Source organism: Periplaneta americana, chromosome 13, assembly GCF_040183065.1.
Source record: "Periplaneta americana isolate PAMFEO1 chromosome 13, P.americana_PAMFEO1_priV1, whole genome shotgun sequence".
NCBI classification, from domain to species: Eukaryota; Metazoa; Arthropoda; class Insecta; order Blattodea; family Blattidae; genus Periplaneta; species Periplaneta americana.
This window is the reverse complement of record NC_091129.1, coordinates 100,068,521-100,140,609: the sequence shown is the minus strand read 5'-3', so window position 1 is coordinate 100,140,609 and position 72,089 is coordinate 100,068,521. Positions and strand designations below refer to the sequence as shown.

The 72,089-nt window shown below is 35.9% G+C and overlaps 2 protein-coding genes across 4 annotated transcripts in view; both read right to left on the bottom strand.

Moving 5' to 3' along the window:
• Positions 1–21,294: 21,294 nt before the first annotated feature.
• LOC138712151 (H/ACA ribonucleoprotein complex non-core subunit NAF1) lies at positions 21,295–53,631 on the bottom strand. Of its 3 annotated transcripts, none has more exons than XM_069843632.1 (7): positions 53,515–53,624; positions 50,322–50,418; positions 39,453–40,318; positions 37,853–38,034; positions 33,883–34,126; positions 29,288–29,408; positions 21,295–27,548 (listed from the first exon to the last, which is right to left on the bottom strand). In XM_069843632.1, exons 2-7 carry the CDS (start codon positions 50,358–50,360, stop codon positions 26,958–26,960), a joined length of 2,043 nt encoding a protein of 680 aa, XP_069699733.1. In that variant the 5' UTR covers positions 50,361–50,418; positions 53,515–53,624; the 3' UTR covers positions 21,295–26,957. The 3 variants fall into 3 exon arrangements, with proteins under 3 accessions (XP_069699733.1, XP_069699735.1, XP_069699734.1); XM_069843634.1 differs by having other exon boundaries at positions 33,883–33,982; XM_069843633.1 differs by lacking the exon at positions 50,322–50,418 and having other exon boundaries at positions 53,515–53,631.
• Positions 53,632–67,142: 13,511 nt separating this feature from the next.
• The window catches only part of spz3 (Spaetzle domain-containing protein 3), a 339,160-nt gene continuing 334,213 nt past the window's right edge, over positions 67,143–72,089 (bottom strand). Inside the window, exons 3-5 of the mRNA XM_069843631.1 lie at positions 70,898–71,227; positions 69,700–69,825; positions 67,143–67,454 (exon numbers count right to left, since the gene is read on the bottom strand). Coding sequence (XP_069699732.1) covers positions 67,280–67,454; positions 69,700–69,825; positions 70,898–71,227 — 631 coding nt within the window. The 3' untranslated portion in view covers positions 67,143–67,279. The remainder of the gene's footprint in view (positions 67,455–69,699; positions 69,826–70,897; positions 71,228–72,089) is intronic.

Below are 72,089 nucleotides of genomic sequence, written 5' to 3'. Positions count from 1 at the left end.
CCTGTTCTGGCTCTTGTTAAAAATGTTTGAACATGTCTGGGCAAGTTTTTGTAAATTTCCATGTCATTTGGTTTCTTTTGTACAGACTGTGAAATTTTTCCTTTGTCAGAAGAGAGACAATTGTTGATCCATAAGTTTATAAAATGAAACTTTACTGGAGTAAAGACATTGGATAGAGATATCACTTGAAGAGATCTTGGTTGCAAATATGTTGCCTGTTTCGCAACGTTATCGACTTTCTCGTTCCAGCTAGACCACAATGACTAGGTATCCATTGAAATTTTATTTTCTTTTGCAGTTTTTTTAGTTCACTTAGTTGTTTCTGAATTGGAATAATTCAATGTCCGTATAGGTGTGGTACATATTTGATTATATTAAATATAGCCCCCTTGGAGTCGGTAAGTATTCAAATAGATCTTTCAGAAATTTGAGTAACACACTAAAGAGCAGCATCAATAGCTAGCAATTCAGTGTCAAGACTGGAGGAGGCTGAACATGGTATGAAGTAATTTTCGTGATAGTTTGGAATATAATACCCTGCTCCTGATGTTCCATCATCAGGGTTTAGAGATTCATCTGTATAAATTTGAAGGTAATCCTTATATGTGCTGCAGAGTAGTCCCATGGCATCTAACTTAAGAATGTATGGAGGATCATTTTTGAAATGATTTCGTGGAATTTGTAGGCTATGTTCTGGAATTATCCATTTTTATGGAGGAATTTCATTTACAACTGGAATTTTAGCAATGAGTGTGTCTGTGATATAGACTGGTATTTCTTCTTTATTTATTTTGTAGAAATTACATAGGATATTATCTGACAGTTTGAAGAACATCTGAGATCTGGATGAGGCTTGCAATTTTAAATGTATTTTTAGATCCTTTTTTAAACATAGTGTCTGATTGGTTGAATATTATATTCATTTTCTAGGGCAACAGCTAATGTGGTTTTTGGTGCTCCGAAAGAAGAGGGCTAAGAAAATTTCAAATTTTAAATGAAATTCAGTCTTAGTCGCTGTTCATTACGTCACTAGCCTCATCTAATGAAGTTACATCTCTCTCTGCTGAAACATCTATGTTTCTGTCATGAAGTGCATCTGTAGTGTTCCTACCGCGAATATTCCTTCAACTTCCTCTTCCATGCATTTTCCACGTCCTACAGTCCTTATTATAGGCCCATCCTAATGCTTCAGGTCATCAAAGAAGGAGTGGTATATGAGTGGGATGAATTTCTTTAGCTATTGCAAGTTGCTCCACTTAGCAAAAGTTATCCTTATTTAATCACTGTATAGTTGGTCCAGCTCAATGTGTGCAGGCCTTCCACGAAGATGTTTCGAATATGTAATCTATTACCTCTCTCCATTATGACAAATGAATTAGTCATACACAGAAGAAACGCAACAACAATATGTAAACAACGCACTTGTATTACTTTGACTCTCAGTCAAAATTCTGTATGCATTGTAATATAAGTGTAAGGCCAACATGGAGCAGCAGTAACTGGAACTGCACTTGTATTACTTTTTCTCTGAACAGAAGTGATGTTAAAGATTTGAAATATATACTTATCTCACTTTTTTAAAAAATGTCACTTATATTACTTTGGTTCTGAGTGCCTCAGTTATTACTAATATTATTGTTATTAACTTTATTATCATCTTTAAGTACTTCCTAAGTATCTTATCCTAGTGTTCAAATATTAGCCTACAAACTACGTGTATATCGACGGGCCAGTTCAAACGGGAAACAACTCAAAATTTAAAGTTTTGATACAACTGAATTTTAAAGCTTCATGTTATTGCTCTGAAAAATCCAATTAACACACTACAATTTGAAAGTTATAGAATAGACTATATAAAACATCATGAACAGAATTTGGCGTAATTTTGTGAGCCATGTATGAATTGTGTAACATTCCTGTTATCGTATCAAAATGGAACTGTCCCCGAATACGAGCTTTGCTCTTTCGGAATACTCTTATGTAACGTTTATGTTTGATATTTTATTATTAAATAAATAAATACAAATTACAAAAATAATTATTGAGAATGAAACTTTCACTATGTTGAATAAACAGCATCGAACAGAGATAGCAGATTCAAAAGACAATGAAGCAATTGATAATCCTTTTCATTCTTCACATTTTGTAAAAACTTCTTAGTTAGAAATCTTCGAGATTTCCTGCAGCTACTATTTTAAAATCTGATAATCTTCCTTTACTTGCCAATAAGTGTCATTCAATATCCACTCATGCAAAAGAAATCATATCAGAATAGAGAATGGCTACACTTCTTCTGTTGTTCTCGTCGAACTCACGAACTCAGTCGCAAACATGAAGATTATCTGTATTATACAGATGCGAAATTCTGTCATCGTCAGTTTTTGTTCATCACGAAATAAACAGGAAATAACAGCTATAAACAACACCTACCAGGGTACAATCATAATTTAGCTCATGACTTAGCTGACCGAAAAGCTTAGACATATTGCTGCAATCCAAAGAGGAAGAATGTCTGCAAGAGATTTCTTGAAATTCGCGTTTCATGATGACTTAAAAAAACAGCCTGCCTGCGGTTATGATCAGACAAGCGTTTATCTCCTTTCTCTGCATATCCACTAATATACTGTAGATGTTTGTAATCACTTCTCTTATCTATGATGATATATCTCGGTAGAAGTCAATTACCTATATTTCTTGAGCCCTTGCACTGTCTTTATATAGGAATATCTTATGCGAAGTTTTACCGTTAGATGGCAGAAACTTTTCATGCGGCACAACATGTTGTATGACTAGGCTGTATTATATCATATGCTGCAGTTGATTACGTTCTCCCGCTTGTTGGTTTTCTGTGCATGTTAAAATTATATTTATAATAATCATTTTGTATAACCTAGTATAATTTAATATAATTCAGTATTTTCTTACCTAATAATTTAATTTACAATAACTAATAGCGTAAACTTATATAATACTGAGCGATTCTCCTTAATATATGCATGGGGAAATCTTCAGTATGCAATATGAGTAAATTGAATGTTCATTGAACCTAAACGAGAACTTTGAGAACGAGGTGCACGAATAAAAAAAAACAGAAACTTTGTCGAAGGTGAATATTGCCTCTTTAATCATTAGTATTGTGATTATAATCACGTAAGCAACGCGAAAAACATGATTTGCAGCCACCAATGTGTTTTTTATAGGGAAGGGTCTTAAATTCCTCGTATTTTTTTCTCTAGTTGCAGGAAGATCAAATGCAATTTTTAATAGGATGATATAATATGATCGCAGTAGTATCACGATTATTATTCGTGCGTTTTGTAGGTTAAAGACATGCAGTTTTGAATACTATGTAGGATGATTTTTAAAATTTGAAGTTAAAACATGGTTTTAATAATTAGTCTACATTAAATAAATTATTCACGAAATAGATTTTAGGAGTCAAGGTTCCCCTGCTTTCTAATTTTATACATAGACTATATTATTTATAGGCCTATATATTTTTTTCACTACGTTTCGTCCTGGATAATAATCGAGAGTTTACTTTAGGCCTAATATCGTATCATTGTAAAACGCAGGCGTAAACTTCGGAGACTCCTTTTTTTCTTTGCCCTATTTCAAACTGAAACTGTAGTCAGCAACTCCTTACTTGAATTAGTTCTTTTTGTTTAATAGCTAGCATTTTTAGGTGCAGTTTAATTAGTTATATTTTTTAAGGTTGAAAGCATAAATATTCAGAATTTTTCGGAACCTGATTGAGGGCAAAAAGCTTTCCCTGGTTTTTATATATAGGAACTAGTGTCTTGCAATGTTCGAACATGAGAGAGGCAACCAAGATATTAAAAACTTCATCGTATTTCATATGAAAAACTAATCGCAAGATATGTGCTAAAATTCTTAAGGACTTATAACGTGAGTGAAGGACAGCCAATATTTTTAAAACAAGGTGGAACAAACATGACAGACCTCGTTCTGTGGAGTGAACATCGGCGAATATCGAACTTCGCCGTACTCGAAAAACTTGAACCGAACATAGCGCCTGTAATGCACGACACTAATAGGAACAGAACAAAAATTTGGCACTTTGTTGTTTTAAGAGTATTTAATACACTAATACACTACGTAAATTCTCAATGTTTATATACTTAAAAACAAATGCACACGCAAAGCGCCTCCCTCAAAGTACACGCACGCTATCTGTTGGTGCTAGTTCAGGATATTCCTATTGCGCAAGCATGACATTTGTTTCCCACCAATGTCTCTTTCTCCCCCCCCCCCACCCGATTCTTTCCACAGTTTGCTCGTACGTTGTTCTACATCAGTGGTCGTTAGCACTTGCTGAAATGGGTAAAGTGCAAGGAGTGCGACGAAATATGCTCCGTCGTGCAGAAGGGATAGGGAGACACCATACCCGCCAACAGCCACGGATGCATGCTAGTGCTATGTCATATCCGCGGGTAAGAGAGAGACTAGCCCGAGGGTGCAATGTGCTGATGTCCATTGTTCTACATCGTAAGGCTTCTTGTTACTCTCCTTTCATTCAATCCTTATCCAAATATCTTATTTCATCCTTCGATAATATTTCTTTCAAACGTTTCTTCTTTTACCTCTTTTTCACGCCTTTCTCTTTTCTTCTTTCACGTCTTCTTTCTGCCTTCTCTCGCTTTATTTCACGCCTTCTCTCTTGCTTTCTTTCACGTCTTCTCTCTTGCCTTCTTTCAAGTCTTCCCTCCTGCCTTCTTTCACGTCTTCTCCATGTCATCTTTCATGCCTTCTCTTCTGCCTTCTTTAACGCCTTCACTCATATCTTCTCCCCTTTTCTTCATTTCCTGTCTTCTTTCACGCTTTCTCCTCTTTTCTTCTTTCCCTACCTTCTTTCACTTCTTTTCTGTCATCTTTCACATCTTCTTTTCTGCCATCTTTCACGTCTTCTCCCTTTTCTTCTTTCCCTGCCTTATTTTCACATTTCAACCGCCTTCTTTACGCCTACTCTCCTGTCATCTTTCACGTCTTCTTTCCTTCCACCTTTCACGCCTTCTCTCCTATCTTCTTTCACACCTTCTCCCCTTTTCTTCTTTACCTACCTTCTTTCATGCCTTTTCCCCCCCTGCCTTATTTTCACTTCTCAGCCGCCTTCTTCCATTTTCTTCTTTCCCTACCAACTTTCATCCCTTCTCTCCTTCCTTCTTTTACGCTTTCTCGTCTTTTCTTCTTCCTTCTCATCTTTCATTTCTTCCCATCGCTGTAACTATTTCCTGCCATAGTTCCTAGTTCGTTTCTCCTCTCTTTTTCCATCACATCTCTCTTAATTTCGTCCTTCTTTCTCTCTTTTTTAAAATCCTGTTGTCTACATGTCTCTTACTTTTCTCCAATTTCTCTCTGTCTCTTTTCACATTCCTGTTCTTGAGACTTGAGAGTAATTGTTATTGAAATTTATTTCACCTAAGACCCAAGAATCTGAAATTTTTGGGAAAATTATGGATTACGTAGTTATGAATTATTTAAAAATAATGCTGAAGATAAACGAGTCGCTCTCAACCACAGATTCTGTCTTGGACTCAACAGAGTTTAGACGCGGTTGTGCACTGTGTACAAGCCATGCACCATCTATTCGGCTAGCCTAAAATGAAGTAGGACAAGGCAATTTTTTAGAAACTCAGAATATTGGAACATTATGCGAGATATTGAGTTCATATTGTGACTGACGATAACAAATTGCTATGTGCGCCGCCGGAAGAGTTCAGATAGTGTCTTGTCACAAATAGTCATAACACGCGTCATTGTGTGTGTGTGTGCCGTGACTGACAGTGTCTGTGAACTGCCACAGTCTGAACCTTTCCCGCCTCCTCAAACAATTAAGACACGTCAAACTTGACCGTTATTTAATTACTGCACAGCGCTCTAAAGTAATTATTATTTTAAATTAATGACTTGCAATTATTTCGGGACGAAGCTGGTAACAGTGCTAAGAAGTGGGCATCCAAACTGCTTTATGCGACGGACCGCGAAGAGAACACAGCGTGAACTGACGACCTTCCCTCTCCAGGTGAGGTGCAATCCTTCTCTTTCTGAGCCTCAGATTTAGGCCACAAACTCTCGCAGAACTCGTTCAGCTAAAGCTGTCAAAATGAGATTTAATTTCAGGAACAACTAGTACTTACGTGATAGAGATGAACAACGATCGAGAAAGCAAGACTAACAGCGCCCGCAAAGGCGAAAACCCGCACGACATTGTTGTATACGTCGCGTCGTTGACGTAAAGACTGCTTGTGAGTGTTTCGAGACGTCGAGATTGATCACTCCCGAAGTCCCGAACGTCAAGCAGTCTTGAATCGTCTCAGTTGTTTATACCTGACTGAACTTTTATCTACTTTGGCAAATGTTATATATGTATAAACAATCAAGTAGCCTATTTGAAACATCCTCTCTACCTTTCAGTGTATAATAATCCGTTCTCCAGTCTTTATTTAATTACTAGTCCTGATTAAAAGGCAAGGAATTTTCTTTTCATATGTTTGAGTTCAAGTGTGCAATGTCAAGTAAAAAGATATTAACGCTATGTTTTATGTTTCTTAGAAAAGCAAATTTATTTGAGAATTGTTTTTTTTTCTATTTATATAACCTTAGGTAATATATCATATAATAGAATCAGAACATTTTGATAACTAAGATACTGTTCTGTTTTGTCCTGTTGTATCATTTAAACATTTATAATGTTACTTATTTCAATTATGTATATGTTATTCAAAGTTACGAAATGTTTCCACGCCGACCAAATACTATTTCGAGAATGATGAGCGAGACTCGAAGCGCACGAGAATGACGAAACGAGACTCGAAAGACAAATGCAACGAACACAGCGAGCGAGAGCGGCAGTTAGTTTTATTTATCTCTATTACGAGACCATTACAATACACAGAATGTTCCAAAATTCGGATACTCGGACTAGACCTACATAGTATGAATCCTGAATGAAATGGAGACCAAAATATTAGAGACAAAATTTCGTCCTTAGAACTTTTAATTTGCACAATGTGACAACACTATTTTGCAAATAAATGTTAACTCTGTCTTCGTAGCTCAATCTATCCGTACACTGCTTTGAAATTAAATGGACACGGTTCAAACCAGCTCTCTTGGTTCTATTTGTATTTTTATTATATTCCTCTAATGTACTCGTATGTATTGCCTGATGTTCCTTCTTAATTTCGTATTTAATTATCGTTTAATCGTTTATTCATTTTTGTCATTTTATTCCTCGTTTTTTTTAGTTGGTTATTTAACGACGCTGTATCAACTACTAGGTTTTTTAACGTTTCTGAGATTGGTGATAGCGAGATGGTATTTGGCGAGATAAGGCCGAAGATTCGCCATAGATTACCTGACATTCACCTTACGGTTGGGGAAAACCTCGGAAACCAACCAGGTAATCAGCCCAAACGGGGATCAAACCCGCGCCCGAGCGCAACTTCAGACCGGCAGGCAAGCGCCTTAACCGACTGAGCCACACCGGTGGCTATTCCTTGCTAGTTACTATGTTAAATACAGTAGACATTATATACAATAGACCAGGGATGCCAAACATGCGCTCCCTAGAGCGCAAACATTACCATCCCTATTTCCTCCACCTCCTGTTCGCTACTCTGTTTTCACTCTGTTTAGTCAGAACGTAAACAGTCAGTGGCGAGCAGTTTACAGAATATTTGAAAATGGCACTGTCTACAGTACCAAGATGCAGCTTCAATGAGGAATGGGAATAGGGTATTTTGTTGTTGAAGGATATAATAAAGCTATTTGCCTATTATGTTCTGTTAAATTTCGTTATACAGGATATTAAAAAATACCGTTTACAACGTTACGTTTCAGTTATGATGGAGGTTAAAACAAACATCTTTTGTAAGTGACAAAACTTTGACAGATGCGCCGTTTATTGTGTACGTCAGTGTTAGTGTTAAAGAATAAGACCAATTGTCGTTTTAGAGGTGGTGTTCAAACTGCCGTCCATTGAAGGCATTGCACAAACTGGTACCTTCGTACTATGGAGTGTCTGCAACGCTCAAAAAGGCTAACATTGTATCGAATAACATGTGCAGCTTCAACAACGCGAGCAACTAAGTCTTCTCCCATTTCGATCAGTGTCCCATACACATGACGTTTTCTACTACATATTTTTCTACATTCATTATCTTCCTTATTAATGTATTTTATCTAATAATAGTAGTAATAATAATAATAATAATAATAATAATAATACTAAAACAGTGTGTGGCGATACAGCACTGGGAATATGACATATACCATACATACTAAGTGAAACAGTTCTTGAGAATAACCCTGGAACTGTGGAAAATAGTACACATACAGCAACAGAATAAAGTACAGGTATAATATTTAATCTCTGAGAATACGACAAACTTTACAAATACAGTCCTCGTGAGAAAAGTGTAGGTTTCATCTCGGAAAGGAGTAGCTTCACAGGTATGATCGGCGAGTGAAAGGGCGGGCCCGTCTGTTTCCTTGAGAAGATCCGCCTGTCGCGTATTCGGATGCTCGCGTTCGTATCCTGAGCGTTTCACCGCGGAGCGTGGCCGCGGGCATGCACAGCCTCGATCTTGTTCGCAATTTACGTTTGAAACCCGTTCCTGGTTTCCTGGTTGCAGCGTGATGCTGGGCAGAAATAGAAATGAACTCGTTTCATTTCTGTAGCGAATCGGTAGAAATTAGAAACTACTCACTTCCGACACTTTGTCGGAAACATCAAAAGCTTTAGAAACACTTGAGCATCTTGATCCAAGGATCTTACATTGCAGGATGATTGAGGAGGAATAGTGGTAGTATGGACTATAAACGTAGGGTTACCGTATCTTTAAACGTAGAAAACCATACCAGTTGAATTCCTCCAACTCCTAAAAAAATCTTACAGATACAAATTCACACAATAAGGGAAAGACGTTCAATTTCAGACAATTAAAATGAAGTCAAATGTTTCATGTGGTGCATGTTTTGATAGCTAATTCCTAAATTATTATAAGTTCAGTATGTATAGGCTATATAAATACAAGAATAAACTTCACCGTTTAATAAAATTTCAGTCACTCATATTCCATAGAAGATAACTTCAGGCTAGCAGCCCACGAATATTTCTCTGTTGCCTTGATTTTTTTAACGACATGAATATTTAGCAAGTAGGCTACGAATAAAATCCTACACATTTGAAATGTCGAAAGTTCTATTTCACTCGTGGTTAGCGAGGCTACGGCGCGACGTCACATTCTTAGTCATAACATGGCCAACATTGGACAAATTTATATATAAATTCATTTTTAACATGAGTTTAACATGGCAATTGCGTTGTTTTTTAGAACTTTGAACATGTATTTATATTAGGCGATTGTCAAGGTGGCCATGACTAGACCATGATAATCACATGCCTCCGATTCATGCCGTAGCCTTTCTCGTTAGCCACGATTTCACTGTACGATATTAATCCTTTTACTGACTGCATAACAAGGCGATTCCTATCCATAGATCACTGCATTCGAATTAAATGAAATGGTAAAATACTCTGCGAGCGCGGTAAAGAACTTGCGATCTTCGCCTACAAGTTCATGTGAAGCAATTATTTGGCAAGTTGAGATAACAGGACAAACAGAACCTCGTGTACGAACTGATCAGTAAAGTGACAAGAATAAAAAAATAGGCTCTGCATTTCAAATCCTCACAAAGTATCGAGTGTCATTCAGAGCTTCTGACTCTTGAGTAAAACAAAGATGAAAGATAAAATGTCGAGAATCTTAGCTCCCATTGTTTAAAAGCCAATCATTTTTTAAAATTAAATCCACACATCTAATTTCCGAACATTGGAGTTTATTTTGAAAATTCCTCCCGGACGATAATTCAACCCTTGAAAATGAAGTATGGTATCCCTATAGACTATAAACATATTTTGTCCAATTTTAAATGTTATGACGTTATGGCGTCCTGAGCTGTGGCGTCTTGGTGTAAGTCTTCCTGGCTAGAACTCGCGTTACATTAAGCGCGCTGGTTCTAGCCCTCATGGGGCAAGAAATTTTCTCATGAAATTTCGACCAAGGTATGGGACCGGTGCCCATCCAGCATCGTGATACACATGGGGAGCTACGATAGGTAGCGAAATCCGGTTACGAAAACCAGCTATAACGGTTGGGGGATCATCGTGCTTACCACACGTTATGTCCACATCTATGGAGTAACGGTTAGCGCGTCTAGCCGCGAAACCAGGTGGCCCGGGTTCTATTCTCGCTCGGGGCAAGTTACCTGGTTGAGGTTTTTTTCCGGGGTTTTCCCTCAACCCAATATGAGCAAATGCTGGGTAACTTTCGGTATTGGACCCCGGACTCATTTCACCGGCATTATCACCTTCATCTCATTCAGACGCTAAATAACCTAAGATGTTGATAAAGCGTCGTAAAATACCCTACTAAAAACACACGTTATCTCCATTCTGGTTGGATGATCGTCCACCTCTGCTTCAGCACGTGGACGTAAGGCAGCCTACGATGTCAGGCACGATATACTGGCCGGACATATCTTTGCGCCTTAAACGACGAACCCAACACGATTTTACCCGATTATGTAGACATACGAACTCCTAACTTAAAAGTTATAAATATTATTATTAATCAGGTATACCATTGGCAGAGAGTTGATGAACCCTAACTTCACAATTATGGAAGTTATTAATTTCACTATATTGGACCTTTAAAAATATGGACTTTAGAAATTTCAGTTCAGCCCATCCAGCATCGTGATGCACATGGGGAGCTACGATAGGTAGCGAAATCCGGTTACGAAAACCAGCTATAACGGTTACCATACGTTATCTCCATTCTGGTTGGATGATCGTCCACCTCTGCTTCAGCACGATTTTACCCGATTATGCAGACATACGAATTCCTACTTAAAAGATATAAATATTATTATTAATCAGGTATACCTTTGTCTGAGAGTTGGTGAACCCTTACTTCAAATTATGGAAGTTATTAATTTCTCTATATTGGACCATTAAAAATATGGACTTTGGAAATTTCAGTTCAGAGTCCCCTTAAGCGCAGCTCTTTTAGAACTTTTTTGGGAGCTAGAGTTCCTAGCAGAAGATATTGTTAAGCATACTTTATGCTCGACCATGCTCGACCTAGTAGTAGCCCTTTAATGCACCTCATTAAAGTACACCTATTCATTATAGTTCAGTTGTTCAGCCAATGAGAAATCACCATTGTACCATTATAAAAGCGCAAGTATCGATTATTCTCGGATATGCAATCGAAAGACAACTAGCGAAAAGTTACGGAGGCTGGAAATCCAATAATGTCGCAGAAGGTTATGTTCTGTTACTATAATAATTAGCGTTAATTGTAAATAATATTCAAATAAATTCAATTTGTCGTCTCGTTTTTCAATTCTAAATCAATTTCCAGGTTATATCAAGACTAATATTCATGTTATTCTCTAGATTATATCAAGGTCAATGACATTCGTTCCTCGGAAAAATAACACCGTTCTGCATGGATTTTGTTGTTTTGAAATAAATTAGCGTTTCTGAACCACAATTTCACACTGATTGCAAAACTGAAATCCGTTTTCGCGTATCACGTCAGAATTTTTTACAATTCAAAATTTTATATTTTCAATATTTTTCGTAATATAGTAATGCTATATATGTGGGTCATAAACGGTGGTAAAACAGAGACAGAATACAACAGCTTTTGTAAAGAATACTTACTTTCAATATTTTGGCATTAAGTTAGGAGGCCAGGACAAATCCTGGTGCCCCCATAAAGTGTGTCGTAGTTGTGTTGAAGAGTTGAGGAGTTGGAAAAATGGAAAAAGGAAATAATTGTCCTTTGGTATCCCTATGATTTGTGTAGTTAAGGTAGTTGGATATACTGCTAAAAACAAGAAAGATATTCTATATCCTAACAATCCCTCTGCCATTCGGCCCTTACCTCATGGTCCCGATATTCCCGTTCCGCTACACCCTGGAATCAGATACATTACCATCTGCGTCCAGTAGCACTGAAACTGAATCTCCAGTGGATCATACTTATGAATCAGACAGTACTGGCGATGATAGATGTTTTAATCAAAATGAGGTTAATGATTTAGCAAGGGATTTAAATTTGCCTAAAGAATCAGCAAAACTATTAGATTATAGGTTAAAAGAAAAGAAAGTATTGGCTGAGGATACATATTTTTCATGGTACAGGCATCGTGAGAAGGAACCTGTCCCTTTTTTGCTGAAGAAGAAAATTTAGTGTATTGCCAAGATTTCCTTGCCGTCTTAAAATTTTATAAGATAAACTATAATTCCAAAGAGTGGAGGTTCTTCATAGATTCTTCTCAGAAAAGTCTTAAAGGTGTTTTGCTTCATAATGGAAACACTGCGGACTATTGCTGGATGTTAAAAAGGGACTGCTCTGAACAACATGCGAGGAGGTCAAAGAGGAGAAAATTTGAAGTGCAATATTGAGGTAATGTTATGAAAGTGCTTATAGTTATTAATTAATATTAATTAATGATTAATTAGTGGCAAACAACAAATTGTGGCCTAGCTTTTCTCACAAAATTCTTGTTGAAAATAATTTTTATGACGTTTCACAAAGCTATAATTTCATTCTGGTTATTCATGAATTGTCTAAAAACCTGACGTGATGGGGCAAAATGGAGATTATTTTCGAATTCAGCACAAAAAATCCGTTTAGAATCGCCTATCAGATTGAAAACAACAGAAAATAAGTTTTGAAATGCAGAACGGTGTAATCAATACTTTCGCGTCTGCGCACATCTCACAATTTAGAAGGTCAGTTCCGTTTCTCACATAACTATAACATGAATACTTATGAATAATTTCAAGTTAGAAATATGGTCTAGCATAAAAAGTCGTATGAAACTTGCCTATAATGGTAATTAAGACGCTCGTATGAAAATTATGAAACTCGCTTGCGCTCGTTTCATAAACAAACATATTAGCTCTTAATTACTACCATTATAGGTTCGTTGCATAATGTACTATTTTATAGTACCCTCACGTGTACCGTTTCTCAAGGGAGGTTTCGATGTAATTATTTTGGAATGTTCCCTAGTTAGATACAATTAAATGTACCTACAACGCCTGTAAACAACTATTTTACATCCTCGTCGTACTGATATTACAAGACTTACCTTTAATCCTCGAAGCACACGTATTTTGTTTTCTTAGTGAAGAAAGACTACGTTAGTTCTTTATTTCACAGCCGAAGTGCACTTGAAACGAACATCATTAACGAGTAAAATTTCACAGCACTCAGAGGCAGGAGCACACCGACGCGATAGTCTGTGAGCACAATACAAACACCAAGACAGTTTGAAGCGTGCGCCGCGGAGTGAAACCATGCACTAGAGGACGTTGTTTAACAAACACTGCATTGCTGCCACGTCCGATACGCAATGTGAACTCATGACGACGGTCTAAAAAAGCCAGCACGAACACATGTCTTTCTTCTTCTTTCTTGAAGTAATTTTAATAAGCGGGAGAGAAAGTTAACTGCGTTTATTCTCCGCGGCCAGTCTACCGAATACCCTGTTTCACCACTGAAAATGGACATACAGTGGCTTCTTCTAAGACAAGCAGTTACGCAGTAGTGCAATTAAGATTCATCTCATTGTGTAATCAGCATCTCACATCTGATGGCCCAGGTGTCGGCTGCAATTGTGGGGATCTCTACGGTTCATAGGCGGAGATAGAAGGATTTTCCTTGGACGGGCACAATAGAATGATAAAATAAACGAATTGACAAATACATACTCTTTTCATGAGCATACGAATGCCACTCTTTCTTCTTCAGTAAGTGCTACAACTTCGTCGAAGTTTTGACCTTCTCAATTAATTTACGCCATTCTTTTCTGTCATGAACAAGATTTGGCCAATTATTTACATTCAGTGTTTTCAAATCGTTGGTTATGTTTTCCTTCCATCTACTTTTTGGTCTTCCTTTTGCTCTTTTACTGATGGGGTTCCATTTATATATTTTCTTAACTGTTTTTCCTTCGTCCATACGATTGATATGGCCAAACTATGCCATCCTTTGCGCTTTGATATAGTTTACTATGTGTTGGTTTTGTATTAAAATATTATTTAACTCTTTATTATTTCTAATTCTCCACTCATCGTTTACATCTTTTATTGGGCCAAATATCTTTCGTAATATCTTCCTTTCAAAAACCAGGAGCTTTTGCTTAGACAATTCAGTTAGGGTCCAGGTTTCACTTGCATATGTTACAATTGGTCTTATTACTGTTAAATATAGTCTTAATTTTGCTTATTTGGATCCGTATTTGCTTTTGAATAGGTTGAGATTGGCAGAGTATGCTTTATTTGCCATAACAATTCTATTGTTTATTTCTTCCTCGATATTGTTTTCGTCGTTTACTATTGATCCCAAGTATTTGAAGGATTTTACTCCTTCAAAAATAGTATTATTCAACTGTAAGTTTCCTGGTTCATTATTTTTTGCTGTACATTTTAAAAATTTTGTTTTCTTTGCATTTGTGATTAATCCATATTGTGTTGACTCTTCCATTAAAGTTTCGAGTTTTTCAATTAATGCCTTCTTTGATGTTGCTATTAGTAGTATATCCTCTGCATATGCTGTACATTGTACCAATCTTGTGCTTATAATACCTCTAAGCTCTAGTTGTTTATCAGGTCCACCACTAGTATGAAAAGGGTTGCAGAAATCGGATCTCCTTGTTTAACTCCTCTGTTAATTTGAAAACTGTCACTTAGTGTGTTATTTATTTTAACTACCGCTGTTGTATTTGCTAGCGTTATGTTAATCACTCTGATTATTTTCGGGGGAATTTTATATAGTTGTAATCCTTCAATAATTGTTCTTTTAAATGAGTCGAAGGCTTGTGTTTAATCAATAAATACGTTGTATAAACGAATGTCACTACACACATAAAATATATACAGGTTAACCGTAAATAATGTCATTGATTTCAGTGAGTTATTCTTTGAGATATTTCAAACAAAAAATTTTTAATACAGTTTTTGCTTCCTTTTCGAGATAAAATAGTTTTATATGAAACATTTCATAGCGTATTTTGGGAAAGCCATTGATGGATTCCCAATATGCTCAATCAATTTAAGAGAGCAGCGTATTATGATAATAAATTATTGAAGGAATTTGAGACTTGTCCTTTAAACGTGCAGAAATTGGATCTGAACAGAATGTTACTTTCCGTTCTGCAAAGGAATTTTACTATGTGACATTTGTTCGGATAAAATTTCTGTAAATCCAAAGGACAAAACTAAAATTCTTTCATTATCATAATACACTGCTCTCTTAAATTGACTGAGTATATTGGAAATTCAATCAATTGCTTTCCCAAAACACGCTATGAAATGTGTCATGTAAAACAATTTTTATCTCAAAAATGAAGTAAAAAACGAGCAAAATTATTGTATTAAACTTTTTTGTTTGAAATATCTCAAAGAATGACCCCCTGAAATTAAAGACATTACTTACGGTTCACTCTATATACATACACAATGAAAAAATAAACATTCATTATGCCTTCTGAAAACTATAACTTGCTTGGTTAAGTACAGAAAATGTCAATTTTATCTAGTAGCCTAAATATTGTCAATTTTTGCTATCAATATCCTGTTCTATTAACGTTCATTCAGGGGAGAAGCACGGGCTAGGGACTGCCCTCACACAAAGGGCACATGGGTGAGCCCATTATACTATTTGGAATGCAATGGTGTGCATGCTCTAAGACCCCCCCCCCCCCGCGCTACAGATTCCCCAGAGGGCTGCCTCTGAACTCCCCTACAACCTACAGAATCATTTTCCCCTTTCTGCATAGGCATCACCTCAATCCTTCAACCTCGCGAGAACTCGAGTTGCGCGATTGGTCAACTTTGACCATTTTTACTATGCTTTAATTGCGCGTAAACATTTTCAGAAGTTGTGCACGAATTGAGCATAATGGAATATACTTCTTTCCTGGAGGACTTTGGCTTGTTAGAAACATAATGTCTTCTTTCAATTGTGTAAGGTGTCATGAGTTAGGAATCTCATCCATTTACAAAGATTCAACACGCGAAAGTGGAGTGTGGTTGAGATCTACTTTTGGAATGATGTACTTAGATTCAAGTGTAGTACAGATGTTAATTATTTACATCTGAATTAAACGAAAATAACAACATATGAACATCACCATCACTTTCTATTGTCATTGTAGTAAACAAAATAACACCACTGTCTGTTATTGTTTTTCTTGTATTATACAGACATACGTAAGGATAAAATTTTAATAGCCATATTTTGTTAACTATTTGCATTAGAGACATGCGGTACGGTAAACTTCATTGTTATTCTGATTTTATTTAGTTTAGTATCTGCTACCCTTCTCCACCGCTGTGGAATAAGGTCAGCGCGTCTGACAGTGAAACGAGCGGGTCCGGGTTCGAATCCTAGTTGGAAAAGTTACCTGGTTGCGTTTTTTCCGGGATTTTCCCTGAACCAATTGAAGCAGAATTGCTGGGTAACTTCCTGCGTTGGACCTCGGACTCATTTTTCCATCATTAATACAAATTCACATATCATAATCATCATCATCATCATCCATACCATAGTCCGAGTTCAGTTCACGGTGCGGCGTGCTGTACTTGTACAAGAGCGCGGCAGTTCGGCTACCCAATTATTCACAAAATAGGAGTGGTAAGCACAATAAGCCTCAGGCTGCAGTGTAAGCCTTCGAGTCTCTCCTCCGTACAAGAAAGAGAAAAAGAATCTGCTACACTTAATGACTACTGGGTGTTCAGTTCAAAGTGTGTCATGGCTCGCTGTATGCCGTCATGTGGCTAGCCGATGAGCCTAGAGAATTCAATCTTCCTACACTTCCGCAGAGGTGTATAACCTATGAGGCAGAGAAGTTGCCTAACAAGTACGGCGTTCATTCTGAAGAGTACGTACCGATACGTACGGTAACGCCGGTAGTGGCAGGAATGTGAACCGTTTGGAAATACGTACTGTCAGGATATGAGGAGAGGGTTAAGACGATTACTTACGTATTTGTTGACATTAATGTCGACGGTCAACATGGACGCGGAGCATTTGATTTGTGTTATGGAATGTTACCGTACGCAACCGATAATAACAAATACCCTGCGTACGACTTGCCGGCGCAAAACACAATTCGAAAGAGGTTATGGTAGCACACAGACCGTACAGACCGCCATCTGTTGCTACGACGTTCAAGTTATACCGTACACGTTCTCAAGTTCAGATTGAAGAACGCCTTAAATAATAGGCAACTTCTCTAACATATAAGCTGAAACTCGCTTCAAATCGGTGACCCAACAACAGTGACGCCATGACACACTTTGAAATGAACACCCAGTATTGTTTCATTAAGAAATATAACTTTGTACTGAAAAGACTATTTTTTCTTATTATTATTTATTTTCTATAATAGGCTATATTTGTAAGCACTTGTATGTCCTTAAATCTAGCGAAAACAGCTAGTCGATATCATTAATAGTAGGCCTATAGAACAGTAGTATTCATTCTTCTCTGTTAGAGTGTTTTTTTTTACCTTCGTACCCCCAAACTGCATTGCAATTAGATGAGAATAGTTATTTACGTTACAAGGATTGAAAGTGAGGTTTTACGAATGAGCTGAGATGTGTACGGCCGAAGTGTAGCTGAGGTCGGAATTTCGAAACGAATTCGTAAACCACTTAAAATTCTTGTAATGTACAGACCCAGAAACAAAATTTGGGCCACCTGAATTCTTCAAGTTCCAGTTACAACATACTGCGCATGTTCAGTGATCTGTACTGTACAGTAGGTTACTTCATATTATGTTGAATTTAATTATTTTTAATAAATGAATATTAACTTATAGGTAGGCTTACGGATTTAAAAAAACCGGTAGAAAAGGACATCCCTAAAATATGTTCAGAATGAACTGGCCCGTATGTTTTGTTGAAGTTGGTGAACGAACTACTACTACAGTTTAGTATACTGGGTGTTCATTTCAAAGTGTGTCATGACGTCACTGTTGACGAGTCAGCGATTTGAAGCGAGTTTCAGCTTTTGTGTCAGAGAAGTTGCCAATTGATCAAGGCGTTCAACCTGAACTTGAGAACTTGTACGGTATAACTTGAACGTCGTAGCAACAGATGGCGGTCTGTACGGTCTGTGTGCTACCATAACCTCTTTCGAATTGTGTTTTGCGCGGCCAAGTCGTACGCAGGGTATTTGTTATCATCGGTTGCGTACGGAAACATTCCACAACACAAATCAAATGCTCCGTGTCCATGTTGACCATCGAAGTTAATGTCAACAAATACGTAAGTAATCGTCTTAACCCTCTCCACATATCCCAACAGTACGAAAAAAAAAACTCACCTCAGTACGTGTTTCCAAACAGTTCACATTCCTGCCACTACAGGCATTACCGTACGTATCAGTAAGTACTCTTCTTAATGAACGCCGTACTTGCTAGGCAACTTCTCTGGCACATAAGTAATACACCTCTGCGGAAGTGTAGGAAGATTGAATTCTCTAGGCTCATCGACTAGCCACATGACGGCATACAGCGAGCCATGACACACTTTGAACTGAACATCCAGTATATGGCCATACAGTCACAAAGCTCAATACGAAGGGAATATGCATCCATAGATAGTTGCTAACCACAGGATCGCTACTATCGCCTCATCACAGACAATGCGAAATAGTACCGGCACAGCCTATTGTTCCTAGTACTCTCAACAACTCAAGCTTCGTGACTATGTATACTAGACTGTGCTACTACGCTCATTTCGGGGCTATCCATGCATTGCAGTCGCAGGAATAGTTGATAGATGAAAATCATGGAGCGAGATTTAGATGGATATTTTCAAGTTCGAAAAGAAGTATCAGATACTGTAACGAAGCAATGAGAGAATGATCCAAGGGGGTAGAAATGTATAAATATTACAAGAAGAACAGACGCAGGTATGTACGACTTTCACAATCGTCAGAAGTAATATTCCATCGATTTGTGTAATGGATAATTGCACAGTAAATATAAACATAGTATAGATGTAGGCTTAAATATTATTTACTAATTTTTGTTTATTATATAGTGTTGTAGGCCAACTCTAAAATATTGTAGTATAAGTCGGCCTCGGTAGCATAGTTGGTATAGCGCTGGTCTTCTATTCTTCTATGCTCGAAATTGCGGGTTCGATGGCATTTAAGTGTGTTTAAATAAGACAGGCTCATGTCAGTAGATTTACTGGCATGTAAAAGAACTCCTGCAGGACAAAATTCTGGCACACTGACGATGCTGATATAACCTCTACAGTTGCGAGCGTCGTTAAATACACCATTTTTTTGTAGTATGAAATGTTAAAAATTCAGTATTTACCTTATTTTTATTTTCATTCATTATGTCACATTTGTTTGTAGTTTTAAGTGCATCGCTCTGTATGTGTATGTATACAGAATGGAAGTGATGTAACTGTGTAGATTGAAGAGGCAATAGAAGACATTAGAACACTTCAGACAGCGCAATTTCAAGTCAAGCATGGAATTAGACCTCTGCCATTGGTTGAATAGCAATTATACTTCTCTCCTCCTCTGCCGGCAACGTTTACTTCTCGTGTCAGACATTATGGAACGAAGTATAAGACATTATAGTAAGTTAAATATTACATGTGACAAGACAAAATCTGTGGTGTTCGGGTAAAAGGGTTTAAGTCATTTTTTTGTGCAGATGAAATTTTGTTCCCCAGATGAACACACAAGTTAAATTATACACATGATTGTGCAAAAATCAAAAGAGTACTAACATTTGATGTGTTTTATTTGTGTAGAAAATTATTTGCAATAAGGGCCCTAAATTTAATTTTCATTTATCTCAAAACACATTTTTATGACTTATCTTCCTTTACCCAAACAACACACAAATATTGTGGCTATGAAGATGAGACATAATATATGAACTAAGTTGCGTGAAAAGCATTGTCATTGTGAGTCAATGATTAAAACGGTTGGAAGCAAAAACAAATTGAAAGGAAAAATGAATAAACTAAGTAAATACGATTGGATGTATGTATTTTGATTGTACTGATACTCCAGGTGGTGCATTTTTTAAATTGTGTGAAATACGTTTAAAAATGACATCACAGCGCTTCAAAAAAATAGGGGCAGAGGTGAATTCACATCAACGAACTTTAAGAACTTTAGAAAAGCTACTGGAAGAAGCATTCGTCTAATTTAATCGGTAATTACTACATATAGGCCTACACTTTGCTTTAAGTTTTTATTAACTTTTATGCTCGACCATGCCGAAATGTAGTAATTATACACCTGGTAGCAGACCTTTAATGCATGTCATTAAAGTACACCTACTCATTAAAGGTCAGGTCTTTCAGCCAATGACAGGTCAGCTTTCTACCGTTATAAAACCGCAAGTATCGATTATTCTCGGATATGCAATCAAAAGAGAATTGGCGAAAAGTCACGGAGGCTGGAAATCCAATACTGTTGCAGGTTATGTTCTGTTACTATAATAATTAGCGTTAATTGTAAATAATATTCAAACAAATTCAATTTATCATCTCGTTTTTCAATGTCTAATTTTATTTCAATGTTATCTCTGTAGGTTCTTATGGCCTTGCAAGGTCAATGTGGACATCTGTTCCTCGGAAAAAATCATTACTTTCGCGTCTGCGCACATCTCACAACATACGGGACAGTGCTTCAGGTCAGATACAATAAAATTAATAATATCAAGTTAGAAATATGGTTGAGCATAAAAAGTCGTATGAAACTCGCCTATAATGGTAATTAAGAAGCTCGTATGAAAATTATGACTCGCTTGCACTCGTTTCATAAATATCCATACTCATTTCTTAATTACCTTCATTATAGGCTCGTTGCATAATGTACCATTACTTGTTTCTGCTCATGTTTAAATTAGAGCTTTTTCACACAACCCTCAAACCAAGATTACTGCTGTACACTTAGATTAAGATAGGTGTTCCCTCCCTTTTCCTTCATCATATTTCACATAATATGTTCAGACATTAAAAAAAAAAATCACTGGAGCAAAAGCCTCCACTGCACCCCTGGCTCTGGAGTCAGCACATATGCTCAGGATCATGAACTCTACAGGCTTCCTCTGTAGGTAAAGTTTTAAAATCTTTCATACGGTGAAAGATTCAATCTCTCTTAAAAAAAAAAAAGACAGGCTTTGATAATAAAACACATATTATGAAAAGTATACATTTATTGAAAGTTTAACAAAATACCATATTCAGTTGCACAGTACATAGTACCTTGTAATATTGTATCACTAACTGATCTGAAGTGGCATGGGCCACAATATGCTTAGCTTAGATACTGTTACATGTGACAGGTATTGTAATTATGTGTTAAACTTAGGGATACTGTTCGATATCATTATTATTCTGAACATAATATTTGATGAACCATTTTTAGAAGAAAATAAAACATTAAATTATGACAGATTATCTTCAAATTGACGATGCTGAAAACAAATGTTCATGTAATTTTCTAAAAACAAATAAGTGAACAATATACAAATAAAGAACGAAACGGGAGGACTGGATAGTGTTCAAATCTATTTGATATCAGATTTTTTGAAGACTTTGCAGAATGAATACTGTACACAAAAAACAAGTTAAATCTTCTTATACACAGTGCTATCCATTGTTCAAGAAATACTGCAACTGTAAAGTTATCCCTTGCTAGTGTTGGCCTTATTCTCTAAAATAGTGTTTCACTTTAAAAGCTTTCTTTGTCAAAGTCATTTGTTGGTCATTTCAAATGTAAATTGTTACATACCATATGTCACTATTCTTATGTTGTAATTTAAATTTATTTGTTATATCTCCACTAATCATAAATTATTTTGAAGTGACATGAAACAAACCTGGGACACATGGGATCTGAAACACTTTACTGAAGATGAGACAAATTTATTTTCTACAATCTTGAAAAACCAATTTGCTGTTTCAATTGAATGTAAACAAAACATTACATTTTTTTGGAACTTTTATTTACCGGTATATAATGTTTCACTGTGTCCATATACATTTCAAGCGTCGACCTGGTTGGCAAGTTAGTATAGCGCTGGCCTTCTATGCCCACAGTTGTGGGTTCGATCCCGGGCCAGGTCGATGGCATTTAAGTGTGCTTAAATGCGACAGGCTCATGTCAGTAGATTTACTGGCATGTAAAAGAACTCCTGCGGGACAAAATTCTGGCACATCCGGCGACGCTGATATAACCTCTGCAGTTGCGAGCGTCGTTAAATAAAACATAACATTTACATTTCAAGCCAGGACAACTTTTTAATTGTTTTATCACACTACTGTAAGAGGTTCGGTGAAAAATTTCCCCTTGCAAAAAAATCGACATATAAGTGAAAGCAAATATTTAAAATATTTTATTTAATACTAGTTTGAGTCTGCCATATTACTTAATCCCTCAAATTTAAACATCCCAGTGCTAAGCACCGAAGCAGTATTTAAATCCTCTAGTAGAATTAAATTTACATGACGTCCCTTTTTATTTATATTTTAGAAATAGTTAAACATAATACAACCATATGGCAGTACACTCGAAAAAACTGCATGAAAATTTCTCCAATATGTTACAAACTGTAGCCAGTTTTATGTAATTGTGCATGATGCGTATACTGGGGACAGAACATCTAGAAGCTTGGAGACGGTTACTTTTAAGCGGTCCGACCACCCCCTCCTCCCACACTAGCAGATACGGTACCATTCAGCTGCAAAACATTTTCTGAACGGAAGTTATTGTATTGTGAGAGCGCAGCTGCATCAGTGAAAGTAAGTGGTCAACGTTTTCAGTTTATAGTGCAACAAACAATTCTGCTGTGTGTGGGTTCTTCTGTAGTGACGTCACTGAAGCCTCTAGTTGTTCTGTCCCCAGTTTACACATGTATGTAAAACCACTACAAAACTACCGTAGAGAGCTACATACATGCATACAGCAAACGGGCTTGAGGGGTTAATGTAATGAGTTACTATTTTTCGTAAATACATAACCTAGTACCCCAAATATCATACACTGATGGCGGGATAAAGGCAAATTTTGTCTTATTTGCTCTATTTAAGCTAAAAAGCGCACAATTAAAAGTGAAAGAATTAAAATTCTAGAAATGGGGGCAAAATAGGCTAAGAACTAGTGGATTATTCGATAAATTTTTACAGGATAAAGTTACTAATATTTTATGAATGTTAAGTTTCATGAAAAAAAAAAAAAAAAATGTTTTAATGTTTACATAAAATAATGGGTTTTAATAATGTAACACTATTTATAACACCCAAACTGGACGAATAATGTAAAATAATATATGAACTAAAAATCAGAATGTGTTACCAGTAGAGAAGCAAAATATAATCTTAGAAAAAAAAAATTCTATAAAAAATATGCTTAACACACGAAACAATGCAATCTGCTTACACGGAAGAAGAGGATAAAATTAATCTTAAAGTGATTGTTACTTTTTTTAAACTACAAGAACAAATTGACAGGAAAATATACTTGGTCTAATCATATTGAAGTGTATATTAAACAGGGATTACTACACAATTGCCGTATATCTGATATCCTTTCACACAGCCGCTGACATTTTCTTTGTTTGCAACACAACTCATGGTTATACACGGCATCAAGTATCAGATTTTTCTTTCAGTGGGCCCATAACTCAGGACTCAACATATAATTGAATGATGTAATGATTATGTGGAGCCATGTTTCTTCATGCAGATAAACATAACATAGTTGTTTTCGTTATCCAGTGTACACACAATTGGACAGACTAAAATAAATAAAATACGTACTTTTGACCAAGGGTTGTGTTCATTTTCAAAATTATGTATGTGTCCATTATATTTTGTATTAAACATATTGTTTTAGACACATTAAGGTGAAGTTGGAACTAACATTTTGAGCAGAATCTAAAATCACAGAAATCCGCAGGTTTTAGTATAAACCTCTCTCCTCCTCCTTGACTCAGAAAGATGTGACCTTGTGTATCAAGACATTAACTTCAATGTCATATTGTAAATGTTAATACTTGGACCCCTGTGCAAACTGAGATGACAATACCACAACATGTTAAGTACTAAGTTACTTATTTACAGCGCTGTGAATATTTGTATTTAATTTCTACTTCTATTTCCATAAATGCGTCATGACATAATGGAATGAGTTTCCTTTCATAATATCTCTGAAATTATGAAACATTCTGGGGGTGGGAAAGGCAGCTATAATGTTATATTTAAATTTTGTTTAGGATTTCTAAGCTCACCTCAACAGTAATTTCTTTCCTTTCTTAACATTGTATCTGTCCCCTCTCAACGTTATAAACTTCTTTAGGCTGGTGAAAGTAATGAGGAAAACTGTAATGTTACATTTAAACTTTACGATTTCTTAGCAAATTCTTCGAAGTTAAATAACTCAATATCAGCTGACAATGAACAGAATAAAAAAAAAAAATTCTATCCTAAAACCAGTGACAATGAAAATCACACAAAACTTCAAGCTCTTCCATAAAGGGTGAGTTGTGTGTTTGAAAAACGTGTAAGCGTACTCTTGGATAAAAAATGAGAACAATTCCTTATATGAAAATTTGACGGAAAATTCTTATTTATTGGAGAAATGGTCATACTTTGTTTTTGCTCTTTTTTTGTTGTGTCACAAGTACATGTTTGGAAACTTGTCATTTAACATTTACAAAAAGTGCTCAATGTGTCCCCCCTCCATTGTTTACACATGCCTGCGCCAACGTACACACAACTGGTGAGTTCGCTCAAACACCATGTTGTCATCACAGATCAATTGGCATACATTTTCAACACGTTGCAATAGTTCCTCTGCATTATTCACTGGTGTTGCATAGACGACAGCCTTCAAGTGACCCCAAAAGTAAAAATCTAATGGCGTAAGGTCGGGTGATCTGGGTGGCCAAGGCACTGGACAACCACATCCAATCAAAACAAAAACAATGTACTACTGTCTTGTCACTGTGTTTGTAAACAAACACTGGTACGAAATCAAAACAAAAACAACACAATAATATGATCAGATGCTTATGAAAATAAAAGTCACTATTATTATTTTTTACAATAAATAAGCACTTTCCATCAAGTTTTCATATAAGGAATTGTTCTTATTTTTGATCCAGGAGCACGCTCGCGCGTTTTCCAAATTTACTTATGACTCACCCTATATATTACTACATCACGTTTGTTGTATCCCATTATGAAGAAAGATTGAGAGAGGTTAGTTTCACTAAAACGTAGATATCAAATATAAAGCATTACCCAATTAAAATTCTAATAAATAGGTATTGCAACAATGAGAGAATATCCAACTTTGCATCAACACTTATACATTAAATGTTTCTACAGGTTTAATTCTCCCCAACTTCCTTAGATACAGAGCTACCACTGTTGTTTATGAAATGTTGAATTTTATAATCTTTGTAATAAGTCTGAAAAACCGTATTAATCACATGTAAGTATGGCTGCCTACTCTATAGCAGTAATTAATTTTGAGGTCAATATTATTTAAGCAACATCTTCCACACGAAATTACAAAGGAAATAATTCACACTGTTATGTAAGTTATAAAAGTACAATACACAGTATATGAAAACGATCACTTGGAGACAGAAATTCTGTAGTTCTTAAACTGATCACATTTTACAAATGAAAACTTCAAATCTGTAAGAAACGAAAGACAACTACTAATAAAATGTAAGTGGAATCAATATGAAAATATCAATACAGTATGTGTAACGAAAATTATTTTAAAATTGAACAGCAACTCAAGAAGCATAAATCATTTCAATTTTAGTTATATTTTCACAATTGGAAGCGTGATTGTTTTGGCTGAATGTAGGCCACCAGAACTATGTGCTACTTATGAAAATAGTTACAATCCTTTAGCAGGTACTAGATTTCAATATTCTCTGCTAATATAGGTCATCTATCAAACAGCATCCCACAATTTCGTATTGCATTCTGTCAGTATAATACAAGACCATTCTACCATGGGGGAAAGGTGGAGGGAAAGAAGTAGAGAATAAACTGAAATTATAACTCTTAAAATAGAAGATTTGTCTTTTCAAGTTCTCTGTGAAATACCACAAAATGAAGATTTTATACAAGGCTATCATAAATATTTGTATATTAAATTGAATAATTTTCAAATTGGATTGTACATATACTCGTTTCCAAGCATATGCATACAATACAGAAAATACAAGATGCTTTACACTAATGCCCCATTTTAATACCAATATGACTATTTTCAACATTTAATTATGAACTCTGCCATAAGATGATAAAGGAATGTCGGACATCTTTTCACGTCACATTACAAACCAATACTATCAATACTCTTCCTTACACCCTGCTGGGCTACAACGTTAATAATTCAAGTAATAGTTTCTCTGAATCCTTGAATTAAGTACTAGGTACTCTTTACACTATCTTCACTGTTTGACTTATGTCATCATTAAATGTTGAAAATTAATTAAATATTAAAGATAATTTAAAAAAGAACCATTCTCACTTTCTGAAACATAAACAGTAACATCTGAAAGATTCTACTGAAGGTAAAATATAGGTAACAAGAAACATAAGTATGAAAGTACAGTAGAATAGACAAGAATATAATGATGCAACACAAAATATATATAGCACCAACATAAGAAAGACATCTCTTAAACATACAATTTTGTAGATGGAATTCGCTATATCAGTTACAGGAACAATTGTGTTGCTACTTCGACAACGTTCTCAATCCAATTCTCAAATCTTCCTCGAAGAGACTAGTTAAGTGTTGTTAATACAGTCGCAACCACCAACACAGTCATGGTGGGGGACGTGGCATGTGGGGAGGCATAGGCGGAGGAAATGAAAACGACGGCGGGGGACGATTTGGGTCAAATGGCGGAATTGTGGGAGGGAAAACATGATTATACGACAGGAAAGGTGGTGGTGGTTGCAGTGGAGAGAAAAATGGAGGTGCCTGAGATGTCGCCCTTGCCGAATTGTGAGGGCTTGAGAATGTCGGGGGAGGCGGAGGAGGAGAAGCAAACAGTGTATGTAGGGGCAAGTCATATGTCGGTGGTGGAGGCAGGGTGAACGTTGGTGGTTGAATCAACCTCGGCGGTGATGGTGTGCAAGGAGGTGGTGGGGGTCTGCTTGGACCGTGATGGAAGCTGGAGCTTGGGGGAATAGGAGATGCCCACCAGCTGTGGTTTTCAAATGGTGGAAATGAATTCCCATTGCTGCTGCTGCTGTTGTTGTTATTGTTGTTGTTACTGTTCCTGAAAGCAACTGCTGAAGGCTGGTTAGCATGTAGTGCTGTCATACGCAGGTTTCGTTCATTCATTCTCCTCTCGAATGAACTGCTGCGAGTTTTCTTCTTCTTTGGTTGATCAGAACCTTCATGCGTGTCCTGAAACAGTGGCATCAAACAAGTAGTTAGAATTGAACTATATGCAGCTCCAAGATACCCGAATTTATTTAAACTCTCAAACTAAGTACAGTTTCAGTAGATACTGGGCCATCAAATTAATATTATTATCAAGGGGACACTCAACTTAAAAATTGCAGAAAAAGTGTCATAGAAATGAAAAATTAAAAATCTACACTAATTTACGTGACAGAACTAAATCAATACGCAGAATTCTTCCCCTATTCATTGAGAAGTCACAGTCAAATGCACAAAGCCAAAAAATAAAAAATAATTAAAAGTGATATTTCAATTAATGATTGATTAAAAATTGAAATATTTTTTATTTTGAAAAGTATTGGATCTAATGAGCTGAGATTTTGCATGTTACTTTCCATGTGTATATTAAACTTGTTCTCCAAATTTGAAAAAGACTGGTCAAATAGGAAAAAAGTTCCAAAATATAGTTGAGTGTCCCCTTAATATTAATGGCTATTAAAAGATGGAAAAAAACAACTTAACAGAGTCAGCATTCATATTAAAAAGAAAACATTTCAATTCTCATCATTACCCATATAAAAAATGGAAAAACGAACTGTCAAACCACTGGAGGCTCCTACGAAACCAACAAACACCAATGAGCTAAATCTCTACAAACAAGAAGAGAGAACTACATAATCCTCAAGAATAACAATTTATAAATATAGGAAGCATTTTACCATGGGCACTAAGAAGAAATGCATATATTTTATTTTAGTAGGTTATTTTATGATGCTTTATCAACATCTTAGGCTATTTAGCATCTGAATGAGATGAAGATGATAATACCAGTGAAATGAATCCGGGGTCCAGCACCGAAAGTTACCAAGCATTTGCTCATATTTGGTTGAGGGGAAAACCCCGGAAAAATCCTCAACCAGGTAACTTGCCCCGATCAGGAATCAAACCTGGGCCACCTCGTTTTGCGGCCAGATGCGCTAACTGTTACTTCAAAGATGAGGACTAAATGCATGTAAGAAGAAGAAGAAGAAGAAGAAGAAGAGGAATCCATTTTATTCATTCCTCCTCATGCTTTTAAATTATAGAGGGATTAATAGTAGGACGGAGAAAACTTGCCTCATAACAAACTGTATTAACCAGAAATCTGTCAAAATGTACAAGATAATAGCCATACTGGAACAATATCATCTATTCTTGCTGGGTAACTTTCGGAGCTGGACCCCGGACTCATTTCACCGGCATTATCACCTTCATCTCATTCAGACGCTAAATAACCTAAGATGTTGATAAAGTGTCGTAAAATAACCTACTAAAATAATATATATATGATATGCGTAAATCACTCCGTGATTTAAGACGGCGCTTATTCCATCGGATCCCGGCCAACTAGTCACTCATATCGAGTGCACCTCAGCACATGTGTGAACTTCGGTCCTGCATTCATAGACATCTATGACGTAGTGCAGAGGGCAGCCACTAGAGGGAACCCAAGAGTTGGAGCTTAATCTGAGACGATTCTAACCGGCGTCAGGGTTGTATCCGGTGTGGCTTAGTGGATAAAGCATCAGCACGTAGAGCTGAAAACCCGGGTTCAAATCCCGGCGCCGGAGAGAATTTTTCTCTGTTCCATCACTCTTTCATCCTACTAAAATAAAATAAAATCATCTATTCTCTGCAGCAAATCTCCTGCATATCATGTAATAAGCTAGCTGCCTAGCTCCTGTGAAATTATTTATATTCACCTTTTTCTCACCACCTCTAAGAGCTCTCCTCGCTCTTTGCTCCTCTTCATCATCAGAATATTCCAGAAATTTTTCAGGAGGCTCGTTGTTGAATTCCCAGGAGGCATCAGATCCCTTCATCCTACATAAAAAATATATACACAGCATTTATATATTTGTGATTGAAAATCTGTATTTTTATCTTAAATTTTTATCTATATATTTTTTCATGTGCCCATTCATGTACAACCATTATTGTAAATTGTGTGCTATTCTGTGTCTATAGGCAAGCCTTGGAAAGTCAGACAATAAAGATAATAAAATAATTATTGGCAACTGCCTTTCAATGAAGGTAGCCATAAAGAACTCAGTATAACTTATTAATTTAGAAAAATTAATGAAAGAAAAAAAAAAACTGAAAGAATACAAATGAAAAAACAATCAATAAAGGTTAACACTCTTATTACTTATGACTAACATAATGATTTAAAATCTGGCAAGACATTTTTATTGTCGATAATACAATATCTTTACGAACAGTTATGCCAAGATGAAATTCGTCTAAAATTTTTGAAGCAGAATACTCAAATTTTAAGAGAAAATGGCACAAAAGCTGAAGCAAAAATAAATCTGATTTACAATGTACTAAATTCAACTGTCATTCATTATGAATTGTGGGAGGGGATAGAAAGAACATACCCAACAGCTTGGTAAAGATTCGTTCATTGTGGGAAAGGGTGTGAAACAGCTTGAACCAACCTTTACTTTCCGAATGTTTGCATGTTTCAATGTTTTTTTTTTTCTTACAAAGGAGAGGCAAGCCTGAGGCTTACTGTGCTTACTACTCCCTTTTTTTGGTAGGGATGATTATTCAACTGAATTGAATTGAAAGAGGAGAATTGGGAGGACAAATTTAAAAGGTATGCAAAACGTGTCCTTGCAAGGGGTTCGGGGCTGCAAGAAACTAAATATGTGAGCTCCAAGCCTATTGGCCACTAGTCTCACTCCAGGTTACACTACTCTACTGAAGGATCGAAAATGGACGTAACTTCTTAGGTACCACATATGCGAGGGGGACGGAAATGTGATCAAAGTGATCATGGGGCGGGACGAGGAGGAAATAGCTGGTGTAAATCTGCACATTGAAATGAACTGTGTCATTTCGCAGTGCAGGAGGAGTCGAGAAGACTCTGTCGTCTGTTGTTCGATGACAAGGCAGGTGAAGACCGTCAGAAGAGACGCTGTGAATTCGGAATCTGCAAATTGAAAGGTTCTCTGTCCTTTTGCATTGCGACTACATGAGTGACCTTGCACATGTATTTCGTAATTTTATAGACTCTGAACTAGGGCATTACGTCGTTTGTTAGAAAGGGGGGGAATTTATGGGGAAGCCCATATAGGTCCGTGGCCCATTTCTCTTAGGGCTCATCCCGACATTTGTCTTAACGCCTTACGAAAACCGCGGAAATACCTTAGGCAGGATGAGTTGTCTCAATATAAGAGACTAGCCAATTTGGCTTTTAGGTAGGAGATCGATTGATTTATGAATTTATGATAGATGTAATTATTAATTAATTTAGAGTAATTAAAGGGGTCATGGGAATATGAATGCAAGTCCGTGGCCTATTTCTTTTAGGGCTCATCCCAACATTTGTCTTAGCACCTTAGGAAAACCACGGAAAAACCTTAGGCAGTATTTAAGTATCGTGATTCACCATTTGGTGTCATCTAAATGATTCATATACTTAATACTCAGTTCCAACAAAGTCCACAATTAACACCTCCCTGTAACTCTGAAAGTTCTGCAGCCTCCTCAGAATGATGCCATCTGTATGCAAGTCAACGCACAGTGGGCCAGAATTCAAATCTAGCTGGAAAATATTCAATTTTTGAATGTTTAAAATACTGTTTTCTCGCTATATAGTCTCGAAGTACTAAAACTGATCTTCATAAATCTGTATGCCATCAATTTATACCGAGCGAAATGCCAACAGGGCTGGCTGCTAAAAGTCTGTAAGTGTTAAGAACCCGAGCGCCGAGCGCCAGACGGTTTATGGCGGTAGTGATGTGAGGGTGATCTGTGGGTTGTTGATGTGGAGAAAAGTGTCTTTCTGTGATGGAAGTTTTAACAGAAGGTTCGTACTTCCTATTTCCATTATTCATACTTTAATTGTATACGTGAAATATTACCAGGGATGCGTTAAACATAGCTTTAAAATATTGTGGAATTATGTCTTTACTTCATTTTAAATTAGAGATACAAAAAATGTTGCACCAGGTGTCACCTTAAAATCTACATCAGATTATGAAGCAATCCTTACAGTTTATTACAAAAGTTAAGATTTGCTTGCGTTTGCTTGCCTTTTTCTTATATTTGCATTTTTATCTCAGAGGTAGATTCCCATATCCAGTCCACTGTGACTCGGATTGACTTAAACGAGGTGTTGACTACTAAAATAGGGACTACTCAAACTCTCACTGATTTCGTAGTGACAAAATTAGAAATACAACATTGTTCCAAGGATATTATACAGTGTGTCGAAAAAGGTGTGCGCACATTTAGAAGTAATTGAGAAAAACGCTTGAAACAGTGCTCCAGGAAAAAGGACAGGTTTTTACGTAAAGATTCGGAATGGTTAGTGAAATCAATGGACCACGGACATCCTCCTCCCTTCCCTCTACTTTTCCCACATGCCTGGCCGATTACTCCAGACTCTTTCTTCTCTCCATTAATAAATTATTGTCAATATTTTAGTAAAACCTGAAACTTTTAACAGGGGAATTAAATACATGTCAATTCACAGGGCTAACGGCTTCAAAGCTGGGTACCTGGTTCAAATAAAGTGCCCTGGTACAAAATTTAACATGGAGGCATGAGATAATTACTCTGCTTGCCATTAAAATTTCACTTTAATTCATGTGTCCCCAATTTAAAAAAAGGATATCAAATTTCCCCAAAGAGTTCTATAATAAATAAAAACTCGCCAAATGTCCAAGGATTTAATTCCATCCGTTTCAGGAATAGGTAGACCTCAAAAATTGTTTGAAGAAAGTGGCATGAAAACAAGAATTAAACATGTAGGGTATGGTCTCTGAAAGATTAGCATTCTTCAAGTGAATTAGTTCTAGATACTCAATTATCTTTGAAGGGTTCAGGGAAAAGAGATGCAACATACGTTCTACAACAACTCACCAAAAATTACTCCAAAAAGAGCATCAAAGTATACGATAGCCTATAATAAATCAACTTTACCAAAACCATATACACCAGAGAAAGCATTACAAATGTTAATAGATAACGTCACCAAACGTAAATACAATGTGCAGTGTTACATATAGGTATGCCCAAGAAGCCCAAGAAGCTAGACATTAGAGCATTAGAAAGTACTGTAAAGATTATTCAAGAAAATTTTCTCGAATTCAAACACTGTAGGATATCTTAAATCATCTTCTTGTAACTCCTGATCCTATCATATCAAGTATTTATCCGTTTTAAGAAAATAAGAAGAATTCCTTTCCCGCTGAAGTGCGACAAATGTTGAAAGAACTCCATACTTACAGTACAAGTGAAGACGTGCGTATGACAAGAGGGAAGGATGATGAAGCGAAGAGCAGCTGCAGCTGGAAGAGGAGGAGGAGGAGGAAGAGAAAGAGGAAGGAAGATAAGGAGGACGATGATGCAGACGATGACTCCTCCTATTAGAGAATATTGGAATCTACAAGTTCATGAAAAGAACAAGCGATATAATTAAGTACCTAGTAGGCTCCATGAAAATAGTTATTCAAACTCACTCTCATAGCTCATTACTACGGATAACATCCCATACTGGCTTATTATTATTACATAAGCTCTTAGAAATCATTATTTAGTAAAACAGAATCATTTAAAATTATATTCCATACTTATTTAATTTTTTCCCGCTAGATTTGAATTCTGGCCCACTGTGCAACGGTACTAACATGAAACTATTGAATGATGATAGATGAAGTTAAAATTAATGATGGCGAAATGAGTGTGGGGTCTAAGGTAGAAAGTTACATAGCAATTTCGCTTCAATTTGTTCAGGGAGAACCTCGGGAAAAACCCCAACCAGGTTCAAATTCATGCTTGTTTCATGTGAGAAGAAGTCATTGTTCTATATTATGAAATATGTCCACGTAATCATTTATTTTGCTGGCTGAAATAACAACTGCAACAATACAAAATATGCGTAAAAATGTCTTATGAACGACTGATAGGAATTATCACGTTATAAATAAGGAAATCGAGAATATGTGCTTGTATTCTCATCTGTTAAAATCACTGGCATCAGCACTTGCGTGGCTTACATTTGTAATTCACTCTAAAAACATATACTGTAGATTACTGCACAGAAAAGATTCATAATTATATCCAAATACTCCAGACATCAGAGCTAACCTGTAACAGGAAGGTACTAAAAATTTCACGCTATCAGCATCGAAAGTGGAGATGTGATGACGTAATAATCAGCAGTAGATTTAAAATGTATGCCGTGCATACTGGAGGATTAGTGGTACACATCTGATTTTGTTCACAAGCCAACAATGAAATTTAACAACATATAATTGGCATTAGCAGTAAAATCTGTAATTACCTCATAAGATCTGGAACAAAGACGTACGAAGTATGGTGGCTTCTAGGTGCACAGTATACTGACATATCCTTTTCGATTCCTCGCTCCTTAATGTGGTCATCTGAATTGAAACGGACACAGTATAAAGGTTCTGTGACTTGACCAAACACATCAAAAATTTGTCCCAATGCTCGTTTCCCATGATCAAGAAACAAAACACTGTCCAAATCAAGAGCAGGAGTGTTCTTGAAAGCCTGAACAATAACTGCAACAAAGAAAGTCAAACTGCTTATCAATTGCAAAGCCATAATATGATTGTGTTTAAAAATGAAAATGTTATACATAGTTCAATAGTTTAAATTATTTACACGTGAGCGTTTTTTCACAGTAAGATAGAAAGTTGCATGTTTATAAATAAAATGGTAGATTTCAGCAACTTAAAATTAAAAATCTTGCACTTCAAAAATCAATTTTAATGTGTTATTGCACTTTTAATGTTACAATTTAGCATTTTGTAGCATTTTGGGATGGAACATTTTTTTTTTTTTTTTGGAAAGATTGGTGGTAGAAATTCATTGCCATCAATGTGTTAACAGGTGCATTTTCTAGCTTTTTCAGGTGAAAATTTCTGAAAATAATAAACACTGCAAAATATATGGTGTGATTTTATCTAGATCCATCTTGTTAATCATAATCACGAACTACCATAATTACTATACAATTTGTTTGTGAGTGAACACTAATTTGAAATTATCTTATGTTACAGAAAATGCACACTGATGGCCAATTGAACATCTACAATGTCTACAGACAGACTGTTTGAATCATCTAGAAACAGAGGGACAAGTTGAAAGTCAACGATTCTTATCTTGTCAAGTGTTTTGACGAAGCCTGAATTGAATTTTTAGTTAAAAGAACATATTTAAGTGACAAGTAACTTATTTTTTAAAATAGTGTTACAATAACAGACAAATAATGAAGTGCTTCAAAAACAAAAATAATGCGAAGATTAGAACTCGAGTTCCACTGCCAATAACTGTTCTCTGTGAACTTTGTTGTTTTGAGACAAACGTCATTTGTTGGTCTTATTAAAAACTTTTAATTTCAGAGAAGAACAGAAACCTGAGACTATCCTTTCATAAGTGAAAATTTTTAAAAGTGAAAATTTTAAGTGATAAGAGTCTTCTATTTCAGAAGTGTTACGATAGTCGTCCTAAGTGCTTGAAAAGATGGACATTTAAATTCGCATTTCATCTCAAGTGATCTCTATAAACTTTCTACAGCTTTGAAGCGCCAGTTGGATATTGCCACATGCTCCAGAAACAAGGACTCTGCTCAATCATCCACCACAAGAGAGGCGAGTAATATTTTACAAAATTCTATCAAGTAAAATTACTAGCATTTATTTCAACAATTATGTCTTAATATTAAAACGAGAGAATATTGTGCTATTAAATTGCCCAATTAGTAGAAATGCATCACAGATGAAGACCACTCTGAAGCAGTACACAAGATGCCACAAATCCGTAATCTATTTTCGTTAAGTTTTTATTTCATGAAAACCTACTGGTACATAATGTGCTTGTAAAGATCGTAATATACAAATTTTTGCTGCAAATTTAAGAGTCCTCGGGACACAGTTTCAATAATTGTAAAAGTTAAAGAAATCCTTGTTATTATATGTATAGTATGTGAGATCAATTAATTTTAGCTGCAATATAAAGGCAGATTTCCTTGATTTGCGGAATGGAGGTAACAGGAGAGCTATGATTTTCATTTAGCATCTCTGAATACTTCATTTCTTAATAATGCAATGTTTTCCACATATTAAGGATAGTATGTCTCCTTGTTCTACATATCGCTGCTCTACTTAACGTGTGCATCGCTACCCCTCTTTAAGTGTGTTCTAGTAGAGGAAGAAAGTTAACTAGTGCGCAGAGCAATCTGCTCGCTGCGTGATTCAACCCATATGGGCTTGAATATGTACTGTTGCCTTAATTCCACTGACCATCATTATTATTATTAAAGCTCTTTGTTACTGACTTCACTATGTTGGGTCAGTCTTGCCTCATATCCTTCTTCCTCAAACTTCTTCAGCATTCTACCTTCCATAGGTATCACATATGTTCAATACAGTAAAGGCTGCTGGGTATAATTTTTACCATAATATACTAAGGTTGGATAAAAAGTAATGGCAACAGTTTGATATTTCTGACATGGCTTTATTCATAGGAGTACAACATTTACGTACCTTCTATATAGTCGCCCCCCTTATTTATTGCCTTTTGCCAAATGTTTGGAAGGCATCGTACACCATCAGCGCGTCCATATTTGTTGATGTTCCGTATTGACCACCCTAAAGCACGGATAAGTTCATCTCTGGTATTGTACAGGGTCCCTCGCAGTGGTTCTTTCACTTTGGTGAAAGATCGTAATCACATGGATCATATCGGGTGAATACGGTGGATGTTCCAGTAGTCCGCATTTTCCGTCTGCCTTGGAGATACAGCGTGGTGCAGTATTACCCCATCAATGTCACACGCCACAATGAACATCACTTTCACAGCACTTCGTGTAGGGCGCACTTTCTTCGGACGAGAAGAACCTGGATGCTTCCATTCATTTGAATGATGTTTCAAGTTTGGTTGGTTCGTATGAGCAAGCCCAGGTTTCGTCCATAGCGACGATTCGTCCAAGAAAGTCGTCATCTTTCCTTTGGTACTGGTCCAACAAGGCCTGTGCGACTGAATAGCGGTGCCATTGCTTGTTACACCTCAGTAACCCAGAATGTCTTGCAGAATGTGGAGCACAGTTTTGTGGCATACTCAGACTTCAGCTGCTAACGCACGCGCAGTCCATCGGCGATCAGTATCCAACAGGGAAGCAAGGAGTTGAACTGTGTTGTCCTCCACGCGGGGTCGTCCTGTACGGATGTTGTCCTGAACGGAATCCCTGCCTTCCCGGAATGCTTTAACCCATCATGCCACTGTGCGATATGGCAACGCTGCATCGGCATATGCTTCAAGCAGTTCCTGAAAACATTCTTGTGCACTACAACCTCATGTCACTTCAATTTTGATCCAGGAACGTTACTCTAGTTTTGTAAAAGTGGTCTTAGGGCGCTCGCACCATCCCTATGAAAGTCAACGTTCTACACACTGCAGTATATTGACAGAGTACTGTCGCCGCTGGCTGCACTAACTCATCTAACAGTCCTTGTTCATGTCCACACAGCTGGCAACTCTCGAACGCACCATTGTCACGTGACAGCAGTGTTGCCATTACTTTTTATCCAACCTATGTAATATTCTTTCAATCTGTCATATATTTAATTCTGTTAATGCTCCATTTATAACATTACTATACTGTTCGTGCTCAGAATGTGGTGGCCATCTTCAAGTGTGACAAGGTAAGAGTTATGTGTGGTTAAAAACTGACACTTTAAACTAAAAAAAGCATAACTCATAAATATCTTCAGTAAGGCACACGGACTATTTACTGCATTGAACAAGTGTTTTCTCAATGAGCAGTACAGTCTTAAGACACAAAAAATGACTGATCTCCTGTAGCGTGAATTTTTCTAAGTCCACTTCGGGCAGCACCTAGTTCACATAATTGGGAAAGTGTGTTTATTTTGCACCTAATTTACCCCTTGAATATATCTTTGTTATAGATTAGGTATACTGATCTATAAACTGATAGAAAAAGCAACAAACAAAACAAAACAAAGGAAAAGCAGCGAAGTTGTGCCTAAGAAATTCGTTCATGTATAAAGCTTGTCATTTTTGTCCTTTTAAGATTATATACTCATCTCCAGCTGTCAATTGTGACAAGCAGTTCCTGGAATTCATCAGGCAACAACCATCCCCCACCTCCCCAGCTATCAAGATTGCTGAGCTGGTGTGAGGATTGTATATCCATTCTGAGTGGTAGTATTTTGAATTATGGAAGAGTCAGTGTTATCGCAATTTAAAAATTAATTATAGCTTACCCAGCTGGTTCACAATACTAGATATTTTCCCCACCTCCACACATTCTTCTGAAGGTACACTAATATGTAGATCTTCAATGGGAGGAAGGTCTTCAATTAGAATTTCTCCTTCTGTCCTCAGTGCTCCTTTTTCTTTTTTCTTACGTCTTGGGGTTTTATTCTTTGCATTATTGGAGGCATTTCTGAAACGAATACAAATAGAAGTTGTTATAAACAGTAACAAATTTTCTCATTTTAAATAATCTTGAAGTAACACAATTTCTGATTCTTCATTCATATCTAAATTATCTACTTTTGCGAGTACTATGAACATAAATTCATATTAAATTATTATCAATCAGAAATGTGTTTATAAAGAACAAGAGAGAACTTTCAAAATGAAGTTTAGTTACAACATGAATTTACGTGATTTGGTTATATCATTCTGATAAAATCATCGCAGTTTTCAGGACTGAATTAAAGTTGACAATATTCTGTGCCATATATTACGATCTACCGAAGTACATATGATATTTCAGTGCAGAAATTTTGCGTCATCATATGATGATGGAAGAGTGGAACAGAGAAAAATTCTCTCCGGTACCAGGATTTGAACCCGGGTTTTCAGCTCTACGTAATGACGCTTTATCCACTAAGCCACACCGTATTCCCATTCCGATATCGGATCGAATCCTCTCAGTTTTAGTTCCACCTCTTGGGTTTCCTCTAGTGGCACAATGTCCACACATGTGCAGAGGTGCACTTATTATGAGTGACTAAGTGGCCGGAATCCGACGGAATAAGCATCGTCTTAAATCACAAAATGATTATTTGTGGACATTGTGCCAACTGTCATACATCTATGACACAGTGCATGAGGGTAGGCCACTAGAGGGAACCCAAGAGGTGGAACTTAAACTGAGAGGATTCTATCATACATCGGGATGGAAATCTGATGTGGCTTAGTGGATAAAGCATCAGCACATAGAGCTGAAAATCCGGGTTCAAATCCCGGTGCCAGAGAGAATTTTTCTCTATTCCACTCTTCCATCATCATATGATGATGCAGAATTTATGCACTGAAATATCATATGTACTTCGGTACATCGTAATATATGATATGCGAAAAATAACCACTTTGTGATTTAAGACGGCGCTTATTCCGTCAGATCCTGGCCACTTAGTCACTCATAACGAGTGCACCTCTGCACATTTGTGGACATTGTACCAACTGTCATACATGTATGACACAGTGCATGAAGGTAGGCCACTACAGGAAACCCAAGAGGTGGAACTTAAACTGAGGAGATTCAATCCGACATCGGGATGGGAATCCAGTGTGGCTTAGTGGATAAAGCGTCAGCACGTAGAGCTGAAAACCTGGGTTCAAATCCCAGTGCCAGAGAGAATTTTTCTCTGTTCCACTCTTCCATCATAATAAAATTCTGAAATTATGACAAAACAAACGTATTCATAAAACGAGCAAAGGGGGAAAAAATGTGAACATGCAGATAATAAGATATGAAACTAGCTATTACGAAATTCATTATTTCTAATTGTCGAGCTAATTCTTTCACAATATAAGTGCAGAATACTACACAGAGTGAAGATCTCCACATACCGCATGACAGCAGAAGCATTTTCAGTTGCAACAGAAGATGAACTGCTACTGCTGCTACTACTACTGCTGCTGGTGCTACTTGAGCTGTCACTATCAGATTTCTCATCCGAACTGTCTGAATCTTCTTCAGAATCTTCAGAAAATAATACTTGAGCTGGCCTGTAATCATCTAGATAGGACTTCTCGTTATCTTCTGCTGTCCCAATAATGTTGATGGTCTCTTGTTTTGCTTTTATTTCAATAATATCGTCGCTATCAGAATCACTGCCATAATCACAAATAAGTTTTAAGGAATTATTCCTATGTTCCAGGTCATTCTGATGTGATGCATTTGTGGCATTGTTGAGTAAGTTTGAGGAATTATTCGGGGTCAGGTTGTAAGGAGAGTATGCAGCTCCTGCTATATTTCTCTCTGAAGTAGCAGCAGCTGCAGCAATGTCACTGAATGACAAACAAGATGATGAAGGCTCACCATTCAATATTTTATCTGAAATGTCACTCTCAATCTTCACTTCATATTCATTGGGATTGATAGTTTCGTCATAGTCATGAGGCTCAGTTTTCACCAGACAGTTTATTTCTTTATTGTCAAGGAAAGAGTAAGCTGTATTGTTTGAAAGTTGGGGATCAGCTGCCTGAAGCTGTGGACCTACTTTTTCTTTCAAGTTTGCCTTGCCATTGCCGTCAGGAACATCTAAGAGGTTGTTGTCAAGATATTCTGTTTTGATTTTAATCTGACCAGGTACAAGATTGATTTCTTCATGGTTTGGTAACTGCTGATTCATATCTACACCAGTTTGTGGGATCAGTGTAATGTTTTGTTTGTCATCACTGAGATATTTTGTTAGATCAGTAGCCTCTGCCATCTGCAACAAAGACAAAAAATATTTACTTCTATGAAAGAAATCTATAAGTGATAATATGAAATAACTTCTTTACTTTTAAATCCATCAGACTTATTGTGAGCAATAAATTACATCGCAAATTGACATGAAGCATGGCAAGAAAAGAATGTGGTCAGAAAACAGGCCTATTTGTTAAAAGTACTAGGATTAGTTTCATGTACTGTAAGTAATGAAACTTTATACAAGTGTGTTAACCTAACTTAATTTTATGCTCGACCATGCCGAAATGTAGTAATTATACACCTGGTAGTAGCCCTTTAATGCACCTCATTAAAGTACACCTATTCATTATAATTCAGTTGTTCTGCCAATGAGAAATCACCATTGTACCATTATAAAACCGCGAGTATCGATTATTCTCGGATATGCAATCGAAAGACAATTAGTGAAAAGTCACGGAGGCTGGAAATCCAATACTGTCGCAGAAGGTTATGTTCTGTTACTATAATAATTAGCGTTAATTGTAAATAACATTCAAATAAATTCAATTTGTCATCTCGTTTTTCAATTCTAAATCAATTTCCAGGTTATATCAAGACTAATCTTCATGTTATTTTCTAGATTATATCAAGGTCAATGACATTCGTGCCTCGGAAAAAATCAATACTTTCGTGTCTGCGCACATCTCACAATTCAGGTCAGTTCCGCTCCTCACTTACATAACCATTACATGAATACTTATGAATAATTTCAAGTTAGAAATATGGTCGAGCATAAAAAGTCGTATGAATCTTGCCTATAATGGTAATTAAGATGCTCGTATGAAAATTATGAAACTCGCTTGCGCTAGATTCATAAACAAGCATACTCGCGTCTTAATTACTACCGTTATAGGCTCATTGCATAATGTACTATTAAACTAGTCTAAACAGTAAAATAGAACCGAGACTGATAAGATAATTATAGGGATGATACAATTTTGATCACGGCTTTCTCCAGAAGTGAAATGAAGCTGAAAGGTATGCGTAATTTATTTAGGACATATTAAAGAACTCTATTCCTGAATGAAGGAGCACTACATAGAATTTATCAGCATTTATAAAAATCAACTCTGCTCGTCACATTGTCATACATCCTATTACCGTATCACTTCTGTATGACTTCTGCTTTACATGTTTCGTTTTCCTTATAAGAAGTGAAATTCTCCATGTTTTCAGTCATAGGGTCATGGATCATTTTCTTTGACCATAACCAAAAGTATAAGCAATTAACTACTGTATTATCTAAGCAGTAATTCAATTCTCAATTCAAACATGTAAGGTTGCATGCAAATTTCCGAACATGAAACATTTTTAGGTACATACTTCAATATTAGGCTAGAGTTATTGAAAAAATCCTAAAATTACATATAGGCTATATTAAAATTAATTTTCTGTAGAGCAAGAGTGCTTGCTTCTCATCAAGGGTCACACAAATTTCTCTGTAAGCAGCATATTATAGTGATAAATTTCAGTAATGAATTCGATACCTGAAAGTGTAAAGAACTGAATGAGAATTATGTTCAGATAAAATTACTGAAAATATTTTGCTTCTATTTCTTCTACAGAGTTTCTAACTGCCACAGCAAATGGTCTTAATTTCTGAAATGGTTAACTTCCATAATTTGTACTTAATGGTTTAATACGAATATATTGAAGTCTTTAAACTTTTATCTGAAGAATTTTACGAATTTATCAATTACTAATCTTAGAATGTAGGCTTTCACAGCCGGCGTTGATAGGATGCACATCCTATCAATTAGAATTAGAATTAGAATTAACCCGTAGAATCCCTGTGGGGCAAGGGCCTCTTGGCTGGCAAGGTGGCTATTCTGGCATTCCTGCGTAGCCAGTTCGGGAAAGATCCTCATTCTTTTGATGCTGCATCTATCAGTAGTCTCCACTCTCGGTGGTCCTTGGCTGTTGTTGTCCAGTTGGATCTGAAATGAAGTTTCAGATCGTCCGCCCATCTTTTTTTCTGTCGGCCTATGCTCCTTTGTCCGGTTCTTGGGTCCCAGGCTATTGTTTTGTACGCCAATCTGTTGTGGTCCATCCTCATGATGTGGCCCGCCCACTTCCATTTGATGTAGGTGGCTGATGTTGCTGCGTCTTTGATGCCTGTCATCTTCCTCAGGTCTTCGTTGCGGATTCTGTCATGGAGGCTGACAAGAATCTTTCTCTCCAACTTTCTTTGGCATGTTCCTAACATTTTTCTTTCTCTGTCTGTCAGAGCCCAGGTTTGGGCTCCATATAGTAGGAGAGGAAGGATGCAGCTGTCCAGTATATCTTTTTTCATTCTTATACTGTATTCTTGGCTTGTGAGGATAAATCTCAGACTCCAGAATTTTGACCATGCTGCCGAAATGCGTCTCTGGACTTCTTTGCAGGTAGCATTGTTGAATGTCACTATTTGTCTTAGGTAGGTATATTCGATTACTGCTTTGAAATGATAATTTATTAAAACTGTATCTGTGACTACCTAAGCATGGAAAAATATTTATGTAAATTTAGAACAAATTACAATTTTTGGAATGATGTTTACTTTTCATCATGCAAGACAGCTATAAAGAAAAATCATTATGATATTAAGAGAGAGAGAGAGAAAGAGAGGTACGTTTCGAAATTTTTACGGAAATACTGATAATTAAACTTGCAAGCAATGACAGGTTCCTGACATTCCAGGTCCTACACAACTACAAGGCCAGGCCAGAAATAGTCTTCAGGCAGTGAAAAATGTCAATGTGAGAGGACTGTTAAATAAGCAAGTCAATTTGACCTCAGAAGTCTTGCAACTAGTCCAATGATCACATTGAGCAACGTGACTGCAATTCATGTGTCAATATCAGAATTGGACTGTGGTCGAGTGGTCAGTGGAATTGTTTACAGATGAATCACGATATTTAAATTGCAATTTCTCCAAGAGAATGGTGTTTAGGTGTATCTACATTATGATGTGGAGTGGCATCAGCTCTAATGCTCAGGGAGTTGTTGCAGAGACTTGTGGACCAGTTGCAGGTCTTTCAAAGATTACATTGGCTTCTCGTATTCTTCTTCTAACAGCTCTCACACTCATATTAATTAATTTGATACGATTTCTGTTCTGGTCTGCAGTTCTGTGATCAACTCGCCCTTGTTTTCTAGTTTACTTTCAAAGTTTACATATTCAGATAAAGGATACTATTTCAAAACATGTGTCACAGCTCTTTTTTGTAGTATGTAAACTTAGTATTTGCCCCACGCCGTGGCCTAAGGCATTCTGCCTTGGACTCGCATTACAGAATGTATGCTGAGTCGAGTCCTCATGGAGCAAGAAATTTCCTCATAAAATTTCGGCCAGTGTATGGGACCGATGCCCACCCAGCATCATAATGCACTTGGGAAGCTACAATAGGTAGCAAAATCCGGTTGCAAAAGCCAGCTATAATGGCTGGGGGACTCACTGTGCTAACACACAATACCTCCAATCTGGTTGGATGATCGTCCACCTCTGCTTCGGTATGTGAACGTGAGGCCAGCAGCCGGCTGGTTGTCTGGGCCCTTCAAGGACTGTGGCGCCACAGATTATTATTATTATTATTATTGTTAGTATTATTATTATTATTATTATTATTATAAACTTACTATTTAATTTTCTTGCACAACACTGCACTGTTAGGAGATTATTTGTCATTTGGACTGTTGTGCTTGTAAAAATACGCCTTGAATTTTGAGGATTTTAAGAAAGTTTGTGCTATTTGTGGGCTAAAGAAGATAGATTGTCAAGTGGAATAAAACAAACACTTCTGACATGACATATTCTTCTGTTTGAGTTTAATAGAGGAGCAAAGGCAGAAGAGGCGGCTCGAAACATTTGTGCTAGGCCTATGTACGGGAAGAATGCCATAGGAGAAAGCACAACAAGAAAATGGTTCTGTAGTTTCAACACACATATTCAGTACAAAAGTTGGTGTCCATCCCCAGAAGATGTTACACATAAAGAAGGTGTCGTATACTAGGACTTTTCAGAAACGTAACATAACTGCTAACATTTATTGCCAACAACTCAGATGCCTTGCGGCCACAATTGAAGAAAAACGACTAGGAGACTGTATCAAGTGCTGCTACAACACGATAATGCACGTCTAGATTTTGCTAACATAACGAAAGCAGCTATCCAGGAGATTGGTTGGGAGATTATTCCCCATAATCTCCCAATCTTGCGCCTCTTTCTCTTCTCTAACCAACAATCTTCAGAGGAACTCCTTTGATACTGGAAATGCTTTACAAATTTGTCTTGATGACTTGAACTCCAAACCAGCAGATTTCTTCAGACATGGAATTGAAAAACTACCCCGGGATTGGTATAGAGTTATAGATAATGTTTTACTGATTAATTTGTCTTCTATCCATATCTATAAACTTTTGAATTAATCTAATAGTAAGTTAACACAGTATTGCATATGATACTTTCAACTACAGCAGAGTTTATTCAATGTCAAAATTCAATTCCTTCATTCAAAGTTTTCTGCCTAAGGACAAACCCAGCATTCTCCAACCTTTTCTATTTTTCACCTTCGTTGTAGTCTCCGCTTACAATCCATATATATTAATGTTGTCTATCATCTGATATCTTCTTCTGCCCCGAACTTTTCTCCCATTCACCATTCCTTCCAATGCATCCTTTGGTAGGCAGTTTCTCTTAGCCAGTGACCCAGTTAATTTCTTTTTCTTTTCCTGATGAGTTTCAGCATTATTCTTTCTTCACCCACTCCTTCTAACACAGTTTTATTTCTTATCTCTCTGTCCATTTCACACACTCCATTCTTCTCCATTCAATGCTTCTAGTCGTTTTTCTTCACTTCATTGTAATGATCATGTTTCTGATTATTAGAAATAGTAAACAAAATGTTCAAGTCTTGTCGAGCTAATAGGCTATCTGTATAATAATGAATGATCATGCCAATACTTTCTCTTATGCACTAAAGTGAGCAAGTAAAAGCTTTGTGTGCATAAAATATTCCTAAATCACAGCAAATGTAATTCGCCAATCTTCCAGAGACGAATGACAGCACAGCATATTATATAATCTTAAAAACAGTTATAATATAGCTGTTCAGGAATTTACAAAATAAACTACAGGAAGAATAATTTTAATGACAAGTTCTCCTTGTCAATTTCTATTGAAATTAAGTTAATTAACCATTCAGGAAAAGAGCCAAAATCATAATCTTTAAAATTTAAACCTCGAATGAAAAAAGAAAACTATAATAAGTCTGAAAATGCTGTATGTATACAGGTATGCGTTTACAGTGTGTGTGACCTAAAATGAAACTTATTTTTACCTCTGACCTTTCTTTGTCTGCTACATTGACGAGGAGCTTAATTTAAACCTGACCAGATGGAATTTAGATTTTCCTTTACCCTCTAACTGTGCATTCAGCTGCTATATTTTGGAGTACATTCCATTTACTTCATGTTCACATGTCAAACTCTCTTTGGTGAAGTGTACATATGTAGGTCTAGATCATGATCACCATAACAAACAATTTAAAGATAAGACTATTGTTTGTCCCTAAGAATCTGAAGATAGATGTTCCTGATCATTATACAAAGCATTTATTTTATTTTAGTTTGTTATTTAATGACGCTGTATCAACTACTAGGTTATTTAGCGTAGATGAGATTGGTGATAGCGAGATGAGGCCAAGGATTCGCCATAGATTATCTTGCATTCACATTACGGTTGGGGAAAACTTCGGAAAAAACCCAACCAGATAATCAGCCCAAGCGGGGATCGAACCCACGCCCGAACGCAACTTCAGACCGGCAGGCAAGTGCCTTAACCGACTGAGCCACGCCGGTGGCTTATAAAAAGCATTTGGACTTGTGTTCTAATTTAAGGGATTTTGGGGAAACTTCAATGGACTCTATGCAAGGGAAGCACAATTTTACACGCGCGCACGCACACACCCCCCCCCCCCTGTTTCCCTCGGAAGAAAGAAATTACAGTTTTATGAATATGCATCTATCCATGTGCTGTAAATATAAGGAATCTCAAGAAATGAAAACAATGTCAGAATTTCTTTGATAGTCAGTTCTGGTGAAGTATAGTAATAATTTGAGAGAGCACATTCATGCAGGTTCGAGCATTTGAGAATTTTTTTAACCTAAATTTCACTCCCATATTGAAGTGTTATTTTTGATGTTATATAGTTTAATCATACCAAAAGTACTCTTATGGTATCACACACAAGGATGACGAAAACCAGGATGTCCACAGAAAAGACTTCTAGACCTTGTTTAGCGGAGATCAAAATGGTCTAATTTCGTGCCTGGTGTATGATAGTGATGATAATAGTTTAACCATAATACAGTCAATTGTTAGCCAATATTTTTTTAAGTTTATTTATATACACTTTAACATCTAAGTTATGTCACGTGTGTAGGATTTTTGGATATACCAGTAGGCCGTTCACTATAGTGATTCTGTTTCTATTGTCATACATTGCGTGTATTCATTTTAACTGATTTCAATTTACAATGATTATAATAATGAATTCACTTATGAATGTCTGGGGTTAGTAAATAATTTTAACAAGAATAAGGAAGAATCCAATATTTGAAGGCATACGATAATTCAATTTAGTAGTTCTTATTGTACTTAAGTCAAATATAAGTCATTCCATGTGAAATCATCAGATTTATATAAAAAAAAAAACTTTTATTTTTGTATTTTGATGATATTTTAAGTATGTATAGTATGGTATGAATAATGAATAAATTCAGAGTTTTTCTACTCTGTGTTTGCCGGTTTCAGAAATACGTTCATCTTAATATTCTAGGCTGCAAGTGGATTGCGCTATGTAGGAATTTTGCAAAAGAAATATTAAAAATGCCTATGTCAGAAAATAATGTGTATAATTAAATGAAACTTTCAGAAATTAAGTCCCTAATCAGTCTCATATCTAATAAAAGATAGAGTGAAAATACTGAAACCTTATCTTTATAATAATTACCGGTAATTATTTGCGTTTTGTTGCAATAAAAAGTTTCTAAATATAAATGATTGGAACATGGGTTGGGAAAAACAGAAAATTTTGAAATTTTGGTGAGTGTTTACTCATAATTTAAAGAGGTAGTTGCTAAATTTTAAACATGTTTTTCCAGGATTTACAGGAGTATCGGTAACTTTCTCATATGACACAAATTGGTAGTTTTCTGCTGTTGTACAAGTGACATATAAGTATCATTGTTTACAAATAATGATTTACAGCTTCACAACTAAACAAATAATACATATTGTTACCTATTTTTATAATTTGTGATGGGAAATAACTACTACACATTAGTATTCAATTCTCGTTATGAATAAATACAATTAAAAATACTCCTGTAATGACAATTATGAGTGTTCACTTATTTTTTACCAGACATAAATAGAAATAATTCTTCAGAGTTATAATTGGTTATGGTATGGTCGCTGAAGGCTTATCTTGCCACAAGATGTTTCGTCCTGCCAATGGCATCACATGGACTTTTTCTGTAACTTGTAGCAAAGAAATTCCATGCAACTCGATTACCAAAATGATTAAAATATATTTGCGAAATGTTTTCTTCTTTTGTACTGTGAAGTAGCTTCTACACTGAAGTACACAATCTTTCCAATGGTGCTGTCTTAACTGCTTAACATAAATTCACATTATCTTTTGATATGTATAAAAACTCGCTGGGTTATGAGAGAGACAGACAGACACTGATAAAGCACAGAAGGACTGTTATTATTACGCAAATAAAGCACCATAAGACGAAGTATCACTTGATCCTAGGACTAGTGGTAGCCATAAAGGAGTAGTTTTCTGAAAAATCTGCAGTTGCCAGGCATTCGTGTTCATCTTCAAAATATTTAGCTTGATATTTAGTAATAAAGCAGTGAGGAGGATACTGAGTCCATACCTTGTCGACAATATTATCGACAAACTTTTTCTGTGAGGTAAAAACTTTCATTAATGTGGAACAATCAGTAGTAACCCACTGTTCATATAATATTTTTCTTCCATTTGTAAACAGTCTTGCATCTGTAGCAGTGTTCGTTCAGGCTCTGGTCCAGGACAATCTGCACATTCACCTACACAGCAGTCCTGTTCTGCTGAGCATATCATTTTTTCAAGTAAAGTTTTCGATTTAAAATCATATGGCAGTTATGTTTCTTTGAGCATAAGTTCAAGATTTTGAGGAATGACACACACTGAGCGTGTTCCTTTTGATCCTGCCAGAATGCACTCTTTGGGTCGTAATTCTGCAAATTTAGGAAATCCAATTGATATTATAGCATATTTATCACAAAATGTAACATACAACTCACGCAAATTACATAATAATAATAATAATAACCTCTTCTGACTTTTATGTTCTTTGTAGCGTGTCTCTGGATTTTTTACAGACAAATAGTCCTTACCAGAGCATAATCGAGAATACTCATTATTTTCATAAAACTGTCTTACTTGATTTGTAAAGTGGACAGACAGAATAAGAAATGAAGTAGTGTTGAAAAGAGTGGGTGAAGAAAGAATGATGCTGAAACTGATCAGGAAGAGGAAAAGGAATAGGTTGGATCACTGGCTGAGAAGAAACTGCCCACTGAAGGATGCACTAGAAGGAATGGTGAACAGGAGAAGAGTTCGGGGCAGAAGAAGATATCAGATAACAGACGACATTAAGATATATGGATCATATGAGGAGACAAAAGAGGAAGGCAGAAAATAGGAAAGATTGGAGAAAACTGAGTTTGCAGTGAAAAATCTGCCCTTGGGCAGAACATTGAATGAATCCTTTGATACTGACCAACTCCTTGATACCAAGGAAATTAACTCTATCCTTAACTTTGATTTTTTTTTTTTTCAATTAGATTACTGTAGTCCTCTCCAAGCTGTACAATGTCAGACTTTTCAGTGTCATCCGGTAATTCTTCTGCAATAGGGACATGTTGTGTTTCTTCAAGTTGTGCCTTTAAAGCAGCAGATGTTTGATAAAAAAATTATGAGAGAATATTTTTACTAAATATTCACAATAGGTATGATATACACATTCAAGGTGGCCAACTTTATGAACATTCCAGTAAATATACCTTGCTTTCTGTTTGTCAATGAGAGAAATATTGTCAATTGCAGAACATTATTCAATAACTCTGGAAGAAAACCGAAACACGCAGAAAAATTTACAAGAAATAATACTCGTATCATAAGAAACACTGCCAAAAATTTTCAATATGTTTTATATTTCCTAACAGAAGTTATGACTTTACAAATATACGTTATATTTCAGTTCTATTTAATTTATTTAGCCTATGTTGTCTAACTTTAAAAACAAATGAGAAAGAAAACAATATCAAGGCACCAAAACCTTCTTTACATTATTGTATAATCACATAGAAAATTTCAAGGACATATCTTTAAATGTTATTGATATATTAACTTTTTCTCATCATAAAACAATCAATAAAGAGTAAAAATTAGAGCTCACTTGCCCTTGATTAACAGAGAATATCTCCAGAATGGTAAATCTCAGGACACTAATATTTGGTCACTTTTCCTACCTTGTAGTGATCTACTATTAGACAAATTTCCATCAAATTAAAAAAATTATGCTGCTACAGGCTATCTGATGGTTTTACATGGAATGACTCGTAGTACAATTTTCTTTTAACTGTAATAGGTAACCCCACTGTTGTAATGAAATATGAACGATACTTGTGTATTGTTTTATGACAAGTACAATGTATTGTGATGAGTCACTTTGGGAGGCTGACATATCTAAACAAGTTTTATCACCAAGTCCAGGTAGACTGTGCAACCAGGTCGAATTATGCCCTTTGAACTTTCATGTCAATATACTCTGTTTCTTACATGGGTTAACACTGCATGAAAAGAAAAACTGTTCAATTCATTTTGTTATACAAAAACACTGTTTTATATATAGCCTACAGTACACTTAATTGAAATACTACATACATTTGCAACGGCTAAGATGTGCAGCTTTAATGCTTCCATAGTTGTGTTCGAATCCCATCTCAGTCATGGATATTTTGTCACTCATGAGGCAGATATGCTGTAAGTGGAGGACTGGCATGATGTTGACCTCATATCAGTTGAATTTCGCTATATGAACGTCTAACATGTCAAAATTCCCACACTCAAAAACAAATAAGGGTTACGAGGGGGGGGGGGGACCCTCATATAAGTATGAAGATCTTTGATATAACCTACATACAATATTCATTGCAATCTGGATGTGGAATGAAATTGGCGGTAGCAGATAATACGAAAATATTAAGATAAAAAAGGTCAATCCATGGGAAATTGATGTACTTGGCAGTAGTGTAGCCCTCTTACTTTCAATTCTTGGAATGGGACGTATATGAAACATAAGAAAACAGAACTATACGTGGCATAATTTTTAAATAGGACACTAGAAAAAAAAAACAGCTCGGACACAGCTCTTATCAGTAGTATGACATTTTTTCTGAGACAGAAAAAAATTACCAGAATGAAGCCATTTCAAATAAATTGGGAACAGATTCAGAAATGGAATATATAAATCCCACATATACAAAATGAGAGAAAATAGAATGTCCGAACAATAAAAAGTAATAAGATTAGTTGTTCCCCTTAAGTGTAACATCTTACCAGTAACCCCTAAGAAGGTGTTGCTGTAATTCACAAATTTGACTTTGGCACTCTCAGAGTCCTTGCTTGGAATATCCAAACAAATTCCTAGTTACCTTTTCGATCTAAAGTCCAATTTGATATTCTCTAGCACTACAAAAATTAACAATGACCAAATGTTCAGTTAAAACATCAGATATAATGTAAGCTTACTGGTATTTCGCATGGATCTTATTCATTTTGGTAATTCTGGAGGATGATTACTCCACGATTTTCGAACTTTTTTTTTTTCTTCACAAAGGACGGTTTTATGCTCGCTTTTTCGAAAGGTAATAGAAAAAAATTTCGGAAACACATAATTTTGACTGTAACCTAATATAACCTATCACAGCCTAAACTAAACTAAACTAACCTATTCTTAACTAACCCTAACCCAAGCTAAGCTAACCTGGTAATGTTATGGAGTGGTCGTCCTCCAGAATTACCTTCATTTTAAAGTACAGGATAAATCTTTACAATAGCGTTACCAAAGAAAAACAGACAGCAAGAATGGGCACATTCCTAGACAATTGTAGCCTAATTATATGCAAGGCATACAAAAATCCTGAATTAACATACTTGTCACTGATTCATATATGCAAGGCATACCAAAAGCCTAAACTAACTTAACCTAGAGCTCTCACCTTTGGAAAACACTTTCCAAAGCTTGATGAGCTATTAACTGTCCCATTCCGTAGTTTGATTCAGTTCATCAAGAACATCAAACTATTAGACTGATAGGATATTATGACGAGGAAGCGCAATAGATCTTTCAGGTTGCAGTGTTAGGGCTGTCATAGCCCTCCCCATTTAAATTCAATTCAAAACCTAACCTAACTTGACCTGACACAGATTCGCATATGCGAGGCATACGAAAAGCTTAACCAACCTAATCTGTCATAAATTCCCGCACCAGCCTCCATTTTCACAGCAACTTTCGACCCCTTATTTTCGGTGTGAAATTGGCGTCGGCGCTAATTTTTTTCTTTTTGTTTATGATATGTATGACTCGACTAGAGGCCAAGAATGTAAATACATTTGTACCTTAACACAGTAACGCAACTATACAGAAATTCCGAGAACGGTATTTCGATAACTTAGGCTATTTATTTAACGAACCTTAAAAATGGTCATGATAATTACAGGTATTAGGCCTAAATGGGTGGTTCACTTTTGGCAACAGGTTTAACTTTTTTTTTTGTCAACTAGGACTGACTATGGTAGGCCTGTATACAGGTTATGGGTGAAACTTCGGTATTTTCCCCACACTACACACGGGAGAGAAATGCACTTAAATATAATAGAATTCACATTCTTTGGCTTCACATTCCTCAAGATAACTCAACTAACTCACTAATCTTGTCACATACCTTGGTCTCAGGTCATTTAGCTATCCCGTCTAACCCATAACGAAATGCAAATCAGACGTCAATCCCGTGTGTGGTGTGAGGGGAGATCGAAGATTGGCCCAGGTTTTGTTACAATTATAAAGGTAACATTCCAGTTACGCCGCAAAATTTCTTGGTCTTGTTTTCATATACAATTTAGTACATTTAATTTAGTAATTTCAGAGAAATAAACTTTAATTGCACAATGTTGTGTATATAAACTGTAAATACCATTTTGCACGCAGCAGCCGTGCAATACAGTATTTTATAAGTATAATTTACATATATTATCTACTTATACAAAATATACAATCTCACTTCACCTCAGTCGGTAAGATGTTTTCAAAATAGTCTAAATCAACGAATCTACATGTTAATTATTGTAATAATAGTAAAAAATGTATTCCAAGCTATTGTTACAATAAATTGTTCACACATTTGTCAGTAATGTATACAAATGTTGGGATTTTTTTTTTAACTTTGCCTTCTATAAAAATGAATATGAAAGTACGGCATAAAAGCACTAGTGTTAGGGTTATATAAATTATATTTACAGTAATTAATAATCGAAATAAAACGGAAAGATACTTTACAAAACGATATTAAAATATTAGGTAATGTCAGTATTCGTAATAACACACGTCATGCTTCATGCATAAGCACGGTAGTGGCTGCACCGCTCCCAATGCCTGAAGTGGGATAAATTTCAGACTATGGATACCTTCTTTTTCCTCTTACTCCAAAATTCCAACCTTGTGCATACAAAACAAATTATTGGCACTGAAAAGTGCCTTTTCGTAAGCATGATGATGCGCATTCGACAAACACAGACATATCTTTTCTTTTTAGTATTTTAAGATAATTGTCAGTGAGGTATAATTCGATGTACCATATATTGTGAATATATTCAGATTAAGCATAAATAAATATTAATAAATGAATGACAATGATTACAATCATCATATCAAAAAATTTACGACACCTGCTTCCAACCACTTGATGTATTGCTTCATGACGCATGTTTCGTGCTCTTAACATACAAAACCCATTATGGCGTACATATATTTATAAATCACCGGAAACCTACGAAGATGTGTCCTAATATTACTGACCTTCGAATATTTCAGCTACAATATTTCACAATATTAAGCTCATATCAACGTATGCACATTAACGCGCAAACAAACCCTACACAACTGCCATGTTGATTCTTCCACAACCATTTCTCAGTGTAGACAACATATGGTGCGTAGGTTGAAGAATATAAATATCCCATACAAGAAACAAATATACCTCTGCAGCATATTGCATTCAGAAATCACTCAGTTTGATATACGAAAAGTACAGTATTGCCACTTTAGTATTGTTTCTCGCTAATTCTAGCGGATTTTTTAATATACTTTTTTTGGAGAAAAATGATACGGAGAAACTGCAGTATATGGGAACATATTCTGCAGTTGAGCCAATGATATATTTTATATTGTTAATACTGTACGGTTTAGCGTTTTTTTTAACTTCTCACAGTGGTTAAGAAACATTTCTTTACATTGATGGTATAGGAATTTAGAAGAATTGCATTTTTGGATAACGGTTTTCCCTGAACTTGTATTGGCGACACTGACAAAGAACCTGGACTGAGCTCTGGAAACTGGAGGTCTTGGAGGGTAAAAATGAGTGTGTTGATGCCACTGCTTACGTAATCATACAAGGTGGCAGCGCTTGAAATACTGCTCACAAGTGGTTCCCGCGTAACGCCAATTCCGCCGTCAGGAGCTGCGTTCAGTTGTAAAGATCCATAGCAGAACACTTACATGACATTGACATTTAAAGCACTCGCCGTTGCTTATTAAATACTTCGTACAGTATTTTATAGATAATTTTATTCATGCCATTTCCCAACTTCTGTGGTCCCGCGTAACGCCAATTCCGCCGCTAAGAGCGGTTTCAGTTCTAGAGATACGTAACAATACTTAAATAACAATGACATTTGGGACATTTAAAGGACTCACCATGGCTTTTTAAATCCTTCGTGCAGTATTTTATAGATAATGGATGCTATTTCCCAACTTCTGTGTCTCAATTACATTAAATGAATGGTTGTCATTCTTGATATTAAAATATACTGCATATAAACTAAGGCACTGTCTTCCTGTATCTGTAAATATATGTTGAGTATTGTTGATTCAACCAAATAATATAAAACTAATTCATCTTCAGTTTTACATGCGCATTGTAGCGTACCTTTTTCACCTATTTATTATTATTATTATTATTATTATTATTATTATTATTATTATTATTATTATTATTACTGTCTTCCTGTATCTGTAAATATATGTTGAGTATTGTTGATTCAACCAAATAATATAAAACTAATTCATCTTCAGTTTTACATGCGCATTGTAGCGTACCTTTTTCACCTATTTATTATTATTATTATTATTATTATTATTATTATTATTATTATTATTATTATTATTATTATTATTATTATTATGTATCGAAGTACATATATTTCCGTGCAGGAATTCTGCATTATCATAATATGAGCCGTTCAGAGCAGAAGTGGTGTAAGTCAAAATTGGGTAATGAGTTTTAAAGTAAAAATTCTGTAAAATACAGCGCAAAGTAGCAATTAATATGTCCTTCGTGCTATCCACTGACTACTAATAGTTTAAACAAATTGAATATTAATTGCTACTTAGTGCTGTATTTTACAGAATGTTTACTTTAACCCTCATTACTCATTTTTGAGCTCTCAACGGCTCATATGGTGAAGAATGGGTAGAAGGAGAAAAATTATCTCCGGCAGTGGGATTCGAACCCGGGTTTTCAGCTCTACGTGGTGACGCTTTATCCACTAAGCCACACCGGATTCAAATTCCGATGCCGGATTGAACCCGTCTCAGTTTAAGTTCTACCTCTCTGTTCCCCTTTTGTGGCCTACCCTCATGTACTGTGTCACAGAATATGTGACAGTGGCACAATGTCCAACACTATGTACAGAGGTGCACTCATTAGGAGTGACTAAGTGGCCAGGGTCCGAACTGAAAACCCGGGTTCGAATCCCGGTGACAGAGAGAATATTTCTTCGTTCTACCCATTCTTCACCATATGGTAATGCACAATTTCTGCACAGAAATATCATATGTACTTAATAATAATAATAATAATAATAATACTAATAATAATAATAATAATAATAATAATAATAATAATAATGATTTATTTTAGCTGGCAGAGTTAAGGCCGTAAGGCCTTCTCTTCCACTCAACTAGCAAAAAGTGTATATACATATGCATGAACTTACAAAGAATTCAACAATTTGATTTAGGTGAGAGTTACATGTATACAAAAGGTATTTACGAATTAAACAACAAAATACTATGAACTATTAATTAAACATTGAAATAAACTGTGTAGCAGAATTAAGCTAAAATACATAGAATGTTAATATACAGTATTTCAAATAATATTAGATAATAGAAAGAGATTATTATGAGACAATTTTGAAAATACAGCACTATCAGGATGATGTCTAAAGAATGAAGTAACAATGTAGTCAGTGATAATTTAAATCAGTATGATTGGAGTGAAATGCTAATAAGGTTATCTTTTAAGCTGTTTTTAAAGGTGTTTATTGTCTTGCAGCCCCTAATACTTTGTGGCAAGGAATTCCATTGACGCGAGGTGGATACTGTAAAAGATGATGGATAACAAGATGTTCTATGAAGAGGTATACTTAACGTGCCACAGATAAGTGATCTGGTATTTACGTCGTGGTTAGAGTGTAGGTAGGAGAAACGAGACGAAAGGTAATTTGGTGTACTTCGGTACATCATAGTAATATGATAAGCGTAAGTAAATCACTTCGTGATTCAAAACGGCGCCGTGTTCCGTCTTCACATAATATTGTTTTATTGTTGCTCATTTGCATTGAAATGCTGAAAAGCAACAATATTACATTTAAACGTAATGTGACAACAAGATTGAGTGCAAGTGAAAAATGCGTATGTCAAGCATAAGAATGAAAATTTGTATGTTATCATCAGAAACAAAGTTTGAAAACTATTGAATAATTTTTTTAAACAAAAGATTAGATAGAAATGTAAAAGTTAGCTTTATCCAAGTATGTTCAAATAAATATAACCATGAAATATTGTTCCTCCTGTGAAGTTTGATTTTCGTGAAGTTCAAAATTTTCATGTTTAGCCGACGGTATTCATCTACTTACAGCAAATCCATTTTCTTCGCAACTTTTCTAATGCGTTTCAGAACGGGTAACAAAAACACTTGAAACAGAACGAATTTCAATAACTCCGTTAGCGTGTCGGCCTGGGTGGCGCAGTCGGTATAATGCTGGCCTTCTGTGCCCGAGGTTACGGGTGCGATCCCGGCCTAGGTCGATGGCATATTTAAGTGTACTTCAATGCAACAGCCTCATGTCAGTAGATTTACTGGCATGTAAAAGAACCCATGCGGGACATAATTCCGGCACACTGGCGACGTTGATATAACTTCGACAGTTGCGAGTGTCGTTAAATAAACCATAATAATTATTTCAGTTATTTCCTTTAGCGATAGCTTGTGTATCTGTGCTCTAGGTCTCTGAGCATGCGCAGTGTCTTGTTATCTGGACCTTGAATATTCAAGCAGTCCTGTACTTAATATACAACCTCTCCACTAAAACTTAAGAGGTGATTCTACATGTTAAATATAACAAAACCTTTATTATTCTTTGCCTTCGATGAAGCACCGTTAAACAGGGAAAAATAGTCTTTTCCCAATGTTTGCAGCGCTCTATTGCGGTAATGGCCCTAGAGAAATGGCTGATTGCTATACAGGCAGATAGGTAAAAACTAATCTGAACAGTTAATGTCTTGAATATATATATTTGTAAATTAAACCGTTTAATTATCCTCTGATTGACATTTTGGCTAATATGTAAATCTATTATCAGGCAGTACATCTCACTTGATATGTGTCAGAGGAAGAACAATTGTTTGTATACATCTGAAGTCTGACTATAATATGTAGCTAGTCGGCGATGTGTGCAACGGAGAGGGAAAGGAACTGGCCATCCTACCCCATTATCTCCTGGCCTAGTTGCCTCATAAGTGGTGCCTACTTGGTATCACTTGTGAGGTTCAGACCTGTCTTCGGACAGTTGACTAAACAACAAACCTTTTAGCCATGAATTTAAATTGAATAATAGCGAAAATCGTTGAAATAAATCTTGCAACGCAGCACACGTCGCGCGTTACCGACTGAGTATAGCAGAGGAGGAGGGGAAGGTAAGGAATACAGGCCGCTATTGCTTAGAGGTATTGCAGCAGCCATGATGTTGCCAAATGCTTCATGGAAACATAAAGATTTCTTCTAAAACGATGAATGTAAGAGAAAAAACTTATTTAGGTTTTTCAAATCTCTCCACATAATCTATTACCAGTTTCTTTTTGGTGCAGAGGTTAACACCCAGCCTATAGATCTGAATAACTAGGAGAGCAATGGTGGATTGATGTATCCCGACGAGTAGGCTTCCTTCTCACTTGATGACGACGATAGAACCATTCTTCGAAACGTCGTGAAAAATTATATTTTATCACTAGCAATGGAGAAAGTTCATTACCAAATAGCCTATTATTTTTTTTCTGGTAGTGTTGCCGGCCTGTGTCAGTCTGATGGAGTCTGGCCTTAAGAATTATAGGTATATTTAACTGCCTTCCTAATTTATCTCTCAAATGGCTACTATTTAGTCCCCTTCCACCGGATAATTAATCTACTTACACAGGACATGTGTGTATGTATATATACTACCAGTCAAAAAGTTTTCGATCAGCTATGAAAACAATTATATATTTTATTTCAATGTACACAAACACACCGGAAAAACTAAATAGACCAACAAAATAAATATTTTCTTTCTCTAGCATTATGATATGATAGAATATTCAAAACGAAATCCCTGTTTTATCCACAAATCCATAGTTGTGATAGGTGATCGAATACTTTTGGCCGGTAGTGTGTGTGTGTGTGTGTGTGTGTATGTGCGTGCATCATATTGAGTACAATTAGAAATCAGACGAAATCGAGTCATAGGCATTTTGTTAAGTTATATTTCTGGTGTTGGTGCTTTTGTTATACAGTAATTGGCGCATATGTAATACGTCTGCTGTTCCTTCCAAGGGCGCTTATGCCATCTATCTCCCCCCCCCCAAATTGGCGCTTATGATCTCCAGCCCCCTGCGGTGGCTGATTGTTCAGATCTTCAGCCTGTCACTCAGGTGTCCGGGTTCGTGTCCCTGAAAAATCCATAGTGACAATTGTGGTGGACATGGTCGCAGTCGGGGTTTTTCTCGGGGTTATTCCATTTCCTCATATTAGGCATCTACATAATTTCATAAACATTTCTCCATTCCGCCATCATTCCATAGCATTCCCCGAACGCCGGCTGGCGACGCATGGAGGGAACTGCCTAGGCGCGAGTGTGTTAGTCTGCTCGAAATTTGAGTACGCAGCGAATCTTAGTGTAGTCACCCGGTGTGGGTTTGGGAATGCGCCTAGCTTGAAGGTTAGCTCTATAGATCGTGAAAGGTCGCAGTGCTGGGTCGTAGTGTCGTCTCCTGAAAATTTCATTTCATTCAATTGTCTCTACTGACTTGCCAGTGTAAGCTTGAATTCAATTGAATTTAGGCTAATTTCAGAAGGAAGGCACTACGACACAGCACTGGGACCTTTCAAGATTTATTGCGTTAACCCTCAAGCTAGGCGCAATTCCCAAACCACACCGGTTGACTACACTACGGTTCGCTGCACACCAGGTTTCGTGAAAGCAACCCCACTCGTCCCTAGGCCAGCACCCACCACACGTCGCCAGCCGACGATCGGGGAATGCTAGGGAATGATGACGAAATGGAGAGCTGTTAACAGAATGTACAGACCGATTATTTAGTCCTGACAGCTCAGCGACGCGTAAGAGGGGAAGTAACAGGAGTAATGGGGAGAGTACCAAAGTAGAGATAAGGGCGAGCGGTCGGTAAAGGAATGCAGTACAGCTTAACTGTAGCCTACTGGAAACACAACGCTATACCGCATGCGTGACATCCGATCGCTCTGACAGACTAACCTGAACATCCCTTGGCGTAACTTAATGGACTCGCCTGACCCAGACGCACATTATCGGCGACTATCAGGACTAAATAATCGTACGGTAGATGCTAGTATGAGGAAACGGGAGAACCCCAAGAAAACTCCCAACTGCGACCTTGTCCGCCACAAGTGTCACTATATATTTTTGAACAGAAAATTCCAGGCCCGATTGGGACTCAAACCCAGCTCGCCTGCGTGACAGGCTGAAGGCTTGCCTACTCAGCCACCGCATGGGTATATTGTAAGCTTACTTGAAGTGCTTGGAAGCAATGCTTGATATCAGCTGATCGACGTAAGATTGTTTTGTAAATATTACTGTTTTTCTTGTCGCAATGATTTGCACTAATTACAATTTGTCGATCATTAACAAATCTTGAAGTCATTGAAAAAAGTATATATTCATTAATCATTATATTTACAACATTATACAGTTATTTCATGTTAAGCTGTTGTAGCATTCAAACTAATTAAGAGAAATGAGCAGCATTGCGTAAGTAAATACCGTACGAGAGGCATTCTCTGCAAATGGAACCCCTAACATATCCGGGAGGAAGATGATTCTGAATTAATAGGTAATTCTTTAACAGAAAGTGTTCATGTTTGAATTTGTTATAATACTCTTTCAGATTTTGCTTCGAAGGGTTAATTTTTTCCCTATCTAAGTAAAGCTTAAAGGGAAAAAAATCAATCTATTCTAATCAGAACTGATATTTAATATGAAAAGTAATCAGTTATAATCTACTTTTAAAGCAGTTTCAGTAGTGTGTTGGCTACAAGAAAGAAGTGTTACCGGTAGCGTATGGGAAAATTTCTTTTCCACTCCTTCAGTCATCTTTTGTGGCCTCCTTAAATTCATTAACAAGTGGACACAATCGAGTAATTTTTAGAACATAAGAAAGAATGAGACATTTTGTAAAATAATTAATTGAAGAATATCTGACGGTCATTCTAATAAGCTTGTCATAGTTTTGTTGGCATTACGAGGGCTATCAGGATGCCACTAAGCATTTTCAGCCTTGAGTAAGTTCTACCCCAAAGTGAAAAGACCAGCGTCATCACTGTATTTTCTAAGTATAATGTGGAAAAATGAATATATGGTCGTATTGGATATAGTTACCTCTGGGATTGGAGAATACATTTTTCACTGGAATAAAATATTATCTTTCCTTTTTGCATTCGTCCTTGTCTCCATACTGCATAATAATGAGTGATTCTGAAGGTACTACCACAGTCTAGTATATACAGTCACGAAGCTCAATACGTAGTAAATATGCATCCATAGTTAGTTGCTAACCACTAGGATCGCTAATATCGCCTCATTACAGACAATGCGAAATAGTACCGGCACAGTCTATTGTTCCTAGCACCCTCATAACTCAAGCTTCGCAACTGTATATGCTAGACTGTGGTACTATGGCGGTTGTTTGAGAAGTTCATAGCTTGACATAGAAATTAAACTAGGATTTTTGTGAAACAATATTTATTTGTCAATACAATCCCCTCTGAGATTAACACGCTTGGTCCACCGGTGCTGCAATACTGCTATGTCCTCCATGTACGCAGATTCCTCAGGTCTGCAGAAAAGCCTTCTATTGCTGCGATAACCTCTTCATTTGACGAAAATTTCTTTCTTGCTAAATGAGTTTTGAGCTTTGGGAAAAGAAAGAAGAAATAGGGTGTGAGATGTGATGAGTGTCGAGAGGAGAGTGTGCGGCAATAATTAGAACCGTAGTTCGTGTAATTTATCAACCGCGATTGCAAACGTGTGAGCAAGTGCATTGTCGTGATGAAACAACACTTTCTTCTTGGCCATACACGGCCTTTTCTCGCGAATTTTCATTTTCAGTTGCCGCAAAAGATTTGAATAATATTATCCGGTTATTGTTCTTCCATTTGCTAGATAGTCAATCATGGTTATCCCTTTAGTATCCCAGAACACGGTCGCCATGACTTTCCTAGCGGATTGAACAGGTTTAGCTTTCTTTGGAGACGGAGAATCACCATGTTTCCATTGTCTCGACTGCTGTTTTCTCTCTGGCATGTTTTAGTGGATCCAGCTTTCATCAGTGGTCACAAACCGCCTAAAAAAGTCGGGCATACTTTTCCCGAATCGAGCCAGACAATCGCTCGAAATTTGACATTGGACGTGCTTCTATTCCGGTGTTAACAAACGCGAAACACCTTGCGGAGACATGCCCAAGACATTGACTAAGATGTGGTTCACCCGTTCAGTTGAGATACTCATAACCTCGGTAATTTTCCGAACTTTCAGTCGACAGTAATTGAATACCATATTGTAGATTTTTTCTACGATTTCTTCACTTGTTGCTATAATTGGACTCCACTGCGGGGTCGTCTTCCACTCTCTCGACCATATTTAAATAGTGCCGTCCAGTTTGTCACAGTCGAAAACTCTGGAGAGGATTCCTACAATGTACCTAGGTAGCATCCATCTCTGATTTAATTTCTATTGGACTCATTCTCTATTTACGAAATATTTAATGATAGCACGAAGCTCGGTATTTCCCATTTTTACCAATCTGTTCGGCGTACTAATTTCAAAATTAAACTACACAAAATGTTGTGAACAAAAAATTATTACTTTTCGTCTTGAACTAATATAAAATGGCAGCTAACAATGGCGGCATTGTTGACACGTCATCAGTGCCATACAAGTGTCAGGCCACGAACTTATCAAACTCACCTCGTATAATACACTATGCTCGTAAAGTATACTTGTGTTGAAAAGGAAGAACGCAATAGTGCGTGAAGTTTTACGTCTCGTGTTCAGGAGCGCTAAGGCTAGTATTTAAATATAAAGTCTTACTATACTTACTTACTTACAAATGGCTTTTAAGGAACCCGCAAGTTCATTGCTGCCCTCACATAAGCTCGCCATCGGTCCCTATCCTGTGTAAGATTAATCCAGTCTCTATCATCATATCCCACCTCCTCGAATCCATTTTTATATTATCTTACCATCTACATCTCGGCCTCCCCAAAGGTATTTTTCCTTCCGGCCTCCCAACTAACACTTTACATGCATTTCTGGATTCACCCATACGTACTACATGCCCTGCCCATCTCAAACGTCTGGATTTAATGTTCCTAATTATGTCAGGTGAAGAATACAATGCGTGCAGTTCTGCGTTGAGTATCTCTTACTATAATATTCATATTTTCATAAACATGACATTGCATACATTTATTATAAAAGTGACAATTTTTACATATATTTATTTAAAAAATATACAGTGTTCATTGCTTTTATTGCACATATAAATTGTACAATGTAATATCGGAATTATTTTAATGCAATTCCACATACTTTGGCTGCCACAATAAGTTTCCACTATGAAATTATGTAGGTCTAAATCATAAATGTTTTGTAGAATTCGTTATAATCTTTCGTACAATGCTTTTGAGCATAATATTTAAGAAAATTGAAGGCATTTTGTTGTGTAAATGAAATATGTAAACATACAGTGAAACCTGCGTTTTCCACTTCTGATTGTACTTTAACAAAACCAAATTATAAAAATTCTTGCGACAATAGATACTGGAATATGTTCAAGAAAGTGTTCATGATTTGTTATCATTGCTATAAGTAATACAGTAGGTGCTTCTTTAACTGAGAAACAAGCTAAGTGTTGCGATGCGTTGATGATTGCTTGAAGAAGTGTGTTCTATTCATGATATTGTTCTTCAAAGGATCAAAGTATTCTTTGTAGACAGGAAAATAATATCTAACAATACTATGTGGACTATCAAGTTATCACGAGAATTGTAAAATTATTTTTAGTGATGGCGATTTCCTACAGATGGGATGTAGATTAAGCCATTCATGCATATGCAAGCTTTTTGAGGTAAAGGTTATAAAGAATTGAAGTAGGAGGAAATAAAAATAAAGTTTTTCTTCTTTCAACTCAGAATCAGAATCTAATCAAAGATATACAGAGTAAGGTCAACCAGTGAGGAGGTGATTCAGGGCGACATTTAGAGCAGGAAAGTCCTTTGTCAGTTTTATTTATTTGCAACCGTTTCTGAGTTACAACAGGTCAAGCAGTTAATTCACATCTTATGATATTTACAATAAATAGTAATTTACCGTCAGTTGTTTTGATCTAGGTTTTATTTTTACAAAGCATGATTGCTACCATTAATGGAATGACAATGCCGTGAAATGTTGTGATTGGCCAGCACGGTCTCCTGACTTAACGCCTCTGGATTTATTTGTATGGGGTTTATGAAAGAAAAGGTGTACGCTACGGAGATTACAGACAGAGATCATTTGCTCCAGCGAATTAACAGACTTCAGACTATGAAACAGGCTGTTAGATCTTGTGCACAGCGCAGTAAGAGAACGCGCCCAGGCATGTTTTGCGTGCAAACGGAGGAAAGTTAGAGCAGCTGCTCCAATAAAGTAGTGTAAATTAGTAATTATTGTAAGTAAGTCACCTGTGTAAATATTATGAGTAAATATTTGACCTGTCGTAACCCTGAAACGGTTGCAAATAAATAAAACTGACAAAAGACTTTCTTGCTCCAAAAGTTGCCCTGAATCATCTCCTCACCGGTTGACCTTACCTTTTGTATCACCCTGTATAGAATTTAAGGGAAGAAATTCAGTATAGCTAAATTTCTTTTAGAAAGTGAATGTTTAAAAAGATTTTCTTCAGTATTCTTTGATTCACATTTAGATTTTATAATTGTTTTATTTTCGAAGTCAATGAAACACATTTCAAAATTTGGCTAGATATTCAGGAAAAAGTTGTACTTCGAAATGATTATATTTAAATTGGTCGCTACTGTTTTCTTTCTGACAATATGTGTCGTTGAAAATCTTATGAAAGTGAAACTATAAATTCATTTCGTTTTTTTAACACTATTTCTGTTTTTTAATTACACAATTTTTGAAGTCATTTGAAGGTGTCAAGTGATATTGCTTTGGTATATCTGGGAGACACAAAACTATTTGTTTCTACATTGATGCATAAGTATTTAAAGACTGTGGTTTGAATCCCAACAGTATGATATATTATGTCTATTATGAGAAAAGTTTTTAGCAGTGATTTCAAATTTCAGTGATGATTTTAGTCTTTTTAAATAAACGTATACTGTTAACTTGAAATAATAAAGGAAGTGTTACAAATATGAAATAGAGGTACAAATATAAAACAGTGTGATATACGACCTGAGACGTGTTGTATTATAGCGGAAGTCTTCCAAATTACTACGCACTGATATTATCGTTCGCGGGAATATATTAGTTTGCAGTTAGAAGCTGAGTTAGAAACTGAACTGTTGAAACGTTCAACATTATTGCGTTTTCGAGGAAAATGAAAATTTTGGCGGTAAGTTCTTTTCTTGAATATACATTGTTTTCCTTCAATTTTAGAAATATTAAAGATAGCCTATACATTCTTAAAAATAAACAATCTACGTCTATAGCAATATATGTTTAATTGAGTTTGTTTTTAAATTATGATATGTTTGAGGTTATGACTTACATCAGTGTGTCACAAATATAAAATGCTAGTATTATTAGTATTCCACCTTCATGCCCTGAATTTTTGTTTCACCTTCCAACAAACTTAGAAAACAGTGGAATGAAAAGGCAATGCAAGAAGCCATAAAACAAGTTCCAGAAAAGATGTGAGAGACGATTCATCTGGATTCAGTATTACCACACTCTAGTATATACAGTCGCGAAACTCAATACGTAGGAAATATGCGTCCATAGATAATTGCTAACCTCTATGATCGCTACTATCGCCTCATCACATACAAGTGAAACAGTACTGGCACTATCTATTGTTCCTAGTACCCTCATCAACTCAAGCTTCGCGACAGTATATACTAGACTGTTCTATTCCTATTAGGAAAACACCTTCTGATGAAGATGCTGAATGCATGTTCTGTGCTTTTCTTAGTAGAGGCATTTTGACTTTGCAATTTTGTTAATCTTATAACTTGTTAATAGTATTCCATATTTGTACCTACATTTTTATGAAGGAAATATGCTAGATTTTTAGGAAATAATTTTTTTCAAACATTTTACTTATCATCTTACAAACTTTTAAGTCCGGAGTACCATACATTCAGCAATAAACTGGACGATACTTTACGTTCAGTATTCAAAACATGTAGGTTCCAAAAAAAATGATATTCCATATTTGTAACACTTCCTCTTTCAATTTTACGTCCGTATAGAACTCTTAAATATTTTCCAGAAAATTTAAAGGAAGAAGATGGAAAAATTTCAAAATAAAAAAACAATAATGTATTACATAAAATGATATTTAATTTATAATGAGTCTGAATGAATAATACTTTTACTATTTCACATAAACTGCTTAAATGATTATGTGTATTAAGGAGTTAGTATTTATCATTAATATTAACTGGAAATTTGCGAACAAACATTATTATAAATAAATGTAAGGTCAACAAGCTTTTGTAATTTAAAAATTCATTTTTATTATAACTTGAGGAAATACGTTTTATCAACAAATATTTACAGTGTAATAATTTCTGCAGAGATATTTATTTGGCTTCCATGAGATTAATGTAATTTTCTCCGCTTAATTAACTTTATTAGACGTAATTATCTGATAAGTCACAAAAATAATTTAACATAGATATACAATGGTTTCACTGTACTTAAATATTGTAAAGTATTTTCATCCCCTCAACACGAGTTTTCAAGAGAAATTTGAGTTATAATCTTACTTTGCAATAACGCTAAATATTATTTTTAGATTTTCCTTTCGATCTGTTTTCATTTTTCCAATTTCGATTCCTTATGTTAACAATACGAACTTTGAAGAACGAGGATGAACTGTGTTCGTCATCCCCTTCTGCTGATATAAATGGAAGTCAATGAAAATTCTAAAACTAAGTATAAAGTCACACGCGAAAACATTTTTTGTTTTTCGATATCATAGTGTAATTAAAGAGTGGTTTCAAATTATGTGTATAAGAAAACATTTATTTTTATGTATGTCATGTAATATGGTAAAACTGTATCTTTTTAAAGTTCTATTACAATAATTGCACAAACTAAAGGATATAAGATGATTCTAAAAGTAACACAACACCATACTGTAAACTGAAATGTTCAGTTCATAAAAACTGCACACGTGTGTAAAAAAATTGACAATTTCAATTAAGGTAACAAAGTTTTTGAACACGCAAGACTGTAAGTGCTCAGAAAATATTTTATTCATTCCTGTGAAAATTATTCACTCGTCATGCACACGTTAAAATTATCTGTCACAAATTATTTCAGACTATTTTTTGTTAAGCTGAACACAATAAAAGTTTTGCATATTTTAACATTCACAATTTGAATTTATATTATTTAATAAAATTAAGAGAAGAAGATTCTGAAATAATCCAGGTAAACTAAAATCAAGCATAGGTTTTATTTACTTAATTTTGATAACGGTGTTCAGTTATCGCTATAATTTGAATTGTAAGCTTCAAGATGAAAGTTGAATATAAAATAAAAAAATACGTGTTTTGGTAACGTCACATTTGTTGAATACTTGTGGATCATTAGGTACTAAATCAATTTTAATTTGGATGGTTCTCATAGGCCCTATTATTATCTGTTAACATTGTGGTAATAGTTAAAAATGGGGTGTGACAGATTATCGCATGTACAAATACTGTTCTTTACCATTCAAGGTAATATTTGTAATATCATGGAGCATTGTTCAGAGGTCATTTATTTCCAAACGCCGGCGCACAGCGACATACACAACAGGACGGGAACAGGAACCAATCCATGAAAATGCCCTTGCAGTCGTTGTCGGGATCGTATGCCAGCAGGCGGTGCCATTTATATTTCTGCTCACATCCGCAGTCCCCTGAACATCTTTTCGTCTGCACTTTGCTCCTGAAAGAAAAAGTTAAAAATTTAAAATAGAAACCGAAAAAAAATATTTTAATTAATATTTAAAACGACAATATTTGACCACAATTTTTATACTATAAAACAGCGGGTGGAAAACTACTGCCCGCAGGCCAAATATGACCTTCCGATGTGTAGGGTAAAGTTGCCTAATTCCGTGACATATTTAATAAAGTCTACATTTATGCCAAAATTGTAATAAAAATGTTCAAATAACACATAAATGACGTTATTTGGACCTTTAGCTACAGTTTTTACAACATTCAGTGTCAACAGTTTCACAAGTTTGGTATATAATATATGATTTTTCATTGTTATACAGTGGCTCCTAAATGCGTGACAGGGATCCAAATTCCGTTATAGTGGTTTCCTAATTCCGTGATACTAAAATAATCCTCATTAACTGCTCAGAAAACAAACGCGTATTTGGAAAAACACATTAAAATCATGGTATATTGTTTTAATATGGATTAAGCAAGAAATTACAACATAGAAAAAGGGACTAAGTGACATAGAAAATACTTGTGTAACTACAGGAGTACATATTACATATTAATATATTATAAACAAAATAAACTGAAAGTTAAATTCAATACAAAATTAAATTTGAATAAATTGAATTATAACACAATTATTTCTCATTATTTGTATTCCTAACAACAGCAGTAATTAAGTTAAATATATGCCCTATTATTTTATTATAATTATAATTGATGTTTTCTATAACTTATTTCTATTATTATTTCCACGAACTATTTTCTTTCATAGACATTAATTTTCACAATTTAGCGTTGGCATTACTGGTCGAGTGAGCCAGGAAGGAGAAATATGAAAATAAATTCGAAAATGGGAAAGCTCCAGTAGCATAGTTATTGTCTCGTATTCATAGACTTTTTAGCGCGGGTTTCCGGTGGATGATCAGCGTTTTTCGTATTCATAAACCAGTGTTAGCGATAGGATATGATTTGAATTCTGTACAAGTAACCAGTGGATAGCCGGGGCTAGCTTAGTACGCTCGTAGCGCGTGCTGCGAAATGTCTATGAATAGCACCCTTAATGTTTAAATAATCATACACATTGATTCAGCTAACTGTAATCTACAGTAATATATCGTTTTTATAATGTTATATTAATTCTTACTTCAAATATAAAATGTTTCTTCAGAAGTGGTCACAAGAGAAAGAAAAACTTACTGGTCAACCACCTTTCACTGAACAAAACTTCTGCAGTCGACTGCTTCTATTCAAAAGGCGGGTAGTCAATAGAATTGAAAAGAAGACATCTCCTGGCATCTGTTATGTATTTCAAAAACTTTAAAGGCAGAGACCACAACTTTATGGCAGTCAATTGAAATTTTATCACGGGATTAGGAGTATCACGGAATTAGGCACTTTTACCCTACAATCCGGTTCGCGAGATAAATAACTTTTCAAGGGGTCTCGACGACTTATACAAGAAATGCTAAATTAGCAGATTTCATGTTCTTTTTTCTTAGCAACTAGGAGACATAAAACCTTGATCTTTTTAGTTATTATTCATTGTGCATATATACTAACTCTGGGGTTTGAAGATACATTTTCATGTAAATGTCCAAAATTTACTTATTTTTAATGTTTATTTTTTCTCCCAAAATACACTGTTGTTCGGTTCGCCGGGGAAACTTTTTGTGATCTAAACAGAGCATGTGACTAAATAAACTGTGCTATAATACTTAATAAATTACAGTTTTATGAAATTCAAAGTACACAATTATAAAAAAATTAAATCGTATTTGTGTAATCGAGAACAAGTTGTGTATGTTACTGGGGAAGATTCTTCTGTACAAGAAGTAATCATTGGTGTTCCACGAGGATCTATTCTGGGACCTTTGTTGTTCCTAATAGCAGTCAATTATTTACCTCGTGATATCTTAGTAATACTTTAATGTATAGTGATGATACTTCGTTTCTATCAATTGAGAGTAATATAGATATTTTAAAACAGGACGTTGATAATATAATGAACAAGGTACAGAATAATTTACAGCGATTATTTTTAAAATGAAAAAAAAAACGAACTTATGACTTTTAGTTTTAAATCACTTCCTGATGACTTGCTTCTGACTGTAAGATCAAATGTTAAATCTCTTGAAATAAATGTTGATGATTTTCTTTCCAGGGAAAGTAATATTCACAGACAGATAGATAAATAAGTAAATGATACATGTCTATGCTTATTTTGTGATACTTACGAACACACTTCTTGGTGAATGGCCTGCTCAAAATGCTGTGTATTGACAATTGCTCGAATTTTTCCGGCACTATTTGAAGCCCAGTACGGTGTAACTATTTCCACCTTCGATTCACAAGCGTCCACACTAAAAACAAAAGAATAACCTTATTACTATAATAACCAATACTGCTACTGCTAGCGCTGTTAATAATTACTGTATTTATTAATACACGTACTAATACCATTAAGGAGACTCTATTGGTGAAATAATGTTGAAAAATTGAAAAAAAAATCCACTTAAAATTTTTACAATGGTTTTACCTTTATATGATATCAAGATTACTGTCTGGTGTGGTTTTACGTCACATTTCATAATAGGACCGTATTTCTCTGAAGAAATTGAAAATGGACCAACAAAAACAGTGACGGTAACCGGGCAGCGATATTTTCAAATGTTGCAAGACTTCGGAATACCAGCGTTACAGAATCATGAAATCGAAAACATTGTTTTCATGCACGACAGCGCTCCACCTGACATACACAATAATGTAAAAACACTATAGCGCAACACATTTGGTGATCGTTTAATTAGTAGGTTTTTTCCGAACATCTTAGAAAGCATTGTAATAGTATTCAGAAAAGTCGATATACAATATAATATAAATATTTATTTTATTTGTTCTTATTCACAAAAAAGCAATTTTATTTTGTAGAATGGCAATAAAAAGTTTACTGTGTAATGTCTGGACAATATTTAATTTCTTTTGCGTTATATTTCCAAGTTTTTATGTCATATTTTGGTATTTTTAGGACATAAGTGTACGCATATTCCCACAATTTTTTAGGTCATAGAAATCCGAGGCCTAGTAATAACAAATGACTGAAAAATAAATGACTGTCCAAGAATGAATCCAAAGAAAACACTTACTCTACTTCACTTGAGATCCAATTTGGACTACTTACAGTAGGTCATTCTTCCTGAGATTTATCTATACTTCGTTCCATAATGTCTGAAAGGAGATGTAAACAGTGCCGGGGGAAAGAGAGTGAAAAGTTTAATACCTATTCTACCAATGCCAGAGGTCTCATCCCACGCTTGTCTTAAAGTTGGGAGAAGGTAAAGCGCTCTTTCTGCCGGAACTGTTTACGTCCCTGTCAGACATTATGGGACGAAGTATAGTTGTTATTATTTATTACGTAGTAAAACATCAACTTACCGGCCACTCTCACTTGATTGGTTATTCCGGAAAGATTGCCTCGTATGTCTCAGTTTAGAGAAATAAGATTCCCCCGGTTCGGTCGCTGGATCCGGCCCCGGGGGAGTATGGATGTCTGGCACCCCTGGAGGCATGGTTGTCTTTTTCTTTTCGTCTTGACCTCCTCCGCTGTCGCCTCCTTCTCCCGTAGCTTCACGTTTTGCATTCCTTTTGCCAGGCTGGTCGTACGTTTCTCTGGATGGTGGTCCATACTCCGTGGTCATAGTGAACTCTCCATACATCCTCTTCATCAGTGCCTTGTTTTCGTCAATAAATCGCTCGATTCTCTCTCTAGAATGATGGAAAATACGATTTCAACATTAGTTTATAATTGCTATACAGGGTGATTCAGAATGATGGCGAAATTTTTGTTAGAACATACTAGGTGACAGCTAGTACACAGCTATTTGAGATAGGACGAAGTGTAAGTTTCTCGTAGAAGAGCTTTTATTGAGGTATATTATGGAAGGTATGTAATTCCTCCTGCACTTCAACATTAATTTGTGAGCTGAATTTCTCCTTCCTGTTCCAAAGTAGTGCTATGTCCTCTTAGTACACAGTGTTTCGAAAAGGTGACAGTTTCATGTAATTGTTATTAAATATTAATGAGTGATAGTCAGACTGTCAAAGTTTCAAGTTCTGAGTTTCAAAGAACGTATTATTTCTGCTTTTGAAAAATGATAACATCATAACATAAATATTTTGCGTTCTACAGCTTGTAAAACAAATGAAATAACAATTGTAGAAAACAGTTTCGCAGATATTTCCGAATTGACCATCTACTACATCGTTGGTTTGGACGTGCTATCGCATCTGATCTGGCCTATTGCAGTTGGCCTCCCCGGTCACCAGACTTGACACCATAAGCCTTTTCTCTTTGGGGTATGTGAGGGATGTCCTGACTTAATGTGAGATGTAAAGTTCGAAGATGAATGATGTTTTTATTGCTCAGAAGCATGTTGTGAGATGCATGGCAGGTGTTGATATCGTACATCATGTAGGGAATATTTTAAGAGTTTTAATATTTTAACAGTTTATGCTTTATATATTTTTAAGCGTATGGAATTAATACATTCTGATAAGAACCATTTTTATCGAAATAGTGATTTTCATTATTATAACACGCTTTTTAAGGAAAATTTCAATATTCCAG

Bases quoted from the DNA above. Each gene is read 5' to 3' on its own strand.
- LOC138712151 (XM_069843632.1), bottom strand. From the start codon at position 50,360: ATGGAAGCATTAAAGCTGCACATCTTAGCCGTTGCAAAT. The intron at 34,127-37,852 runs GTAAGCTATAAT...TCTTTGTTGCAG, and splicing joins TAGTATTGTGAACCAGCTGG to TTATTGTTCAGGCTTTCAAG. The intron at 29,409-33,882 runs GTAATTACAGAT...TTTTTTATGTAG, and splicing joins TTTGTTCCAGATCTTATGAG to GATGAAGGGATCTGATGCCT.